Source organism: Bidens hawaiensis, unplaced genomic scaffold (assembly GCF_021521415.1).
Source record: "Bidens hawaiensis isolate Kalapana, Puna unplaced genomic scaffold, B.hawaiensis_p1.1 tig00022311_1, whole genome shotgun sequence".
NCBI classification, from domain to species: domain Eukaryota; kingdom Viridiplantae; phylum Streptophyta; class Magnoliopsida; order Asterales; family Asteraceae; genus Bidens; species Bidens hawaiensis.
This window is the reverse complement of record NW_027493467.1, coordinates 152,499-223,853: the sequence shown is the minus strand read 5'-3', so window position 1 is coordinate 223,853 and position 71,355 is coordinate 152,499. Positions and strand designations below refer to the sequence as shown.

The 71,355-nt window shown below is 34.3% G+C and overlaps 7 protein-coding genes across 7 annotated transcripts; 1 reads left to right on the top strand and 6 right to left on the bottom strand.

Annotated features, from left to right (window-relative positions):
- Positions 1-8,766: 8,766 nt before the first annotated feature.
- Positions 8,767-11,709, top strand: LOC143565281 (aromatic aminotransferase ISS1-like). The gene is made up of 9 exons (XM_077052295.1): positions 8,767-8,907; positions 9,119-9,166; positions 9,732-9,860; positions 9,945-10,004; positions 10,105-10,261; positions 10,468-10,574; positions 10,704-10,762; positions 10,960-11,068; positions 11,160-11,709. The coding sequence occupies exons 1-9, from the start codon at positions 8,845-8,847 to the stop codon at positions 11,607-11,609; spliced, it is 1,182 nt and encodes a 393-aa protein (XP_076908410.1). The 5' UTR covers positions 8,767-8,844; the 3' UTR covers positions 11,610-11,709.
- A 4,576-nt stretch (positions 11,710-16,285) lies between these two features.
- Positions 16,286-19,220, bottom strand: LOC143565265 (putative 2-oxoglutarate-dependent dioxygenase AOP1). Its single transcript, XM_077052282.1, has 3 exons — positions 18,800-19,220; positions 17,329-17,650; positions 16,286-16,546 (listed from the first exon to the last, which is right to left on the bottom strand). The coding sequence occupies exons 1-3, from the start codon at positions 19,171-19,173 to the stop codon at positions 16,304-16,306; spliced, it is 939 nt and encodes a 312-aa protein (XP_076908397.1). The 5' UTR covers positions 19,174-19,220; the 3' UTR covers positions 16,286-16,303.
- A 2,482-nt stretch (positions 19,221-21,702) lies between these two features.
- On the bottom strand, positions 21,703-23,400 carry LOC143565263 (putative 2-oxoglutarate-dependent dioxygenase AOP1.2). Its single transcript, XM_077052280.1, has 3 exons — positions 22,996-23,400; positions 22,106-22,427; positions 21,703-22,020 (listed from the first exon to the last, which is right to left on the bottom strand). The coding sequence occupies exons 1-3, from the start codon at positions 23,355-23,357 to the stop codon at positions 21,778-21,780; spliced, it is 927 nt and encodes a 308-aa protein (XP_076908395.1). The 5' UTR covers positions 23,358-23,400; the 3' UTR covers positions 21,703-21,777.
- Positions 23,401-25,184: 1,784 nt separating this feature from the next.
- LOC143565264 (putative 2-oxoglutarate-dependent dioxygenase AOP1) lies at positions 25,185-27,430 on the bottom strand. The gene is made up of 3 exons (XM_077052281.1): positions 27,027-27,430; positions 26,124-26,445; positions 25,185-25,457 (listed from the first exon to the last, which is right to left on the bottom strand). Exons 1-3 carry the CDS (start codon positions 27,398-27,400, stop codon positions 25,212-25,214), a joined length of 942 nt encoding a protein of 313 aa, XP_076908396.1. The 5' UTR covers positions 27,401-27,430; the 3' UTR covers positions 25,185-25,211.
- A 1,718-nt stretch (positions 27,431-29,148) lies between these two features.
- LOC143565278 (pleiotropic drug resistance protein 1-like) lies at positions 29,149-42,357 on the bottom strand. Its single transcript, XM_077052291.1, has 20 exons — positions 41,471-42,357; positions 40,759-40,879; positions 40,573-40,661; positions 40,347-40,431; positions 39,475-39,634; positions 39,307-39,383; positions 39,164-39,217; positions 38,046-38,438; positions 37,664-37,945; positions 35,870-36,186; positions 35,618-35,778; positions 35,420-35,523; positions 35,165-35,315; positions 34,914-35,080; positions 34,160-34,492; positions 33,779-34,069; positions 32,307-32,524; positions 31,993-32,220; positions 30,882-31,308; positions 29,149-29,534 (listed from the first exon to the last, which is right to left on the bottom strand). The coding sequence occupies exons 1-20, from the start codon at positions 41,839-41,841 to the stop codon at positions 29,277-29,279; spliced, it is 4,287 nt and encodes a 1,428-aa protein (XP_076908406.1). The 5' UTR covers positions 41,842-42,357; the 3' UTR covers positions 29,149-29,276.
- Positions 42,358-50,314: 7,957 nt separating this feature from the next.
- Positions 50,315-60,972, bottom strand: LOC143565279 (pleiotropic drug resistance protein 1-like). Its single transcript, XM_077052292.1, has 21 exons — positions 60,398-60,972; positions 60,111-60,231; positions 59,402-59,490; positions 59,053-59,137; positions 58,808-58,967; positions 58,648-58,724; positions 58,500-58,553; positions 57,741-58,133; positions 56,824-57,105; positions 55,991-56,307; positions 55,743-55,903; positions 55,394-55,497; positions 55,113-55,263; positions 54,841-55,022; positions 54,440-54,772; positions 53,832-54,122; positions 53,670-53,753; positions 53,426-53,559; positions 52,466-52,693; positions 51,962-52,388; positions 50,315-50,728 (listed from the first exon to the last, which is right to left on the bottom strand). The coding sequence occupies exons 1-21, from the start codon at positions 60,751-60,753 to the stop codon at positions 50,471-50,473; spliced, it is 4,287 nt and encodes a 1,428-aa protein (XP_076908407.1). The 5' UTR covers positions 60,754-60,972; the 3' UTR covers positions 50,315-50,470.
- A 5,123-nt stretch (positions 60,973-66,095) lies between these two features.
- On the bottom strand, positions 66,096-69,190 carry LOC143565280 (coleoptile phototropism protein 1-like). The gene is made up of 3 exons (XM_077052294.1): positions 68,575-69,190; positions 67,662-67,962; positions 66,096-66,730 (listed from the first exon to the last, which is right to left on the bottom strand). The coding sequence occupies exons 1-3, from the start codon at positions 69,084-69,086 to the stop codon at positions 66,215-66,217; spliced, it is 1,329 nt and encodes a 442-aa protein (XP_076908409.1). The 5' UTR covers positions 69,087-69,190; the 3' UTR covers positions 66,096-66,214.
- Positions 69,191-71,355: the final 2,165 nt, after the last annotated feature.

Below are 71,355 nucleotides of genomic sequence, written 5' to 3'. Positions count from 1 at the left end.
GCTGGTGGTACGCGTAGAATCACGCGGAACCCTCAGAACCTGCTGTCCGTCGTTAACACCCTCACGTTCAATATCCTCCAGAGCTTGATCAACGTTACGAACTCCAGAAACCATGGTGATTGATTTTTTTTTTCGTAGATCTGGATGAGATCTGATTAAACTGTTTCACCGATGGTTCCTTTGAATCCGTGTTCTTCCACCTACAAAATGAACAGCGCCGTTACTTACCCCTCAGAAAGGGACAGAGGGGTCCTCTTTGGGGTAACCCTCCGGCGTGAGAATCAGTATCTTTGTGGAGAAGATAATAAAGTGTGAGTCAGTGAAATCTCAAGAGTCTTGCTGAATCGCTGAATACTCTTGATTATGTGACTGTGTGTTTTCTGTAACTGACTGTGAGTGAATACAATTCAATATGATTGAATGTGATATCACTGCTTGTAACTGTCAATGATTGAGTGTGAATGAATGTCTCATCAAAGTGGAGTTGATGCTGTATTTATAGTGCTAGGGTTTCCACTGGCTGGGCTCAGCCTCGTTGGCCTCCTCCAATCGCACTGCGCCACGTGTCCTCTGGGACACCTGACGCTTTCTCGTTGGTTGAAATCATGTGGTAGCACATGTGTCATGCTGAGTTGTCGACCTTTCATTTGGCAGCTGTCAACATCAGCATATTCTTACTCCTTAAAAAGATGCCTTCTAGAAGAGTGTCTGACGTGCACAATCAAGGTTGCCCTGATCCTGATTTGGATAAGGACGAGGTTGATTATGTGTACGTGTGATATGCGCCCATCCTGAGAATGCGCGAAGTCTTCTTTTTATTCTCACGCGCAGATACTTCATGCGCAGGTGTGATATGCACGAGCGTGTGATATGCGCCGCGCGCTGGTGCGCCACGCGCATATGTGACGCGCGAGCATATGTGATGTGCAAGAGCATGCGATATGCGCCGCGCGCATATGTGATGCGCGAGCATATGATGCCTGAGCATGTTTTGTATGCGCGATGCGCCTGGGTTTTGGCTTTGTGCCTTCATAATGTCTTTATCTTGTGGGTTGACCCGCCTTGCTTGGTGTTGAGGCGGGTACATACCTCTTCACCCTCTTTTCTCGCCAATTACACATTGCCTTACATGGTATCACATAATATGAAGTGACCATTACTATAAACTAATCACAAACAGAAATTGTTCATAGGTAAGAACTAATCCATAAATAAGAATTTGTGTGTTAGCCACAGTTCTCATCATTAATAGCAATTTGGAAATAAATAGCAACTGATTATCACTAATTGGGCTTATCATAATAAATGTCTTTTAATTTATTTGTGTTAATTTTTTGATAATCTTAAAAGAAAGTTGATTTGAGTAAAATTAAAATGACCAAAATATCCTCTTATGTCTTATGCAAGGCACATGTTTTTTTCTTTTTTTCTTGTTAAAATAATTATAGGTTAGTGTTAGTACTTATGTGTTACAAAATGGAAACAACATATATTAAATTTGATACTTCTCATAGTTAGGCTCTAAATCTATTATTTATATTATTTTATATTTTTTAAATGACACTATATTTTTATTGTGTGCTATTTGGATCACAATATACTTTTATTATGACACCGTCTTTTTTTATAACATCAGACCCGAACCAAAAATCATGACGCCGAGTTGTTAGATATTCGAGCGCTGAAAATAATAAAAAACAACACAGTAAAAAGATTCTGACACCGTTAGTACTTAAATTAATATTGTGCATCTCTTAGAAAGTTTTTCGTTATGTGATATTTTGCAAATTATAAGATCATATACATGAAAAAATCTTTTAATAATTAGATTAACATTATAAAAAAAATAACAAATACAAATCACATTTACAACATATGGACAATTGTACAAAACTACAAATGATCTTGTAATGATTTACAAATCAATTCCATGTGCCTTTTTATCCTGTTTACGCCTTTAAGGAGTATTTTTTTTTAGTTTAGAAGAATATGAATCTAGGAAAGGATGCTTTTAAAAGTTAAAAGCGGGATAAGCATTGAAAAAGACGATATGAAATGACAAACTTTAATTATATTTACTTGCCAAACTTTCTGCATTATGGGCGTTACGTATCATGTCGCAAAAAAAAATATATATAATAAATAAACTTGTTGTTTAATGTCATGTAAGTCAATTTCATATAGCTATGATATTATTTGGAGATAATTAAACGATTCAAGTAATAAACACCAGGCTAAAGTAACAAGTTGTCGTCTCATTCTTTTTTCAAATTTTTGTTTTTTAGTTTTTCTCATATGTCACATTAGCTTTTTCTACTTATTTCGCTTTTTCCCACTTTCAACAAACAGTAGGTTGCCGTCCCATTCCTTTTCCAATTTTTTTTGTTTTGATTTTTTATTTAAACTACAAAAAGTATATTTACATATTTATTTGGATTTGTTTGAATCGAAGATTTCAACAACAATCTAGCTTTCTTTATATCCGAAACCTCAACATCACTATTAATCTTCTTACTCTTCATATCAGTCAAGTAACCTTATGGATCAACAATAGTTAGACCCTAGACAAAACCATCCCTCGACTATGGAGGGTAAAAAACCGAAGCGAGATTAAGCAGCCTGGTAGAAGGAAAAAAAAGATATATATATATATATATATATATATATATATATATATATAAATTATAAAATTGTTGTGGGTTCAAATCTAGGTATTCTAGAAGGCAAACGTGACCATTAAGCTATAGTCTAATTATATAAAAGAAAACTTACCCAAATTGGATTTTAATGTACACCACTATGATGTGTTTTTATATTTTGTAAGTTTGCAAGAGTAAAGAGAAAATAAAAAAGAAAAGATAACGACCATTAATTTGTGGTTAAATTTAACTGTGACATTCGTCAAATTCAGATCTCGAATTATATTTGTTTTTGTAAACTTTTAATACGTAAACCCGACTCAACTTTTTTTAGAATCTTATTAAATTATTATATAATATTATTATGGACCTCGATTTTAAATAAATCGGTGTTTGTCATAATATAGTGTCGTTAAGAAAAACATAAGGGGTCCAAACTGATTTTCATAAAGTTATTATTAGTTTTAAGAACCTTTGAACTCATTTTAAACTTTGATTGAACTTTAAAGGGCCTTTATGTAAATATGTATATATATATATATAAGAAAAATCAACCATAACCCTATCTTTATATTAAACCACAGCCTATTAAACCACACCCGCCACCACCATGAGCCGTTTTCCGGCGACCAGAATAGCTCCGGCAAGAATCCGGCGGCACCAAACACCTCCGGCCACCACCTCGCACTGCATCACCACCATCTCAGCCACCCCCTCAGCCCGACACCACCACACCCTTTCCCTCGTTTTTCCGGCGACCGGAAAAACCGAGCCGTGCTCTCCCTCTCCATCAACCGATCGCTACCCCCCCTTACTTTTCGACAGAAAATCCGGCCACTGTTTGCATCAATGGCAACAGTTCCGGTGGCAGCAGACGGCGGCGCTGGTTCGGGGCGGTAGCTCTCAGCGACGCGGTCGCGTGGATATATTATTTGCTTGATTTCGAGCTCGTATGACCAAGTTATAAGCAAAACAAGAAAGGGTTCGTATTCCGGCTGACGGTTCATATCTCCAGCTGACTGTTTGGTTTTCCGGCGATGGTGAAGGTGATTTCCAGTGGCGAAAACATGTATAAATAGTGGAGTTCAATGAGACGAATGCGGGGATATCTTATTTGCCTTAATCGGAGTTCGTTTGTTATTGTTTCGAGCTATCCGACTATTTTTTTTAAGTATTTTAAAGTTTATAAAACTTATAGAAATTTATATTAAATTTAAATAAACTTTTTCGTAAACCGAACATCATTATAACCTGTTTTCTCGGCTCGACTCGTTAAACTAATTTTATCTATATATATATATGTATATATATGTATAAATATATATTTATACGATGTTTAATAAATACGTTTTAATTAACTAAAAATCGTAATAAATATTAAAAATAGTTTCTCTATAAACTTATAAAAACCGACACTTTTATGTTGATCTCGTTTCAAGGTTTTCGTGTTTATGTATGTATATATATGTATATATATCTATATATATATGTATGTATATATCGTAAATATAAATAACGAACTCTAACTTATTTAAACCCGACACCATCTTTTGGGTAAAGTTGTTTTTATAAAAGATGTACACTTTCGCATGATAAACGTAAGCCTTAAATCAAAATCTGTAAATTTGGAGCTTTCGGTGGTCAAATCGATCCCGACCCGTTAAGGGGCATTTTAGTCAATTTTGGAATAATTCGAATACTCTATCTTCTGGTTAGAACTAACTTTCGGACCAGAAGACTTTTCTGTTCGTCATAATATTTTGAGTGTAGTGGTCAGAGCCCGACTCTAGACTCGCAGTTCGGATTCTGAACAGTACCAGCTCGCTTAAACATTGTTTATTTCATAACTCAAATTCTAGACATCCGTTAGACCTGCTTCCAGCGGCTACGTTCTCGCTTTTAATTGTATATTATTCCCTCAAAGTTTCAGGTTTATTTATTTTCTGACCAGTCAGCTCGCTTAACCGCATCCTTAAATTTCTCGTTAACTTTATTATTGCAAGGTGAGTACTTTCATACCCCTTTTTCCATCTTTCGTTTTGGGGTGACATTTCATACTTATCAAACTAAATGCTTTATTTACTTGAGTCTTAAACCCACAAACGTGATTGTATACTTGACTTGAATAATTGCTCGATTTGGTGTTCTATGCTTATTTGCCTATGTGTTTACAGCTTTTGGATGGTGGAACTATAAATCCGATGCCATTTAGCAATGGCAAGGTGTCGTTAACGTAATGTAATTAACGATAACTATAAAATCCTAGACTACTTGGCAACCCCTTGTAGCTAGGTGGTGCTAATGTAAGCTTATTAGCAATTGTCAATAAACTCCTAGACTAATTGCCAATAGCTAGGTGTCGCTAACTTGTTTAGCGATAACTATTTTATCCAGGTTTATTGCTCTTATTTATTGTTTTGTATACTAGTTTTGTGGCTTTTCATATTATATACTATTGTTGCTCAAACTTATGAATTGCTCACCAACCTTTGTGTTGACAAACTTTATTTTATGAAATGTTACAGGTTAGACTATTGTTGACTCGAGGACTTGACGAAAACGTTACCAAGACTATTAGGATATTAGTAAAACGAACAATATATTTGCTACTTGTATTTAACTTGGTTGTGTGAATGAGATGTGTTGTTTATTGATTTGTTGAACTAAAACGAGTTAAATAAATATTGTCACTTTAAATAGTGTCTTGTGTATTTGTCCAATCACGTTGCACTCCGGCATGTTCTGCCGCCTTTAATCAGGGTGTGACATGAACTGACTTTATTTACATTATAAATTCAAATTGTATTGGCGAATTTAAATTATTCTCAGTTGGAGACTTGGAAGAAACCCATAGATGTGGACCAATATAAAATTTAAAATCCAATTATGGGCTTGAAGGAATTTAAAGTCTTATTTTAAAAATCACCATAGTTTTGATTTGGATTATTAAATTATTAAAATATATCAAATAATAATTCGCATTATTTTCTAATGAATTGTAACATAACTTTAGAAAACAAATAAGTATATAAGCAATTTTACTAAAGGTCATCTTGGATACAGTGATATCGTGTAATTTATCTAGTTCACCTTGAATTATAATATTCACTTGCTTTTAAGTTGATAATAAAACGGATTTGATACCAATATCGGTAATTCTAGCTCTCAATACTTGATTGTAAAATTATGTCTTATATCCGGTCTTATACACATATGTACCGAGAACTCATTACCGTCGGGTAGCATGCATACTCTACCGTATCGTATAGACCCATTAGTTTGTTAAGAATTACACATTAGAACTCTATGTATATATTTTACATACTCTTGCTTTTATATCATTTTATTATCTGAGATTAATAAATATAACAACAAAAAGTAAGTTGATAGAGTATTAATCTATTACCTTAAAAAACAAACTAGAATAAAACTAAAAAAGAAACTGCTTTCAATATAGTTAAGGCAAAGCAATATGCATCTTTTACTGTTTCAAATAATCAACCCTAATATAATACCCGAATTTAAACCCAAAACTTTTTACTAATCTCATCATACCCGGTTCTATATCTTGTCAAGATATTTTGTTTGAGATTTCTTCTCATGCCTAATTACACGCCGTTGTTTTCAATCCAAATCCAACCCCTTAGTCAATTATGTTGGTATATATATACATTCATTGCCTTCCGTTTTTAAACCATACAAGTCACTTTTCTTCTCAATCTAAACGTTACAGCCAATATAAATTATAAAGTGCCAAAAAACGGAAATCGACATATATATTTCATACACTAAAAAATAATACCATTAACATTTTCTCTTTGAAAAAAATATACATCTTAATCAAAGAACTAGATACATACTTAATTAGACACTATTTATGTTTTAAGTACAAACCTTTTTAATTTTGAATCGATTAATCTGAAACGTCATTGGTTATTTTGATTGATCATTCAATGTTGTTTTTATTGTGTTCATTATAGATATAGAGGCTCTAATGTTATTGTACGGATTTGATTAGATACAAAAGTAGAAGAAAAATACTTATTTTGATTACAGTCGTATAAAAAAAAAGAAAAAAAGTATTCAAACAAAGCATGGGCTAATTGTATTTCCTACATACTTGTCATATCACTCTATGTATATAGGCGCATAGAGATGGTATTCGGTAGGGTGCTCGTACATAACATGCCTACACATATTAAAATAGTGACATATCCAAGATTTTTAACGAGTAGTGGGCAAAATGAAACGGTCCCCACGAGTTAATATTCCAAAATAGATAGGTGAAATCAAAGTTTCTTTATTGAGTTATTTTTCCTACTGACATGTTTGACCAGAATTTTAAACAATTTAAGCACCTTTGTATTAGCTTATACCATTTTAAATAAAATTCATCTTTGTTATGGGTTTTGGTTGAAGGGGCCAGTGGGAGTCTTATAATAGCGTTTACCTAAGTTTTTAAAGCAAACGATAGCGAACAACGGGTGCATCATGTGGAAATTATTTTTAATTCTTAATAAAAACGAAATCCTATGTTGACAAAAGTTTTCATGTGGTTGATCACAAACTTCAAACTCAAGGGCCTCGTCAATATTCTTGAACCTTTTATCTTTACTGGGTTGATATCGAGGGCGCCATCACCATGTGACTTGACCATCAATCCACCCCTGCATCAAGGCCATATGTATATACATAGAGTGATGCCAAATGCACATAGACGTACAAAACGTGACGATGCATGTATACATGCATTAGAGAATAGTCAGTGGCGGCCCAACCTTTTAGGTGGCCTAAAGCGAAATAAAAATCAGGGGTCTTTCGTATTGTCTTAATTTGATTAATAGCTTTAATATTATTTAATTTATTTGATTCGTTAATAAAATTTTATCCTTAGCTATACAACATAATTCAAACCAATTTTTTCACGCCCAACTACAAAATATAAGTAATTTGCTCATAAAATCTTCATCTTAAGTTTTATTCGATAACTTTGATACAAAATATCTTAATTAGTACCAAATATATAAGTAACAAAATAAAATTAAAAATAAAAATAATAAAAATAAATGATATGCTTTACAATACAAATGTGTGAGAAATTTGAACAGGACATAAACAAACGAAAAAAAAAAGCATGGGAGAATGGCATGGAAAAAAATAAAAGATAACCACACAAGAAAGAAAATAATTTAGATATTCCTATATTAGCATTGAAAGCAAGAGTTTTAAAAGGAATGAAATTAGAGATTTTTTAGGCCTCAAGATGCCTCTACATTGACATATACATGCAAATAAAAAGATGAAAACGTGAAGCTCCAGAGATTCGAGCATGGCCCCTTAAAATCCCACCTCAACACTCTAGCCACTATGCGACATCAAAGACTTATTTTTTTGTAGTTAAACTTCTCATAATATACATTATATATATAATTTGTTTTATTTTCTTTTAAAACGGGTCTCAAATTTTTGGGGGCCCAAAGCCCTAGCTTCACCTAACTACCTTATAGGGCCGGCCTTGAGAATAGTATGCAAACATATAGAATGTGGTATACAGATTACAGACAGAGAGACACATTTACTAAAAGATAAGGGTAAAATACGTTTAACTTTTTTTTGAACGGTGACTTGTGTGTTAGGCCATCATATTTTTCAATTCAGAGAGTCCGTTGCCCAACTCTTGCCATACTATATTGTCTTAACCGTACACATGCTAAATTCAGAGTTTGATTTAGACGTTTCCGAAAAACAGAAAACCATAAAATAAAATAGAAAAGAATGACCATAATTCACCAAAAGGTAGGTGAGCATAATCTAACTTAACATTAATAATAAGGCAAGATGGTAGGTGACAATGTGACATACACACACCTTTTTTAAATGTCCAAAATCAAATTGAACCGGAATTGTTGGAGATTCCATGTTCTTTCTTGACTACAAATTTGTTTTACTTTTTATTAGAAGATAAAAAAAACCCATTTTTTATTCCAAATTTCATAAAATTCACCAATAATATTATCAATAATCATCTTATTGGCATCATCTAGTCATCTTTTTGTTCTTTTTCACCTTTTATCAAATACCCATCTTTCCAAAAGGAAAATAAACATTAACCCCTTTCACATAAAGATGTGATTTTTATGCTACCAATTTCTTGATGTTATATATATAAAGTGATATATACATACATAGATACACAAATTAAGAAATGGGTTCCTATGGAATGCTAGCAAAGAGAGCTGTGTTGACCGAAACACCGGTCATGGTTCAGGTCAACTTTTCAATTTCAATTTCAAGATTTTAGCATTAGCCCTAATTTTGGTCAAAATTAAAAATTGGGGGTTTTGAATTTGGGGATATGGGTATTGTGATTCATGATGTTTTATGATCTGGGTTTGGTTTATTTTTTGTTTTTTGTGTGAAAAAATGTGTTTTTTTAATGGTTTTGGGATATGTGTGATGTTTTTGTGTTTTTTTTGCAGATTCAAGAATTGCTTAGAGGGGTCAAGGGTGCTGTATCCCTAGCTCAGGTTGATGTTATGATATTATTCTCTTTGTTTCTACCTAATATTATAAACATTAAAATGATCATGAAAGTTTTTAGGTTTTAGGTTTATTGAATATGTTTTGTTTGGTAAAATGGGTTGTTTGTTGTTTGAAAGCAACAATGAACACATGTCCCTAGGATTCTTGAATATCTGAATAAAATTTTAAAATGTTAGTATATTGTTTAATAAAAGCTAAAAATTGAAGCTTTTTTTTTGGGCAATTTGTTTACTTGAAAATACAGATTTATTTCTCATTTTTTAAAATTGTTTTCATGAAGATTAATGATTTTTGATTTCAAGAAGCTTTTTAGCTCAATTTCCAAATTTCACAAAATTCAATGACATAACTTTGGTGAATCAATCATGGACAAATCTTCCAAGAATTCTTGAAAAGTTAAATAAATTTTTCAATAAATCAGTGTCTTGATTCTTGAAGCTTAAATTTAAAAACTTGAACTGAAATTGAAGCTAATTTGGTTCAAATTAGAACTCACAGTTGACTTTTCCATATAATTGACTTTTGCAATTGGTTTTCTTGTAAATACAGGGTGTTGTGTACTGGCAACCACCCCGACCGGCTTTAGAGAAGGTGCAGCAACTTGTATGGGAGCCTTCGATTAGCCGTTATGGCGCAGATGAAGGCCTTCCCGAGCTACGGGAAGCGTTGACTAAAAAGGTCAAACATCATGTTATATGTAACAAAGTTTTATACTTTTATGCACTTTTGCCCTTTATATTCATATCTGTTTAATAATTGCAGTTGCGTGAAGAAAATAAGTTATCCAAATCATCGGTGATGGTCACTGCTGGCGCAAATCAGGTAGTTTTGGTTGATTTGATGAACATGGATACATGATAAAATTAAGTTAATTTCATAAAGACATTTTATTAAGGTTTTTTTAATATACTGTTTATTGTAGGCATTTGTGAACATTGTTCTCACACTGTGTGATGCTGGAGATTCGGTTGTTATGTTTGCACCATACTACTTCAACGCCTACATGTCGTTCCAGATGACAGGTGTCACTAACATTCTTGTGGGCCCCGGTGATCCAAACACGCTTCATCCGGATGCAGGTTAAAGCCTTACTAATCTGTTTTCCTTTTCTTGTTTAACTTTCATGATTTTACTTATTTTATATTGTCTCTATAGCAAACTTATATAAAATGCAACATAAACATGATTATTAATCAAGTTCTCTTTAATTTTTTGTTAATGTTGCTTCGGTTCCACGCCTTTTTTCACAATATTTTATTAATTCCAAAATTTTTTTAAACGCTAGATTGGCTAGAAAAAACTTTGCGGGAAACCAAGCCAACACCAAAACTTGTTACGGTTGTTAATCCCGGAAACCCGTCTGGAACTTACATCCCAGAACCCCTTCTGAAGGTGATCTCTCTCTACACACATACATAAACAGATACATATACGTACATATTTGTATATATATACATACATACATTGTGTGTGCAACGACGATTCTAACGATATTTTGAACCGTTATTTATCTTTTGCTAGAATATATCAGATATCTGCAAAAAAGCTGGATGCTGGCTTGTTGTAGATAACACATATGAGTAAGTTAGTTGATCGGTCCAGTTATATATTTTATATGAACAATCACACTCACAATAATCGTTTGAAACGATTCACTAATATTCATTTTAAAAATTCACCATTTAACATAGATATTTTGAAATTTAATAATTTTCTTTCCCATATATTTTCTTGGAATTTTAATAATTTTCTTGGAATTTAATAATTTTAATAACAGGTACTTTATGTATGACGGTTTGAAGCATTCTTGTATCGAGGGAGATCACATTGTCAACATATTTTCCTTCTCTAAAGCTTATGGCATGATGGGCTGGCGTGTTGGATATGTAAGTGTCACCTTATTTTTACATGATATATGCTTTTTTTTTAAATTGTGATGACGAAAGCATTGACTTTTGAGTTGACCCGTTTGACCAGATAGCGTTTCCTTCAGAAGTTGATGGTTTTGCTGCACAACTACTTAAAATCCAAGACAACATACCAATATGCGCTTCCATAATCTCACAACGACTAGCGCTTCACTCGATGGAACTGGGTTCACAATGGGTCACGGATCAGGTCAAAGATCTGGTCAAGAACCGACAACTTCTTGTTGACGCGTTATCACCATTAGGCGAGGGTGCGGTCAAAGGTGGAGAAGGCGCCATTTACTTGTGGGCCAAGTTACCCGAGAAGTATGATCAAGACTTCGAAGTGGTTCGTTGGCTCGCTAACAAGCATGGTGTTGTTCTAATCCCTGGCAGCGCGTGTGGATGTCCTGGTCATGTTAGGATCTCGTTTGGTGGTCTGGTGGAAGATGATTGTCGGCTTGCAGCCGAGAGGTTGAAGAAAGGGTTGGAGGAGTTGGTTAGAGATGGAATGGTTTGACTTTGACCTTGAATGCTGTTTGAAATGTTGTGGTTCGATACCAACAAACTTGGAAAAAAGAGTGAATTTTTACAATAAAAATAGTTACTTTTTGATGATAGCATGATACTAAAGGTCAACTTGTATTGATCAGTCTGCATATTAATTGATCATATGAATACTTTCTATATTGATGCTGGATTTATACTTTGTTTGACTTTTGAGGTCAACCAGGATAGTTTTAAACTTTTAATATAGGAAATCTGTCGGTTTGATGGAAACTTTTACATCGAAACGACTAAACAGGTTTGTATAACAAGAAATATACATGCTGTAATTTCTAAGTAATTTTTCTATTTGCTTCTTTTTTAAAATTTTATTCTAGTCTTGACTGACTCTTAAACATTAATTAAAAAGATCTAATTACAATAGAGATGTGGATAAGCGGGCAACAAGCTGCACCGTCATCCCTTTTTGAATGACAAACCCGATCCTACTAAAAACAAAGTTATAGTTCTTTGGCGTTGATGACTTTGAATTTTGTAGCTATAATAGTTTGATTGGTCAAAGCTCACAACCAATTTCATTTAATGATATTAGTATAGAATGTAGATGTTTGACATACTTTTGAATTTTGATTATGAGAGAGTGTAAGCATTTATGGGAAATTTCGTTTAAAGTATCTGGGCCCTCAAAACCTTGTCTAGTAAGGCCCAGATATTAAAAGCCTGATTTGAGCCCAGGAGTCTTAACTTGTGCCAATCATTTAGGGCCCAGCCTGTTTTTATTTACTAAAGTTAAAGGCTAACATATTAGGACCAAATGACTTATCTTTTGGCACTTTTGCCCACCTACCTAGACTTAGGGACGAACTCGGGATGATACCGGTATCGATCCTGAAAATTTAAAATATTTGGTTCTGGTACCGAAATGTTCACTTCGGTACTGGTATATTGTGTAAAATTCGGAAAATATCAGTACCGTACCAAACCTATAGGTGATCAAATCGGGTTGGTCAAAGGAACCGGAACCGGTTCAGAACCGGTTCCATTAGTCAACATCACTGTTTAAACCGGTTCCATGGTCGAACCGGTTAGGGAACCGAACCGGTTCCCCAACCCTCGGACCCGGAACCGGTGGAACCGGTTCTGACCGGTTCCTAAACCGGTTCTTACACTGTAACCGGTTCCAACCGGTTACAGTGTAAAATATTATTTTTTTTTCGTTTTTCGTTTCCGCTGCTTGTGTAGGTGATGATTTGTGTTCTTCTGATTTCTGAAGAGGCTCATGCTACTTTTGTTGTTCACCCACAGAGCAATGGTAAACAACATATTGAACTTAATGCTATGAGTGTCAGCGTGTTTGAATTGATTAGTCTGTATCGTGTATCGTGTAATGGTGAACTTAAATCTGTATCGTGTTACATTTGTTGAGTTTGCTATGTATTATAGTCTTTTGGCTTACGCAAGTCAAATGCTGAATTATAATCAAGAGCGGTGTTATACGATTCGTATTTGTATAACATGTTAAATAAAAAAAAACAATTAACATAAAATTCATTTTATTTACTTTAAGAAGTTAAAAAAAAAAAGGTTACATGTTTTAAAATATTCAAAAACAAACAAACAAAACATTAAACTTATAAATATAAAGTTGTGACATATTATTTCTAGAAAAGCCTTTTTGTTCGTCGTAATTATTAAGTGGCGACTTATTAATCAGAATTACTTGTAGAAACGCCTTCTTGTTCGTCGTGCACTCGAACATCAAGTGGTGTTTCGTCTTCCAGAGTGGTTACGTGTTGAACACGATCGATTGAGTCCAAGTGATCCTTCAAGCAAATGCACATCTCCACCGACTCCGAATTCAGTCTTGTTCTTCTCACCGATATTACCCTGCCACTAAGAGAAAAAGCAGATTCCGAAGCTACCGTAGAAGCTTGGGCGGTTAGTAAATCACGGGCCATGGTGGCAAGAATCGGAAACTCGGTTTCCTTTACCTTCCACCAAGCCAAAACATCAAAAGTGCCATATTCCTCTTCGGATAAACCGGTAGAGAAATCATATGCACTATACCTTCCTAGTTCGCTTGAAGGGGTGTTACCCCTTTGTTTTTTAGCCGTTACGTTGCGAACGGTGTTCATAAGGCTAATCATGGGGTCTCGTACTCTAGTAGCACTTGAACTTGATGAAGACCCCCCCGGCGTAGGCATGTGTATGTTTGACCCATATTTATTTATATAAAAGTCATACATAAATTTAAAATTCAAGTTAAAATCATTTTGTGCCTCTGTTGAAAAGTTTGGGTCAACTTCATGCATATCTAAGGCTGAAAAAATTTCGTCTATCACACATTCAACCCCCGTAACATTTAACATTGGGTTTAAAGCGGCGGCGCAAGTAAAAATCGGTGGCAATTCAAGAAAGTATTTTTTTAATTTAAACTTCATTGGTAATATGATGTTTGAAAACATTGGACTTTTATTTTCAAATTCTTTAAGATTGTTAACAATTAAAAATAACTCCGAAAGAACCAAGGGACTTGTCGGATAATACGTTCCCGATAGTTTCGTAGTTGATGTTTTAAAAACTTCAAGAAAAGTCGATAAGTCATTGATAATTTCCCATTTCTCATTTGAAAAGGGGATTGCCAAATCATTCTCGGCAAGACTAGAATGAAACATTTGTAAAGTTTCTCTTTGTTTCAAAGCACTTTGAAACATTATGCAAGTGGAATTCCATCGATGAGGTACATCCCAATTAGCTCCCAAAGCTTTTCTTCCCGTATATTTACAAAATTTTCTATAATCCATTTGTCTTTTTTTACTTTTCTTAAAAACTTCATGTAGCATTACTCTAAAATCGTTTATAACCGATGTAACCTCATCCGAAGCAAGTCCGTCTTGCACGATTAAATTAATGATATGTGCAACACACCTTGAGTGAAAAAATACACCATTGCAAATCGGCGTATATTTTAATTTTAATTTATCAACCGCCGATGTACTATTCGACGCGTTATCAAATGCAATTGAAAATATTTTATTTTCTAGTTTATAAGTTTTTATAACATAATCTAAAATTTCAAACAAATTATCTCCCGTATGTGGATACTCAAAGAGTTCGAAAGCAATGGTGCGTTTCATCATTTCCCACGATGACGGGTCTACCCAATGAGCGGTGACACAAAGATAAGATTCGGGTAGACCATGTGGAGCCGACCAAACATCACTAGTTAAGTTTATTCCCGTATTTATATTTTCAAAATATGCAATTAGTACCTCTTTGGCCTTCTTCCACAATTTTAAACAATAACGTTTAAGAGTATGACGACTTACGTGAGTGTATTGTGGTTGAAGCGTATCTCGAATCATGGCGGTTAAGCGAGGGTTGTCGAAGTGGCTAAACGGCAAAGCTTCTTGAATCACAAACTTCGCCATACGATCTTGAACTCGATCAATTTGGTATGTAAATATTCCGCCTTCACTATCCATTTGCGTTTGTTGCGACTCGACGTTCTGTTTCAACGCCCTGCAATACGGTCTTTCGATGTGTTTCTTCAAATTTGAATTCGAAAGTGGGTTTAAATAAATCCCACAAAACTTGCACCGAGCCTTCAATGAATGGTCACTCAATTCAACCAAATCCCAATTGCACCAAATCTCTTGATTACGATTATGAGGTACAATACGAACGAAACTTGGTCTGGCGGTGGAACCTTGACCAACCGATGATTGTGAGGCAGCCATAACAACAAATATGAATATAGAAGAAGAGAAAACAAGAGATTAGAGAACTCAGAACGTTTGTAATAGCGTTTTTTTGTATTTTTTTGCGTTCGGGTTTGCGTTTTGAGTGTTGTGATGAACCCATTACACCAAATACCTATTTATACTAGTAGTGGGGTGTTTGGGGAGCCAAAAAAACGGCCATTTTTGACCCCAACGGTCAAAAAACGGCCATAAAACCGTTTCCCAACGGCTAGAACTACTCCAACGGCTAGAACCGGTTCCGAACCGGTTCCGGTTCGGTTCCGGTTCCTACCCGGTCCACCTCCAAAAATGTCAAACCGGTCCCGGATCGTCGGGTTGAAACGGAACCGAACCGGTTCCTACGAAAAACGGGTAGGAACCGGTTCGGTTCCACCGAACCGGTTCCAGGAACCGGTTTTGTTGTCCACCTCTAACCAAACCCAAAAGACTAGTAGTCTATGGGCGAGTGAACCCATTTGGCCTATAGGCCTCACACCAATTGCCCATTCAACCGATGTTGGACACGCATCATACCTCACAATGGTTTTAGTCAATAGCAAAGCGTCGATCATATACATCGGTATATATGACCAATCTGAAATGGATGTGAGCTGGTTGATCAATTAATTCGAGTTTGTATTTAGGGTTTATCCAATCATTTTGTTCTTGGTTTGTTATTTTGTTTGCGATGATTGAATCATGATCTATTGGGATTCTGCACATGAGGACCACACTTTGCACCTAGGAACCATGCTCGATTCCTTTGCGCCTTTAGTCTTTATAACTTAGTATGTAACAAGATATGATGCAAATTATAATGCAATTGATCTGGCCTAGTGTTCTTAGGACTTCCACACAAATTTAATACACTATTTAAGTAATTATCACATTAACAAAGGGAAATAGCAAAAATATTCAAAGCATACATAGATATAGATATAACCGAACAATCGAAAATAGTGTTTCAAATTCCACAATAGGATTTGAGGGGGAACTTTAATTTCAATCCATCTATGGCATGGTAATGAAGATATTTGTAGTGATCAAATGCATCATATTGTTGAGGGTGGTTTTCATCAACGAGTTCTTGAGGCGTCTCTACTTTGAGATCACGAATAAATGTAAATAGCCCTAGCGAATATCGATCTGTGTTCCCTTGCATCATCACCCTGTGACACGAAGGCTCTATCTTTCCATTTGTCCATGCCTAACAAAAGAAAAGAACACTATAAATATCACATATTAATCCATTCATGCACTAACTTATAAGGGGTGCTTGGGTTTGCTTGGTAAATATGATGATTTGTTATCTAGAGTAAGGACTATACAAAACAGAAACAAACTTGGCGTTGTTTCAGTTAGGAGTGAACTGTGGTTTTCATTTATGTGGTTTGTCCAGATCTGCAGTTTTAGTCAAATAGTTTCAAATTTGCGATTTTCGTCCATGTGGTTTCATTTCATTTGCAAGTAAAGCCCTAATTCATTAACTCCGCTAAGTCTGGTCGTTAAACCATCGGCGTGCCTCTCATGTGAGTGGCATTTTTGTCCTTTTTCTCCCTAAATAAACCCCGGTCGTAATTCCTAAGCCCCCCTCACGTGAGGGGCTGAGGTGCATTTGGGAAAAAGGGACAAAACTGCCTCTCACGTGAAGTGTACGCTTATGGGTTTAACGACCAGACTTAACTGGGCTAATGAGTTCGGGTTTAATTGTAAGTGAAATGAAACTACAGGGACGCAAATCACAAATTTGAAACTATTGGACTAAAACTGCAGATTTGGACAAAACATAGGGACGAAAACCGCACTTTACTCTTCAGTTAATCAGTCAACTTTAGTTAGAAAAATTATACAACTAACTTACACTTTTTTGTTTTGACATATGTGTGACTTTAGGTGTATATATATGTACATACATGTTTCTCATACGGCGTGATATTTCATCCTTGTTTTAAAAAAAATTCATGAAAAAACCGCTCATTTTTAACATACCATGCATGCATCCCCTGCCATGACTATAAAAGACGACGGTGAAGGAACAACTTCAATCCACTCGCCATCCTTTGTCATAATCTCCAAACCGTTTACTTCATCTTGGTGAAGAATGGACATGAAACTCTTATCCGTGTGCGGAACAATTCCCATTTTTCGGTCATTCCCTTGAGGACTTATGTATTTTATAAGTTTAAGTAGATAAGTTGTTGATCCAAGGATTGGTTCATAGTGGTTCTCTATTCCATAGCTTTTTGCTACCATTCTCATCACTATTTGATCTAATTCTGATACAGCCTTTGTGTACATTAACACACGTTCACTGAAATTAACATGTAATATAAACCAGTTATGAGTACATAGTTGTTGACAAGCCAAAACGAACTTGTGACAACACGGGTCGGGTTGGGTTGAGTTAAAACTTAAAACTATACTTTTCGTTTATGTTTTTAGTAATTAGTTATTTTGTCAAATATGATTACAGATTTTTTTATTTAATATGAAAAGTATTTTAGAAGATTTTATGCTAAGAAAATATTACACTTTGGATGTGTTTGACTTTTCTAAAATATACATGTTTTTCTTAGCTAGCAAGTAGGGGTGTGCGTGGTGCGTTTTTGGTTAAAACCGAACCGAAAACCAAAAGTTCGGTTTTTGGAGTATTTGAAACCGTTTGGTTTCGGTTTTTTTCGGTTTTGTTTTTTCGGTTTTCATTTTGGTTTCGGTTCGGTTTCGGTTTTTACCATTTGATCTTGAAAATTTTAGGCCAAACGAAAGTTTTCAAAAAATAATTAATTTAGGTATAATAATTTTGTTAATGGTAAAATAATAGACTATTAAACATTTTACCAAAAATATTTGAGTTACATATTTGTTAAATTCTTACAAATTACTTAATATAAAATATAAAATAACAAAAATTTAGGAATTCGGTTCGGTTTTTTCAGTTTTTTTATATGCAAAACTAAAATCGAACCGTTAGTTTGGTTTTTACAAAAACATAAAATCAAACCGTCGCTTTTTGTTTCGGTTCGATTTTTTCAGTTTGAAATTTTTTGTTTTTCGGTCCGAATTGGATTTTTCGGTTTCTTGCACACCCCTACCAGCAAGTCAAATAGACATCACCCTCTCAGCTGACTAGAGACGAGTATTTCGAAGATGTCGGCTAAATAGGCTAGTGGCTTAGCCGCTACCTCCAACTCTGAAATTCATGAAATTCCACACGTGGCTAACGGCTAGACGCGACACTTGTAAAGCTGCTAGCTAGATTAGCCTGCAAGTGTGGACTTTAGGCTAGTAGGCGACAAGTCCACATCAGCTTGCAGGCTACTTGATATAAAATGATTTAGAAAGTTTTCTATGCACAAAATTACACTTTGAACAATTTCAACATGTTTGACATATTTCGTATACAACCCGAATGGCCACGGGCGTGATTAGTCTACACTTAAAACGTCGAAAACACCCATACCTGAAACTATCATTTCCAGAGGGCCACATGAGCTTTGTGAATCTTTCAACTCCATGTGTAGTGGTTGAATCTTCAATGCCTAAGCCTTCATATAGAGGAACGACGGGTATTTGGCCGACATAGCCATGAGATGGCGTATCTGAAGTGTTCAAAACTTTCACTTCAGTAGGAAGATCAAATAACTCTTGTGATGCAAGGAAAATGGCATCATGTAGTTCTCGGGACACGCCATCATATGTGGCTATGAAACATCCGTATTCTTCAAGTGCGCGTGTAACTTCGACGCACTTTGTGACCCAAGAACTTGAAGTAGGGTTTGATTGTTTTGTATTGAGTTCAATAATAGGAAGATTGGGTTTATGTAAGGAACCCATATTTATTTCAAAAGATTTGCTTTCTTTTGTTATGTATGAAGCATATATGTGACCAAGATATATATAGCCTCCTTTTATGACTTGAAAATACTATCTTTAAATCATATCATGATTTGATCAACTATGAGAATACATAAATGGTAGTAGATCTTGGAAAAAGACATTAATCGCGGGCAGTGTTGTAAAAATCGCTATTCACTAGTCGGGCAGTCGGGTAGAGACTAGTGATTAATCAAGATTAATCAGATCGGTCTTTAATATATAATTTTTAGTTTTATATAAACACGCACACATTTTTATACGTAATTTTCAGTTTTATATATGCACAAACACATTTTTGCCGGAAATTGGTTGGAATCTTGCTGGAAACCTGATTTTTGCTGGAATCTTGCCGGAAGCAGCTGATTTTGGTCGGAATCTCATTAGAAACCGCCAATTTTGGCCAGATCGTCATCAGAAAAAGCCGATTTTGTCTTATTAATCATGATTTTGGACGAATTTGATCATTGGCCGATTAATTGGCCGACTAGCCCAAAATTAATCAATGAAGTGGAGACTAGCGATTAACCGGGATTTGATCGGCGCCTAGTCGGGATTTTTGCAACACTGACCGCGGGTACCAAGTGAACCATTATCAAATAACTGGTTGTACTTTTTTATTGCCTCATTTTGATTGATATCTTTGTTCTTTAGTTATAGAGAATAATCGTTTGTGTGGATACATTAGTTAATTAGCTATATTCAACTGGTTTAGCCCCATGATTAATGTCTTAAAGATTTAAAAAATATCATCTTTAAATTGTATTCCAAAGTTATTAACAAAAGAAGAACATAGATCAATATCAATAGTGGTCCATTCGATAAAAAGAAATTAAACCTTGGTACGGCGTGAGTCGTTTAACAGCTAAAGATTGTATTAACAACTGTCTAATTTGGAATGATCTTGTTGTACATTAGTTAGTTAAAGAGAATAACTTTGATGCAGATTAATAAAGATTAATAAGATTATTGGTTATTCAAATGAGTGTCCTTTTATCATGTGATTGATGCATGACCTTTGGTCCATGCATACCAAGTGTATGATATCTAAATGAATAATAATTGCTGATTGGCTTATAGATATATTGCTAAGCTGACCATGATTATGACTTCCGGATTTTATAATAATTGGCTGTCAATTACAGTCTCTTTCTTGGATGTTAACATGATTTCTGAGTGTATGATTACATAATTTTTAAGTTATTATGTGTCCTTTATATTATTCTAATTAAGATGGTCTCAAATTACATTTTGGATGGCCCACCGCCGTTAAAAGAAAAATTAAAAAGATGGTCCCTAATTGGCTAATTCAATTATCTAATTACAATAATATTTGGTAAAGAACATATCTTGATATGAGCTGATTCAAGAGGAGAGTCAAACAAGCTAGAAAAATGGCACAACTTGAAAATGTCATAATTTGGGCGATGCTTGAAGTTACGGTGACCATAAGCAATTGACAGAAAGGTTTCGTCGAGTCGGATCATGTGAAAATGGCCATATGCAGTTTGGCATAGCTAGTTGGCGGACCAAATTCCATTATTTGGATCCCTGATTTTGAATCGAACGCTTTTCCCCATTTTCGTAAATTTTGATTTGTTTCCTTTTACATAAAAAATGATTATTTGAGTAATTCACTAGTCGAACCTTTTTCCCCATTTCGTACTTTTGATTTGATTTGTTTTGTTTTATCCATTTTCGTAATGTTTATTTGCAACACCTTTTCATGTCATGTAGCTCTGAATTCCGTGGCTTTCGAATAGCACATGAAGGTGTCAAAATAGACGGGTCAGATGCGTGTTGAACTGTTCGAGGCTGGGTTCGCCAACACTTTTCTTCTCATTTTTATACTTCTATTATATGAATAACAAGTGTGTTAAATTTGACTAAATCCTAAGTTTCCCTATACATATTTAACCTCACTTTTAGTATATAGTTTAGAGAGAAAGGGTTTTAGGGGTGTATGGAGAATGATGAAGATTTGTGGAGAGAAATAGACCAACGAGGGAGCGTCACCTCAAACTTAATAAGTATATGCATGAAGATCTATTAGTGCGTATGAATACTTATGAAGGTATTCTTCCCGATTGATGAAGCCGAATTGTCAAGGGTGTTTTGGAGCATAAACTCGATGCATGAAGAGGGGTACTCGAATGGTGCTCCCAATACCCTAACAACATTAGAAATCGTTACATTTGTAGAGTTTTATTTAGATAAAAGCTTGTATATTGTCTCATTAAATTTTTATTTGCCTATACTTATGAATTATTATCGATGCAATTACATCAACTTTTATACGAGTCTTAAAACCATGTGTATTATTAAACAACTATATATAGGAGTACGTGAGAATAGCTACAACTTTTATATGTTATTGTCTCCAGAAAATTTAGAAAAAAAAGTTTTCTTTATTTCAGTTTTTGTACAAAGGTTTACAATTACATATAAGGATAATACAAAACAACGAAATATTACAATCCCATACATACATTAAGAAGGTAATACAACACTTATTATAGATACACTCCAAACATCAAGATCAACTCACCCACATAAAAATCAAACTCACACTCCACAATAGGCTTTTAAGGCACTTTCAAGTGTCCGGTTCTCCACCCTGCTATAAAATTCAAGAAATTTAAGATGATCAAATGGCTTAAACCGCAGCGGGTGTTCTTCATTAACAAACTCTTTTGGTGTTTCTATTATCCCTTCCAAAAATGAAAATTGCGCTATCGAATATCTATTTTCATTTCCATTCATTGTAACTCGATGATAAGGCGAATACAACCTTTCGTTACTCCAAGCCTGATAAAAAAAATGAAAATCTTTAGTTATAAACATATGATCATAAGCATGTTGAATATGATAAATGCATAACCAAGTAACGAACCATGGCTCCGTCGCCTGACATGACTATGTATGATGAAGGCTTAAGGTCCACAGTGAACCACTGGCCATCCCTTGCTTTAACTTCTAAACCGTTGACTCCGTTTTGATGCAAAACAGTGATGAAATCTTTATCGGTATGAGAAACGAAACCCATATTAGTTTCGTTTTTCGTTGGTGCTCTATACTTCATGCCCCTACAAAGATATGTCACCATTTTCCTAGGAGCATCTAAATATTTTTCCACACCATATGTTTCAAACACCATTCTTGTCACCGTCTCTTCCAACTCCGCCACTAGCTTGTTGTAAGCTAGCACCGTCGCACTAACATGAAAGAAAAAGGTTAATTAAATAGAAGCGTGCACTTATGTAGTTATGTGATAAGGAGCTGACCCAAAAGTTAGCATACTCTTACCTAACCCTCTAGAAATAGGTCAGACAAGACTCAAACTTAAAAAGACCATAACTTATGCTATGGGTGGAGTTATAGGGTCCATAAGCAGTGGACAGAAAGGTCTCGAAGAATCATGTGGCAAAAAGCCAGAGGCAGCTTCAGCTTGGCCCAACTTTCAGACCCGAAATTGCACCAATTTCGATTGTTTACTTTTTAGTATTTAATTGTCCTTTTGTGATTTCGAAATTTGGCATTACCCGCCAAATTAAAAAAAAAACTTAATAGGAACTCTCATGTAATGTTTCACTTATTCACTTATCAATCAATTTGCTTTAAGAATTTATCTCTTTTCATTTTCTTGCTTCCGTTGTACATCATTATGTATATTAGAGGTAGAAAAATGGGCGGGCCAGACGGGTCAAGTAACAAGTCAAAACAAATTTATGTTGAAACGGCTCAAAATAGGTTGGTACGAAGATAATTAAGGATGTTAGGTACCTGAAAGCTTCATTTCCGTCGTGCCACATGACATCGACGAAACTTTTCACTCCATCAATGGTGTTGGAATAATCAAACCCCATGCTTTCATAAAGTGGAATGAATGGTAATTGACCAACATATCCATACAAGGGCTTTGATGACTTGTTTTGTACTTTAACTTCAATTGGGAGATCAAACATATCTTGTAACCCCTTAAAAACCGCATCATTGAGCTCAGGGGTTACTTTATCAAACTCGGCTATAAAACAGCCATACTCTTCAAGCGCACGGGTTGCTTCAATGGAAGTTGCTTGCCATGAGGTTGAACCGGGCATCAAGTTTCTCTTGTTTGTGAAGTCGATCGTAGGAAGTTTATGCATGTTTGGTTTTTGTGATCTTTGGTTGATTTAGGCTGTGAATGATGAAATGCGCATTCTACAATTTGGCCTATTTATAACATATTATGGTTGAAATGTCAAGAGAAAAAGGACACACTTATCATTTATGATTTATTGCAAATCATGGTTGAATGCCAAAAGGAAAATTCCAAATTTGATAATATAGATTAATTTCAATGCTATTAATAATGGCAAGTGATAGAGGACAGGTAATTAACTGATTGTAGGGTACTTAAAAATGCTTTCGGCACGAACTTTGTTCGAAAATAGCTCATTTGAAAGTGCCGTGTTGTAAAGGAACCAAGCATAAGACAAGGTAAGCTCGCTTGGCGCATTAACCCGCTTGTCTGGCTCATTAAAATTAATGGCCAAGTTTTGTATATGAATTATAAATTAACCAACACTATTTCACAAATTATAAAGCCGAAAAGTTTTAAATACTTGAAAACTTCGAGAAAAACCACTTTTAAACGCAACTTTTTTTTCATCTTTTATGTGTTACTAAGTTTTGAAAAAAAAACACAAATGATTATTTTTTAGCAAACTTAAACACCTTGTGTTTTTCTTGGCATACTATTGGATCTATGAGTCAAGAACCGAGACTGTGAGTGATTGCTTTTATTTTTTTTTCTTTTTACGTATCTTTTTTTTATTGTTATCCGGTCAAAGCGTGGGAGTGTTGGAAAATATAGTATTATAGTATTTAGAGTTTATTAGTATCGGGTACACATGTTTCATGTCGGCAGTCTAATTTCTCGTGTATGTGTGTGAGATTTGCCTTATATATAATACGCATATAATATATAGTATATACACATGTCATATGTTCATCTCAATATGTTGTAATCACTATATAATGTAATGCATGGATCAACTCAGCATTTTACCATTATAAAGTCACATTATTACCAAGAATTACAATATTTATGAAGTGTTAAAAATGAAACAAAATCATCTTTTCTGGAAATTGAAGGATCTAATGCAGTAAGAAAAGATGAAGGCGAAGACCAGAACCAACCCAACATGCACCACAAATACATCCCCAAGAAAATCATGCTTGAAACCAAAAATTACCATCCAAGTAAGCTTTTACAGTTTCACCATTCAAAAGTTCATCATCAAAGTCCTTAAATTGTGAAGCAACTTAATTAAGTTTATGTTGTTCAAAACAAAAGGAAAAAACTAGGACCGAATTTCTGCATTAAAATATAATATACAATTGCTTATAAATTTAGGGTCTTACATTAGGGATGGATATTTGTGTGGGCAAGTGTTCGCTCAGTAGTGTAAGTTTTTTGGAAAAAAAAATTGTATGTATTGAGCGCGGTCCATCCAAATTATTGTTCAAGATCCTCCGACTCACCCATATTATGTGTTCAAGATCCCCACTGCTTACATCATACATGTTGCCCATGTATAATTACCTCATATGCAACATAGGAGTTGAAGCTAATTGAGTTTCTTATAGCCCACCAACAACTTGGAATTCCATCACGGGAGTTGAAGCTCTGATACCAATTGTTAAACTGATTGAATCAGGTTATAACCAAACCCTTTAAACCGTGGAGACCCAACACCAACAACACCAACGATGTTGCACAACCTTGCGACTCTTTTCTGTTTATTGAACATATAATAGAAACAAAGATGAAATATATACAATGACAACGAGAGGATGCCCATATTTAAACTAAACACACTTGCTAGTTGCTAGCTACCCAAGCATCTAACAAATTTGTAAAGGACGTACAAACCAAACATTTAAATAATAATACATAACAACTAACTTATACATATCAATAACATATCATCTTTAATTAATCAGGATTTGATGTTTCAAATTCCACAGTAGGATTTGAGGGGAAACTTTGATTCGATTCCTTCTTTTGTAACAACGTAATGAATATATTTGTAGTTATCAAATGCGTCATATTGACGAGGGTGGTTCTCATCAACAAGTTCTTGAGGTGTCTCAATTTTGAGATCACGAATAAATGCAAATAGCCCTATCGAATATCGATCCGTGTTCCCTTGCATCATCACCCTGTGATACGGTGATTCGATCCTTCCATTTGTCCATGCCTAGTAAAAGAAAAGAAGAATAGTACCATAAATCTCACATATGCGCAATCACTTCATATATTGAAAAAACCGTTAGTTTCAATTTTTGTTCACATAATTAGCAATTATTTTGCATGTGTTGCATATGAGGTGATGTCTCACATGTCATCACACTACAAGAAAGTTAATCATGACTCTGTGTCATTGGCATAAGTCACCTAGGACGACGTCGTGTCTTAGCTATAAGGTGCAATAGATCTAGATCTTTTGTTTCTGGTCACCCTATAGCGATGATGTGTTGTCGGAATAGGCTAGGTGGGAGTGGTAATATTTTGGGCACCATATGGAAACCCTATAACTACATGTCCTCGCTATACGCTCATTTATGCTTATTTTTCCTTTTCTTTTAATGACTAAAGAGAACGACAACGACATATTGAAAACCTTTAACGACGACATGTCGTCGCTATGGGTCATTTACATGTACAAAGTAACAAAGGGTTGGCTATTGAAACTTATGAAAAATTATAAGTTGGTTTCTATTTTAATGTATAATCAATAGTTTGGGCACTCTCCAAACATGTTATTATTATATCAAAAGCTAATAAACAGATAAGTTTTAATAAGCATCCACCCCCCCTCCCTCCAAAATAATAATAATAATAAATAAATAAATTAGTAAAATACCATGCAAGCATCCCCTGCAATGACTAAAAGAGATGAGGGTGAAGGATCAACTTCAATCCACTCGCCATCCTTTGTCTTGATCTCCAAACCCTTTACTTCATTTTGGTGAAGAATGGACACGAAACTCTTATCCGTGTGTGGAACGATTCCCATTTTCCGGTCATTCCCTTGAGGACTTTTGTATTTTATGAGTTTAAGAACATAACTTGATGACTCAAGGAGTGGTTCATAGTGTTCCTCTACTCCGTAGCTTTTCGCTATCATTCTCGTCACTGTTCGATATAGTTCTCCTATAGCATTTGTGTACATTAACACACTTTCACTAAAACATGTAATTCAAAAACAATCATGAGTATGAAGTTTTTATGTATATGATACAAAAAGGTGCATTCAAGGAAAATTAAAAGTGAAATTATTAATTAGATTGTATGTATATATTCAAAGAACTAATTGTAACACTCATTGTACAACTTGTGTGTATATATTAAAGGGTTTTATGTATTAAATTTAAAAATATACTTGGAGCGATTTTAAACGCCATATCCATATTTAAGCTAATTCCTTTATCCTACATGTTTGAACGATTAGAGATAAAACACAACCTGATAAGATGACGGATTTAGCCAAAATAAATATGTTCTGGTGGTCCAAACTAGGCATTGAGTATTTTTGGGATTCCGCTATATGAGATAGTGGATCCCATCCAAGCTTGCCACATGTCCACCAACCAAGCATGTGGAATGCAAATGGTTGGTGAGAAAAGGAATGTTCCGCTATCTCATTTAGCAGAATCCCCAAAAATCACTGTTTGGACCACCATAAACAATTTATTTTGGCTAAACACACAAGACCGCCAAAAAAACTCGCCGCATGACACTGCCACATCCACACTAAAACCCATACCTGAAACTATCTTTTCCGGAGGGCCACAAGAGCTTCTGGATTCTTTCAACTCCATGCGTAGTGGTTGCATCTTCAATGCATAAGGCTTCATAAAGAGGAATAACCGGATATTTGGCGTCATAGCCGAAAGATGGTGTGTCAGAAGTGACTAAAACTTTCATTTCAGTAGGAAGATCAAATAACTCTTTTGATGCAAGGAAAATCGCATCATGTTGTTCTTGGGACATTCCATCATATGCGAGTATGAAACATCCGTATTCTTCAAGTGCGCGTGTAACTTCAACGCACTTTGTAGCCCAAGAACTCGAAGAAGCATTAAATTGTTTTGCGGAGAAGTCAATAACAGGAAGGTTGGGTTGGTGTAAGGAACCCATTATTTCACAAGGTTTGTTTTATGTTCTCTATGAGCATATATGTGACCATGTTATATAATGCATGTCCTATCTTATCACACATATTATCTTAATACCAATTGGTCTTGATTGATAATATTAACTTTAGATTTTATGATGATTTGATCAATTATGCAATAATGCAAATATACAATAAGTATAGAAGATCAACATCAACTATGGTCCATTTCGGAAAAGATATTAGTTTCGAGTACCGAGTGTGATCATCAAATGTCTGATTGTACTTTTTTATTGCATGATTTTGATTGATGTCTATGTTCTTTAGTTATAGTACTGAATAAGCATTTAGTTATGATAATCAAAGAGATTATGTCCTACATTTATGTCACACTCTTATTAATCAAGATGGTCCCTTCATTTACAATGACACAATTAGGTGAATGAAATTAAAATAATACTTGGCAGGTAATGAACTTTTCTTCATTTTCTAAAGCAATTGTTATTTAGATTTTAGATTATTATTTAGTTACTTATCACTTGCTTGTATTCACTAATGGGTAGGGCTGGCAACTGGGTACATGTTTAAGACACGATAAGACCTGTTAAACAAAAAAGTGTTGTTTGTATATTTTTTTTATTTTCTTAAATAATTGAAATTAGTAGGCTAGACTCCATCGTTTTCCTTTATTGGTACATAAAACTTAAAACTGTCTTATAGTAATGTCATATAAAGTAGTTAAACGAGTCGTATTCATGTTTGATACTTTTGTTAAGCGCGTCTCTTCAAACCTGTTAAACCTGCTAAGACACGAATTGCCAGCCCTACAGTAATGGGCTAGCATTAGCATCTTGAGATAAGGTGTCTCAATGTCTCATTCCATCTAGGGTGTACTAGACAATTTGGCAACTATATTTATATCACTAATAGTTAACTCTATAAATAAGAATTGTAGGAATTACTGATTTAATAGAGAATCTACTTCTCCGAAAGTAGGTGGATATCATAATCCGTTCAAGTGACAACTTAGGCGTTGGTTGTGGATAGAAGAGGGGAACTTCGCACTTAAGCGTGCTTGACTAGTGTAATCAATCAATGATGGTGACCTTATGGGAAGTTTTCACTCAGACAACAAAATAGACTTAAAACTAACAATATTGGTTGGTGTGAGAGGCCGAATGTTACTGTTCTTGTTAGCCCTTTGTTATCACACACATTTTGTTTAAATTCTCTTGGTTTAATGGTTTAGGCCCAAATTTATATGCAAATAGGCAAATCCAAAACAAACCCATTAGAGAAAGACAAATAAGCATATAAAGACAAAGGCGGAAACAAACAGGTTAGCGCTAGATGACTAGAATACCGAAAAAGTGTCATTGGGCTGTTACAGAAGAGCCGGCTTTGCCATGTCAGAAACTATGGCTCCTTCACAGCCCATTACTCCGTAAATCCGGCTCGTTCACAGCCCACTAAACAGGTAAATACATCAAGATCAACACCCTTCCATTTGAAAAAAAGAAATTAGACCTGGGTACGGCTAGTCTCATTTAACAGCTAAAGATAGTATTAATTACTGCATAATTTGGAATGATCTTGTTGTTCATTATATGTTAAGGAGAATAAGCTTTTGGTGTTGATTAATAAGTTTATCAGCTATTCAAATGACTGTCTTTTTTTTTTTCCTTTTTTTGATTGATTTATGACCATAATACAAATTAATAATATTTGCATATTGCCATATAAATTTATTGTTAAGCTAATAGCAGGTCTATCATTTAAACTCCAAATCCATTATTCTTTAATAATCCTTATATATGCATATATAAATGTTGAATAAAACTCAAATTATTACAAATAATTACACAAATATATGTATGAAACTGAAACACAAAATCTATATTATCTCTTCTGGAAATTAAAGGATCGAATGCAGTAAGCGAAGATGACGGCGAAGGCCAAAACCAACCCGATGTGCACCCCAGCAACGGCCCCAAGAAAATTATGCTTGAATCCAAAATACCGATCCATGTAAGCTTTCACGGTTTCACCATCCGGAAGCTCATCTTCAAAGTCCGCAAACTGTGAAGCAACCAACCCGTAAATAGTCCACGCAATCGGATTTGCCCAGTAGCACCATCTCCACCACACAGGAATACTCTGTTGTTTACACCATGATAATATTTTTGAATTAGAAACAATTTGTGTAAATATAGTTATTATTAAAAAAAAAAATGGTTTTAAATAATCTCTACTATGCCTAGTGGCGGTCCCAACTAAAGGTGTATTTTTTTGACTAACGGATGGTTAACTCCATTAGTCTGTTGCTTGCGTGGCACGCCTAGCGGACCGTTGGAAAAAAAACTACACATTTATTTAAAACCAGTTTTCTTAAAAAGAAACAGGTGATTATTATTTATTGCCACATAATGCTGCCACATAGATGTTTATTGACAACTAGGTGTGCCACGTAAGCATAAACTAACGGATGGTTAACTCCATTAGTCTGTTGCTTACATGGCACGCATTGCGGACCGTTGGATAAAAACTACACATTTATTTAAAACCAATTTTCTTAAAAAGAAACAGGTGATTATTGCCACATGATGCTACCACATAGATGTTTATTGACAACTAGGCGTGCCACGTAAGCATAAACTAACGGATGGTTAACTCCATTAGTCTGTTGCTTACATGGCACGCCTAGCGGACCGTTGGAAAAAAAAACTACACCTTTATTTAAAACCAATTGTCTTAAAAAGAAACAGGTGATTATTATTTATTGCCACATAGATGTTTATTGACAACTAAGCATGCCACGTAAGCATAGACTAACGGATGGTTAACTCCGTTAGTCAAATACACCTTTAGTTGGGACCGCCACCAGCCAAGAATGAAGTTCGGTTTGCCTAGGGGCGCAAACGAGCCGAGCCCGAGTTCGACCAGGCTCGAGCTCGGCTCGTTTAACTTACATAGAGCTCGAGCTCGGCTCGTTTTGAGCTCTATTTCCAAAGCTCGAGCTCGGCTCGTGAGTAGATTGTCAAGCTCGAGCTCGGCTCGGGCTCGGCTCATTTACCGTTTATAAGTTATTTTTTTAATAATATAATTATTTTTATATATTTTTTTCTATTATAATTTTTTGTATAAAATAATATATATTATTTAGTTATTTTTTTTATTTTTTATAACACTATATATATATATATATATATGTTAATTAATATTATTAAATATATATTTCAAAAAATTATATAAATGATAGGCTCGTTTAGGCTCGCGAGTCGGCTCGAGCTCGATAAGTGAAACTCGGGCTCGGGCTCGTTTATTAAACGAGCTTACTTTTAGGCTCGGGCTCGATAAAGCTCGGCTCGTTCGAGCTTTTTGCCAGCCGATCTCGAGTAGCTCGCGAGCAGATCGGCTCGTTTGCACCCCTAGGTTTGCCAATAGCGCATAGCCGGGATTATTTAAAACCAATATTCCTTAAAAAAACAGTTCAGTGAAACTTACGGGGCGTGGAATGATGAAACCCGAGAACAAGTTGAAGATACCATAAAACGAGGCGGCAATGATGGCAGCAATGTTGGCGTTAGGAGTAATAGCGACGGTCATCATACCGTAATAAGTCATGTAGAGGAAACAACACAATTGGAAGAACATATACCAAAAGAATTTAGCTACAGTCCAGTCGAACCCGATCATGGAGTACACGATAAGACTATACACCACTGTCTGCACCAGAACATACGGGATTTCAACCAAAACCTGAGCAAAAGCATACGGTAAAGCAGAATACATTCCAGCAGCTCGTTCTCTGTAGAAAACAGTTCGTTCGATATCTACAACAGGTTGAACCACGGATGCGTTTTGGACTCCTAAGAAGAGAACCGCTGCATACATTGAACCCATCGCGTTCATTAAATCTTGTTGCGTGTTCCTGAAATGTAGAACTCGGTTAATCATTGAGACAATGAATATTATCGGAGGATGTAAAACGAGGGTAAAGTTAAAATACAAAGGGAGACACAAATGAGAAGTGTGAGAAGGATTTTTGACCACACAAAAAACCCCTTAAAAATAAATTCAAAAAAAAAATAATAAAAATTCATAACTCAAAATATAAATAAAAAACAAAAAAATTTTAAAAACTAAAATGTTTCTGCCATCATTCCCGTTAAAAAAATAAAAAAAAATGAAAAAATGACGAAAAAATAAAAAAAAATTGACGAAAACGAAAAGACACAATGACGAAAATGAACAAAAGACACAATTATAACTAAAAAAGACACAATAGATCGCAAAATATAACACAATAGCACAATGTTGAGAAATATAACACAATATAAAGAAAAAATGACACAATGTTAAGGGAAAAAGACACAATCAGTGACAAAAACAAACTTAAGACACAATGATAAACAAAAAGACACAACAGCCTTTTCACTCACCATTGTGTTTTTTTTTTTGTTTTTTTTAGAACGAGAAAGACCGTGGAAACATTTTTGTGTTTTTACTTTTTTCGTTTTTTTATTAAATTTTGAGTTATGATTTTTTTATTCATTTTTTTTTTCAATTTTGTTCCCCTTTGTAGAATAACTTGACCCTGTAAAACGATGCTTACTTTTTGCTACCGAGGTCCCAAAACATGGTACCGAAGATGAGTGCGATGAATGTGGTGAAGACGAAACGTACAGCAGTGTATGGTGGGTTCCGCCAGTATGACCACCGTTGTTTCCATAAGCACGCTATACATTGAACGAGAAACGACTGCGAGTATTGAGTTGGGTAGAACAGATCTTTAGTTCCGGGACGTGGTACGCTTAGTTCAGCAATTAGAGCTTTGTTTCTCCTGCAAAATTTATAAAAAAATATATCAACAAAAAGATAACTTTTCAACCCCAACCCTACCCATATTTATTCGTGTCGTGCGCTCACTTGTAAAGTTCGGAATTCTTGTAGATTTGAGTGAAATCAACTCCAAGTGCGAGTTCTTGTGCGGAAGTACTGACTTCCAACATCCATGTTGCAGGGTTATATCCGTCTTTTATCTTACTTACACCATCGATGGCCTCAAAGTACGCGATCAATTCGCAAGAATGGCGACCTACGGGCCCCACGTATAACTCTTGTCCACCTCTTTTCATCAAGAACAACTGCAAAATAACGAGTCATTATTAGATATAAACATTTAAATAACTTAATCAATGCTGATGAAGTAAACTATAGTGATATATATATATAGAAAAGGGTTCAAATAAAAAGTAGTTTCCTAGGAATGGTAAGAACAAATAGAATTTTGACATTTGGCATTAAAACCTATGGTGAATGAATAATTCTAGGAAACTATGTCGGTTATAATGATGAAAGAGTAATTCTAGAAAACTATGACGGTTTTTGGTAATTTTAAATCTCAACCATTGATTGATATGATCCAATGGCTATGATTTATTCTTAGTCTTCCTAGGAAACTACTTGTTTTTAGGTTAACCCATATATATATATATATATATAGAAAAAGGTTCAAATAAGAATAAGGAGTTTCCTAGGAATGGTAAGAACCAACAAATTTTTGACATTTGGCATTACAAATAATGGTGAAGGAACAATCCTAGGAAACTATGTCGGTTATTGGTGATTTTAAATCTCAACCATTGATTAACATGATCCAATGGCTATGATTTATTCCTAGTCTTCCTAGGAAACTACTTCTTTTTAGTATAACCCTTCCCTATATATATATAGAAAAGGGTTTATATAAGAATAAGGAGTTTCCTAGGAATGGTAAGAACCAACAATTTTTTGACATTTGGCATTACAAACTATGGTGAAAGAACAATTCTAGGAAACTATGTCGGTTATAGTGATGAAAGAGTAATTCTAGGAAACTATGTCGGTTATTGGTAATTTTAAATCTCAACCATTGATTAACATGATCCAATGGCTATGATTTATTCCTAGTCTTCCTAGGAAACAACTTCTTTTTAGAATAACCCTCCCCTATATATTGGATGAATATCATTACAGAACTCTTAAATTATTTAAGAACTTGAAGGAACCCTTGAAAACTAACGTTTTTTATAAATTTTTTGTATGTTAATGTTATTTGAGTGTAGTTTTATCATTTTTTATATCTATATTTACGATTACGATTTTGAAAATTAGTTTTTATACATATCTATGTTTTTTTAACACATATGTAAATTTGTAAGTACATAAATTTTACACATACGTAAACTTGTGATTAATATATGTAATCAAAAATTTATAAATAAAATATGATAAAACTACTCTTAAATAATGTTAATATATAAAAAAAATTATAAAAATGTCTGGTTGTTAAGAGTTCCTAAGAGTTCTTAACTTTTATATATATATATAAATATATATATATATATATATATATATACCTCATCAAAAGCTTCAAAAATGTCGATGCTCGGTTGATGAATGGTGCAAACAACTGTTCGTCCCGTGTCCACCGTGTTCCTAACCGTTCTCATAACAATGGCAGCAGCCCTAGCGTCTAGCCCAGAGGTCGGCTCGTCCATAAATATTATGGACGGGTTGGCCACAAGCTCAACCGCTATGGTTAACCTTTTTCTTTGTTCTGTTGATAGCCCGTTGACACCTGGTAACCCGACTAATGCATCCTTTATTGGGTTTAATTCCACAAGGTCCATAACCTCATTAACAAACATCTGTTAAAACAAACGTAAACGATTTTAAAAACCGCAAAACGGGCTTATAAATTATTTAAAATTTTATATATAAATATAAATATAACTAACCTTTCTCTTGTGTTCATCAACATCTGATGATAACCTGAGCCATGCAGAGTAAAGCAACGACTCGTAGACGGTTACGTGTGGTGAATGGATATCGTTTTGCTCACAGTAACCGGAAATCCGGGCAAAAGTTTCTTGCTTTTTAGGATACCCGGAAATCTTGACATCACCCTCGATGTAACCGCCTGTTTTTCGACCCGCTAACACGTCCATAAGAGTGGTTTTTCCAGCACCACTTACACCCATTAGAGCTGTGAGAACACCGGGCCGAAAAGCCCCACTTACGCCCTTAAGTAGCAGCAATCGGTCTTCACCTACTCCTTGATCTTTCATTTCCTGTATATGTGTCATTATTCAGTTAGTTTGTTGACCTTAACTGTGTGATCAAGTTTGATACAATGTTGCGGTTCAAATTTGTAATCAGTATAAAGTACAGTTTGGGGTGTTTTATGCAACATTTGTAAGTTAGGGGGTCTTGATGTAAATATTAGGCGGTTATTGGCGGTTATAAGTTAGTTATATAACTACCAGGTAGTTATATAACCGCCATGGGTAGTTAATTAACCGCTCATATGATGTGTATAAATAGGGCATCGGCGCAAACAGAAATTCGTGTCTTGTAACCTTGTAACAACGTTGTTTGATTAACAGAGTTTGTGTTTCGGGTTAATCCCTTGTTTTGTTCTTTGTTATGTTCTTGTTATGTTATTAATAAAGTGTCGGTACCCATGTCATTCATTTTAATGAGTAATGTTACCTGTGGCATATCGACAGAGTATTTGACATCATCGAATGTAATTGAATGCGGTTCAAATGGAAGGATCATTCCTTTCTTATTTTGACTTCCCGAGTTTGCGGTTGATAATTCAACGGCTGCATCACTTTCATCATCTGTTGATACGTTGGCTTGAGTTTTTTCGAAAGCTGTAGAAGCAGGAAACAAATGTTACAAAATGATAATAATTTATAACAAGATTTTAATATTAAGAACAAAGATAGGAAACTCACGGTTGAGGAAGGCGAGAGCCAAAGCAAAAATGAAGTTGAAAACCAAAATGAATCCGACTAAGGCAGCGACCGCAATCCAATACCAATAAGCTTCTGCAAAGTAGCCTCTTCCTGTGATAGCGAACCTCCCAAGTGTTGAACCGTTCAAAGGCTATATATGACATAAAAAGGATTAATTTCGACACATCTACTTATGAATTGGTTATAAATTAATAAAAATAATTTTAAAAAATAAAAAAGATTTATGTAACTTACTGTTCTCCAACTGTGGCCAAGAAACTCGTTCACGGCTATACCATTAACTGCATACATCATGGGAGATGACCAGTATCCCCATATCCACCAACCCTTGATATCGTCTGCAACGAGAAAAAGCGTTTTTTTAGTTGACAAAACAGCTAAAGAATTCAATTTTGTATGTTTTTGAGCTATATAATATAGTATATATAGTACCTCGTGTAAGGACAAAACCGCTCAAAGCAAACACTAAAAGAATTGTAAATGAACCGAACGTGTTTGCAACGATCATGTTCCTACCGAGTGCTCCAATGAACCGAAACAAACCAGAAGCCATTTGGTTAAGAAGCAACAATATAAGGTAGTGTTTGAAGAATCTGCAAGATTTTTGGAAACAAAAAATATAGTTAGTATATATATAACTATATAAGATAGAAGTTTGATTCATTAGTATTGAAAAGTAGGTACCTTGTGACATTAGGATCAAATCCCATGACATAATAAGTGAGAAACGTCCAAACCGCAGCTTCAAGAAATGAAATGGGAATCTTTATGATCCATGTCGGAATAGCATATGCCCACGAGGGGTAAAAAAGGAAATTCCGTTGCTTGTAGAAAACCGGAAGTTTTGCAATCGTCATTGAAATCTCAGCCATCCCGTTAAACATAATCATGGTAATACCGAAAAATAAAGCACCCATATACAATGCTCCATCGTCTAGAACTCTTTTATGCATCTCGGTTCTGAAGAACACCGTCATAGCAATGAACGCCATGACAGTTAGCTGAAAATACCAAGGGAAATGATATTAACTACAATTTTTTTGAAATAACTTGTTATAAAGATTATAAAAGATCAAAACTTTTAATGTTAACACGACAACTATTTGGAAGAGATTATTAAAAGAAGGAAAATTGGTTTTAAATAATCTCAACTATGCTCTATTGGCAAATAACAGTCCTAACTTTACACTTGGCTGGTGGTGGTCCCAACTAAAGGTGTATTTGTTTCCAATGGTCCGCGACTAACGAAATGTTAACCCCGTTAGTTTGGTGCTTACGTGTCACGCCTAGCTGTCAAAAATTGCTTACGTGGCAGCTGACATGGCATGTGGCTATTTATAATTATATTAAAATATTATTTAACCCTACCCAGCCTCCCCTCACCCCTTTCTGCAACCACAAGTCACAACTTCATATCCAGCACTCAGGCGAGCCGCCACCACCACCACCACCTTCACTGTAAATTGGATTAACCTTACTTACATCAGGTTTTAGTTTCTTAAGCCCAAAACGAGTCAAATACAGTTCATCGGAGGAGAAGATGCAGAAGTATCAAAAATCTGAAGCCTATATGTTCGCGTTTCACATAAATATTGTGACTAATCGAAGCTCCCCGGAGTTACAAAACCTACAACTCAATTTTTCGGTGACGCGGATTCGAAATTACGGTAATTGATTGCAGATCTTATGAAAGAGAGAAAGAGAAAGAGAGAAGGACTGTTGCGAATCGAGAGGGATAAAGCGGCTAGGGTTCCATCAACGTATGGTGGCTCAACGGTAGCTGACATTAGCGGTAGAAGGGCTGAGGCGACTGACAGTGGAAGGTTTATTTAGCATAGACCGGTGATGGTGGTCGTAGGATTCTGATAGGTGGACCACGTTTCACTAATACCTGAACCACCTGAAGTTTTTCATAGGGTTGACATAGGCCGGAAAAATTAAGCCATGGTGGTGGAGGTTGAAAACAGAGATGGTGGTTGTGTGTTGAAGATGGGAGATGAAGTGGTGGTTAAATAATATTTTAATATTATTATAAATAGCCACATGCCATGTCAGCTGCCACGTAAGCAATCTTTGACAACTAAGCGTGACACGTAAGCACCAGACTAGCGGGGTTAACATTTCGTTAGTCGCGGACCATTGTAAACAAATACACCTTTAGTTGGAACCGCCACCAGCCAAGTGTAAAGTTGAGACTGTTATTTGCCAATAGGACATACTTGGGATTATTTAAAACCAATTTTCCTTAAAAGAAATACGAAAGATCAAAACTTTTATAGTTAACACTACAATTATTTGTTAAAAAGATTTTGAAAGATCTAAACTTTTAGTTAACACTAAAATTATTTGGAAGAATTTGTTAAAGAGATTATAAAAGATCAAAACTTTTATAGTTAACACTACAAAAATTTGGAAAAATTTGTTAAAAGATTATAAAAGTTCAAAACTATTAGAGCAAGATTACACTACATTACTTACTTGGAACAATTTGAATATGTAGACGAACGAGTTTCTTTTCATGAGCAATATTTCTCGATCGGTGCAAGCTTTCAAGAGTTCTTTACTATCCAAACCATATTTTTCGGTTGTAAGAGCAGCAGGGTGGCTTTTACTTTTGTCAAACGGGGTTGCGACATCATTTGCTATTTTTCTTCCAACATGAGAAGATTGAAATGCTTCTGCAAACTCCTTTGATGTCACAAATCTATAAGGCTCGTCTCTTCTCATCCAGTATTGTTCTTGATCTTTCTTTGATGTAACCTGGAACACCATTTCAAGTTTTCAACATCACAAAGGTTAAAATGGTCATTTACTATCATTCAACTTAACGAAAAAGCTATAATATAATTATAATGCTTACTTCTTGCAAGAAATCAGCAATGCCTTTTCGTTCAGGACATTTGAATCCCATTGACTCAAAAAACTCGAGAACATTTTCACGCGGGCCTTGATATACAATCTTGCCATCGGTCAAGAGTATGATGTCATCGAACAAATCGTACGTTTCTGGAGCGGGCTGAAGGAGTGAAATGACAGCAGTACCCTCGAGAATGTGAAGAAACTGTTTAAGTGAATTCACAATCTGATAAGTTGTGGAACTATCCAACCCTGTTGATATCTCGTCCATAAGAAGAACCTTTGACGGTCCCACTATCATTTCACCGGTCGTCACACGCTTCTTTTGTCCACCCGAGATTCCACGTATCATTTGATCTCCTACCATGGTGTCTGCACAGATGTCCAACCCCAAGAGCTGCACAAAAATAACAGTTTTAAAAATCAGATCATTCAACTCAAAGTCAAAAGGGTCAAACAGGTCAGCCTGGTCAAACAGACCGGAAATATTATTCAAAAAAGATACATACATGCATACAGATATATATAGGATTAAGATCATGTGAAACTATTTTGAAATTGAGAACTTTGAGAACCATTTTAGACCACAAAAACAAAAACAAAATCATAAAACAAAAAAAAACGCAAAAATGAAAAACGTAAAAACACCAAAATTCTTATTTATCATCCCGGTTTCATGAAAAAAGTCTCGGTTTAGCTAAATTATACATATATGTAAATATATGTACATACACACATGTAGAATTTAAGGTAAACGATAATGTACATATGTGTACAAATTACGTAACTAGAGATTAAATGAAATTATACACATGTGTATGATACAAAGTTTTTTTTTTTTTTGAAACTGGAATGAAATATAAGAATTTTGGTTTTTTTACTTTTTAAATTTTTTTTTATATTTTTTTAAATATTTTTTAGAGGTTTTTTTAGTGATCCAAAATGGTTCTCAGAGTTCTCAATTTTCAAATGGTTCCCTATATATATATATGCGTGTGTGTAAATAATACAGCGTTCTAAATTATTCTGTTCAAAATAATAGATTATACTGAAATAATATGAATTATTAAAATATATTTGATACAGGCCATTTGACACAAATAATTTACATCTATCATATACCTTGAGAGTATAATCTGTAACCACACTAGCTTCTTGACCTTTGGTAGCAGCAGCCTGAATAAAATCAAAACAACAATTATGATTTGGAATTCATTCATGGACTCATACTGCATATTGTATGTATAATTTAAACGATTTCTTACCTTCATAAAGACGTCAATATCAGGATCGGGCTTTATGTTCGCGTCTCTCTCTCTTCTCGACAACTCTGCTAACATATCTACAAATATATGGATAACTATAGTGTTACACAAAACTCTATAACTTTAATAAATAATGAAACTCGGAAATATAAAAAATCACAAACTAACCATAACGCGATCCAACGCCTTGACATCTTGCAGAAAAAGCCAGTGTTTCTCTAACAGTCATTTCTCCAATGTGGACATCATTTTGACTGATATAAGCAGAAGTTCGTTCCGGTACAAACTCATGCAACTCATGGCCATTATACGTTATCTTACCCTTACTCTACATTTAAAATAAATCAACTGTTTAAAATTCTAGAAATATGGAGACGACAAATTAGCTAAATGTATGCAGCTAAACAAACTATTTTTTTAAAAAAATTTTGCTACAAATTTTTTTATACATCTTTTTAAAGGTTAACAGATTATAAAGGCATTTTTTTTTCAAATATATAAATATTTTAGAGATACTTATAGGCTAAGCAGTTAAAGCGGAAAAATATCGGATATCGATTATCGCAGTGAGATATTGGTGGGATATCGGTAATTTTAATTATCATGTAAAATCCATATATATAGCAAATTAACACTAATAATTCAGTATAGTCTCCTACCATTAACAAATTAACCATTTGCAAATTGCAAAACACTAACAATCGTAGCAAGTAAGAATTTATTAAGACTTAAAACACTAACATTGAACACTAAAAGTTGATAATTAAGACTTAAAACACTGATATCAGGAATATCAGTGATATATCAGTCAAATATTAGTCCAGTATCTGTCAAATATCGGTCAATATCGTTGATATTATCTGTACCGATATTCTGACTTATATATCGCCAAAGGACCAATATCCGATATATCACTGATATATCGGCGATATTGACTGCATAGCTTATAGGTCTACAAGTGTGAATAACTTGACATAAGAACATGTGTATAAATTGCAACTTTTTGCAGTGTAACAAAAACTATGAAGTCGTATTAGTACCGTAAGCTCCTTTGCGAGTGTCCCAGCCAAAGCCAACAAAAGGGTTGTCTTTCCAGAACTTGGAGGACCCAAAAGTAATGTCATTCTACAAACGTTTTATACACGAGATATCAGTACAGTTAATTGAAAAAAACTGTTACAGAAAGGTGTATTCGTTGGTCTAATTGCATACTAACGAAAGTTTCCAAATATTGGTTTATTGCATTTTTATGTTCTTTCTCGTCACCTGCGAGGCTTAACGACGCCGCTGACATCATCAAGGATAGTTATATGCTTTTTCGAATTCGGAAGCAAGTGGAATGAACTCAATAGCCCCTATAAGACATAAATATGAACATAAAGTAAGATAATTGAATCTAAGAAACTTCAAGAATAACAAAGCGTGTTAATGAACTTGGTTTCGTTTCATTACCTCAAAAAAATCAATATGAAAGTTTATAAAACTTGGCAAGGCTCGGCTTCCGGTATTAACATCAGCCTCCACAGTCACATGCTCAAACTTGACTTCAATTGTTGGCAAATCAATCCCAACTCTATAAACATTTAAAATTAAACCACTTTATCAACCAATGATCCAAACTTAAAAAAACAAATCAATATGTCCAAGGCTTGATGCAAAACTACTATCGAGTCGGGGGTCTCACCGGAAGCAGCCTCTCTATCCCTATCCCTATGAGGTAGAGGTAAGGCTGTCTACATCTTGCCCCCCTCAGACACTACCAAATCCGGCTCCGAGAATGGGGAAAAATTTTTGAGCCAAATGCGAAAAAAATTTTGGGCCTTTAGCAAAAGAAACATTTTTTTGGGTTTAAACAATTTAATTCAAATGGGCTTACTTTATTATGATTTGAGTTGTGTAAAAAAATTTTGTAATTGTGTTGAAACATTGAATATCCATATATTTTTTCATAAAAGTAAATATAATTTTTTTTAAAAAACATTATATATCGGGCCTAGCGGGGTGTCGGGCCTGTGGCCGTCTACTACCCCGTCATACCCTATAGCCGGCTCTGGACCCTACCATAGTTTTGCTATTGGTGGGACATACTGAGTACGATGATGATGATGAAACTATAAAAAAACCTCTCATTATATGAAAAATTAATTTGTGAAATCTTTGGTACCTATCAATCCTTTCTCTAAGCTTCAACAAGAACCCCTCATTATCTTCATCAGCAACTTTAACAAGTCGATCAAGCAAACGCTTTCTATCTTCCACTCCAAGATTATCTATATCAACTTCATTAGACGGTCCGGTTGATCCAAAAAGCAAACCCTTTTTCAACCTATCAAAAGTTGGTAACTTTTCAAGAGAAGCCCATTTTAGAGCTTCTTCATCGTCTTCTTCATGTGTCGATTTCGAGAAAACATCCATACCAGAATTCCTCCATACCGAAGTACTTTCGGTTCTTAAACTAGGTGTTCTTGAACTCACTGCTCTTAAACTCCCTAATCTTATACTACTAGCAGCTTTATATATGTCACTTCCATCCATTATTGCAAAACCTTTAATGTGATCAAAAATCAAAATTTTTTTTGTGGGTTTTGTTCTTCAAGCCAGGAAACCTTAAATTTCCCAAAAAGTATCCAAATTGATCAAGAATAAAAAATTCTTGATGGGTTTTGTTCTTTAAGCCAAGAAAACCTTAAATTCCACAAAAAGTATCCAAATTGATCAAGAAACAAAATTTCTTTGTGGGTTTTGTTCTTTAAGCTAAGAAAACCTTAAATTCCACAAAAAGTATCCAAATTGATCAAGAATCAAAATTTCTTGGTGGCTTTTGTTCTTTAGGCAAAGAAAACCATAAATACACCAAAAAGATTCAAAATTGATGATGGGTATTGTTGATCTTTAGCTAAGAACCTTGAATTCACCCAAAAGATTGGAAATTTGATGTGGGTTTTCACTAATTGATTGTAAAATGAAATGGGTTTTTTTTCTTGACAGTTTAAGAACAATATGCTTGCTCTCTTGCTGCTGACAGAAGTGGAACGTTTTTGGTAGATATTTTATTTTATTATTTCTGCAAAAGATATGATCTTCTTATAGGAAGAGGTGACGGAAGTATTTGTTTGAAGTTTGAACTTTGAAGATGACAAATTTGATTTTTTTTAAAAAGATTGGTCAAAGTATTAAAAAATGTGAATGAAGAAGCAAACCTACTGGCGGCCAGTCTTCTTTGTTGTAGAACAACACGGTCAAGATAAAAGTCAATGGCATAAATAGTCCCTCTCTTATTAATATTAAGAAATTTGGATTTTATTAATTTTACTTCGAAAAATTGGTGTCACTGGTCTCACCTTTTCGCACCATTGTTTTCGTTGGACCATAAGTTTTATTTGAATTATGAACTTATGTTTTAGAGTTTTTAATCGGAAGGAGAATACGCGTTGATTGTTGTAAAACTTGTCTCGAACGGTACTCAAAACGACTTATTTTTGTCAATTGAAAGTTTACACACCCAAATTGAAACATTGTTTCGTCGTTTGGAGCACTGTTTCGAGGTAAGCTTAATATCAATCGACTCGTATCATCTTTCCGATCAAAAGGCCTTAATCAGCAGTTTCTATTTGGCGGTGTTCCCTTATGTTTTCATATCAATGTGTTGTACCATCTGACCCTAAGTGGCGGCGGTGGCCGTGGAAACCCTAGAACTGATGTGGTTGTTTTCTATCTGTCCTTCTGAACTGATGCGATTAGCCCTAAATTTGGAATGTTTAATGCACGATGCCTTATAAGTTACTGTCTGTGATGTTTGTTTCGGTATTTTATGAGGCTGATCGTCGTGTTTTGTGCTTGAATTGGCTCTATTTTGTATCTATTTTCCATTTGTGGCCTCAATCTGAGCCTAAAGTTAGATTTTTTGACTTTTGTGAGCGCTATCTTAAACATCATCAAAGTCAGTGGCGTGCTTAAACCTTGGCATCTCTAGAGGAAAGAGTGGACTAGAAGAAGCCAAGGTTGAGCTTCTAACTGCATATGCCTAAATTAAGCTGATTCGATTAATGATTTTTATCATGAGGTTCAATTCTTTCATGCTTAATATCAGGAAAAAGGAAAGGTCAATATGTATGGTTTTCAAGTTTTGGTAATTAGACTTGCTTACTGTAAATGTATTTACAATAATAAATGAGGAGGAAGTTTTTTATGGAGTTTATGAGAAGTTTCCAATCATTTTGGAATTTGGATCTCTTAATTACAGTGATGGTGTTTTTGTGGCTTTTTTACATGTTATGGTTTCATATGGTTTTGAACATACTTTTCTGCACCGTTTTTATTTCTATGTTTGACTTATGTTTAGCTAATGATTAATATGTGCAGGTTTTACAAGGTGCCCACGGTTATGTGGCTTTATAAGCTTTAAGTATTACGGACATGTATAGCGTGTATGTATTTGATAAATTAATTACAATGAATTGGTATTTTTACTGATTTAGCAAATCCGTATCACAAGCTTCTAACAATGCAAGAAATAACTTAACGGTCGTGCAACATTATTTGTTTTGCAAAGTTTAGACCATTTTAGAGCTTGTATACAAGTTTTAGTTGAGAAAGTTATTACTAGCTTCTTTAAGGTAAATAATACTGGTACACATTGGAGAGAGCTACAAGTCCTGATCTCTTTGTGTTTTCGAGTTCTATTTTTTCTCCCAAACATTACACTACCCGCCGCAACGCGGCGGGTGTAAATACTAGTTTTATTTAAATTTAACATTTACAATGACTTTGATATAAACTTGCCAGCAACTAGCAACTCACCAAATACATATTTTAACAACCTAACTAGTAACCACCAAATACAAATTTTAACAACCTAACTAGTAACCACCTTAAAAGTTAAGCCTTTCCTAATCCTTCCAAGCTTTGATTTATTTCTCACCCAAAGAAAGTTAACGGACTTTATTTCCTCAACTATGTCCGATAACAAAACCACTGAGCTATTATGAATTGAATAACCGCACTCCAGACATTCCATAAACTCCAAATAGTAATCAACGTACACTAAATAAAAACCGATGAGTTGAATCGGGTTGTTGATACTAATTTCAGTTTATCTAGAGTTGAATCGGTTTAACCTCTATTATGTCAGGCTAAATTTAGCGTATCGGGGATAGTTGAAGGATGAACTTTGTAATAACTAGAAAAAGGCTTGTCGTTGGTTATGGACATGTGACCAAATAACTTGGGACCGACAAGTAAACACATAAATAGTTATATCCATTTCGCCTATCAACACCAACAGGCTGCTTTGTATTTTAGACTTTTAGTTATATTTAAATGTCAAAGTCACTTGTATCTAGAGATCTTTGAAGGAATCAAGATTTTGTAGCAAATTAAACTGGTGTACGTTAATAAGAATGTTCCTTTCATGTTTTCTAATTGATTATTTAAGACCATGAGAGATAATATGCATAGGGGCACTTTCAATTATATTTTATATAACAAATAGAAAGTTTGGTGCCGCAAGTGCCTTACTGGGTCATTTTGCGGCACCGGACTAGTCCGTAAAGTTTGTTTTTTGTTTCTTTAGTTTAGTCATTATAACTAATGTAATGACAACCGAGCGGACATTATTTTTTTGTGTTTTTTTTAGTTTCGGGATCGACAACGATCGGTTTTTACCAAAGCTCATGTTCTCCCGACTGACGTCACCCTATTAGTCCACCTCAAGTTATATATTTTTTTTGTTTTTTATATGGTTTTAATTCCGGTGCAATAACGCACGTCAACGAAACTGACCGAAATCGCGTCAATTTACCGGCTCAATGCTTGGGGCAGATAACACTTGGGTATTACCATGTTCCGTGTTTTACTAACCGCCTGACGCAAGTTCAGTCATCGTAACGAACGTAACGAAAACCGAGCGAACGTCAATTTTTTTTTGTTTTAAGTCCCGGGATCGACAACGATCGGCTTTTACCAAAGCTCGAGTTTTACCGACTGGCGGCACTCTATTGGTTCACCTCAACTTTAATACCTTTTTTGTTTTATATTTGGTTTTAATCCCGGTACAATAATACACGTCATTGGAAACGTCCGAATTTGCGTCTACTTACCGGCTCAATGCTTGGGGCCAACAATACTTGAGTTTTATCACCGTCCGAGTTTACTAACCTGCCCAGCGCATTAAAAAGACCTAGTTCATATACAATTAACAATTAACAATTAGAAAAAAAAAGTTTATCAACTGCAAAAATACTTGTAGCTTTTATATTATAACTTTCATAAATAAGACAATTATATGACTAGTCTACTAGTCTCGCTTGCTTGCTCCTCACGTTGAACTATCTAAGTATTTATAAGTTTTATTGAAATATTATATTATAACAACTTTAGAGATAACCTAAGTGTTGGTTAAATATCTTTTATGATGATTAGACACTCTACCAGAAGTTAAAAAATAACAAAATGGAAAAAGAAAATCGATTATCCATAGGGGGCAATCGAGAGGCTTGACCAAAATTCAAAGGGAGACAATCAGATCTAATTTCGTCTGTAATATACGCTATTTTATTTATTTATTTTTTCAAAATGAGTCCCTCGTTTGTAAGAGGCATGTGCCGATCTACCAATGGGCTAGTATCACATTAGGTGCAAACTTAATTAAGCAAACATTCAAATTATTTTCTTCTTTATTAATGGTGTAATAATTCTGTAATTAACTAAACCTACTATTCTTGGAGAAGTAAAGCCACAAACGGCAAACTAAATTAGGTTAAAACTTAAAAGAAATGATCATATATTTGATAGGGTATATATCACAAATTCTTATAATAACCTTTTACGTGTAAGGGTTTTTTTTATCTTCACGGTCCAACCGTCAACGATATAAAATAAAAAAAAAACAGAAAAGAAAACCTTAAATCTACTTAAAAAATGATGTGCTTGTAACAACAAAGCTTTCAACATAAACATCTTTATAATCAAGATATTATATAAATTGAACTTGAAGGAATTGTAAGCTTTTTTTTAACAATATCCCATTAGAAAAAAAAGTATAATAATAACTTTGGGGGCTTTATGATTTCACTATTTAAGTTTGTGACAAAATGGCTACAAGTATTTAAGTTTAGGCATCAATGCATAAAATTGTTTTAAATATTTAGGTGGTCCTTTTTTTAATGGAATTTAGGTGTTCCTTAATTACACTTTTAAATGTTTGCAGTCTATATCACGAGCTTTAAATAGATAACGTAATAAAAAGATGCACGTAAACAAAATTATACTTCTTGATTTATGTTACTATTACTTATTACTTTTTGTAATTATTTCATCTATTATGTGCTCCTTATATTATAATATATATCACTATTGTTTTTTCAAACAATAATTTAGATCACTGATGAGTCATTAGCCTACCCGATTATCTTTATTTATCAAATATAAATGTTAGGTTGACACGTTATATCGACAATAAATTTTCAATGAATTTATTGTTATGACTATGCAAATAATGTGTTAGTTAATCTAGAAAGACGCAATTTCAAACTTGTTTTTATACACGTGAATTCTTTTATTTTTTATTTTTTTTAATTAACGACTAAAGTTTTCTCACTTTATTTAGCCATCACAAATTCACTTATACACGTATTATTATGATGACTAGAAACATTAATGTTTTTAGTTAGTTAATCTAGAAAGGCGTAAATCTTCTATTGTATTTTATTTTATTTTATTTTATTTTATTTTTTATTTTAGATACACTGGGATTCTCAGGCTCTTTAGAGTTTAGCCATCATAAATAAATTGATAGGGACAAATTAATTGATTATTAAATTACATAAATTGTTTATTAATTGAATTAATAAAAATTTAAAAGTTCCATAAATATCTTCACTTACTCAAACGTCAGAACGTTGCTCCCACTAAGATCACATCTCCAACATCTTTTTTAATATGCGAAGTATCGTATGTAATAATGTGGCACCTGTAAGTATTACGGAGTACAAATTAATACTCTTAATTTATAAATTTTTAAGTTTAATTTAATTTTTTCTTTAAAGTTCAAGAAGATTATAAAATTAACAAAACGTAGTAATCAATTTGGACTACAGAAAGTTAGGTTAAGCCATTGCTTAGCGATCCATAAGGAGAAAAACAGCTTGAGAAACTGTTAAAGCCTAAAGGTGAGTACACGGTGATCTTTTTTTTAAAACATCATTTAGAATTACCCTTGATATCCGAGTGAACCTTCCTGGGATGAAATGCCAATCGTCCATACTGATTTTGACGTTGTAGACATTACTCACCCATGAATCAAAGAGGAAACTCACCGTTGTGTCGTTGAGTCAGGTTTTGAACCTAAGAATGCAAAAATCCTATAAAATTCAAGTTAAACCAGAAAAGTGACAATCTCAAGTCCCTGATCGATAATCAAACACCAACTAAACAAATAACTCTTGTTTATTGATCAGAAAATCTAACTCAAAAAACTGATTACAACCCTCAAACCCTAACTCGGTTTTGACTCTTGATGAACCCTAACTCGGTTACACCTAGATGAACCCTAACTCGGTTATATATCGTGTGTGCCTCTTGGATGAACCCTAACTCGGTTACACCTCACACCACCATCTATAACGTCTAACCATGACATGTTTATATAGACTAACCTAACTTGTTATCCAAGACATTACCTGTTATAATTACAATACAATTAGGAAACATAACCACTATGACCTACTTGTCAATATTGGTCCTTCAAGTTCACCGACTTGTGACTTGAGTCCGAAATTACTTCCAACAATCACCCCCTAATTTCTGACTCAAAATAGGTAGCTCTTCAACTCCGAGCATGTCTCTTCTGCCCTGTTTGATTTGACTCACAACCATCTTGGTCTTGATCTCCCCGAAACTTTTCTTGATCCATAGATGTGTTCTTCGGCTCCCCCGAACTCGACTACCTCTGTTACCTTGTCCCCGACCATTCCCTCGGTCGTATGAAAACGCATAACCACTCCTTTGGCTGCCATCCCGGTCATCTAATCGAGCGAACACCAATCCATGTCCCGTATCGATAATCAACACACGAATATTAAACGAATAACTCTCGTTTATATTAATCAGAAAATCTAACTCAAAAAACTGATTACAACCCTCAAACCCTAACTCGGTTTTAACTCTTGATGAACCCTAACTCGGTTACACCTAGATGAACCCTAACTCGGTTACATCTCGTGTGTGCCTCTTGGATGAACCCTAACTCGGTTACACCTCACACCACCATCTATAACGTCTAACCATGACATGTTTATATAGACTAACCTAACTTGCTATCCAAGACATTACATGTTATAATTACAATACAATTAGGAAACATAGCCACTATGACCTACTTGTCAATATAATTGGTCCTTCAAGTTCACCGACTTGTGACTTGAGTCCGAAATTACTTCCAACACAATCTTGACAAAAAGAAAAACGTGGAAGAAAAAATATTGAGAAATCTAATCATAAATAGAAATCTGGAAAAAAAGACAAAAAAAGAAGAAAAAAAATAGCCATCAAAATCATATTCAAGATGTCTAGAATTGTGTCGTCTCCCAAATAATAATTTAGTTTAAAGGTAAAGTTCATAAATAATTATGATTTTTTGCCTTGTATTTCTAAACACCTTACCCTACCTTTCACTTTCTAGTAATCAGGTCCCATGCATACACAGTCTAACATGTTATCTTCAACAATAATATTGAATGTGACAGAGATTAGATCCCAATCTATGCATATCAAGTACAGTCCAACGTTATCTTAACAACATTATTGAAATGTGACGTACGTAGATATTTCTATATGCGTCCTCAACGAACATGATCGGGTGGTAGAGTGCCTTCCCTTTAGCCAGAGGTTGATGATTCAAAACTTCGAATTCTTGCAAATTGTAATTACTGATGGTTTATAGGAGTATTTAGGAATAAGATAGTTTGTCAGTTAAAAAAAAGATTTTTTAATAGACGTCCAATCAATACAAAACAAAATTTGGTAACCTCCGTAAGGTTAGGGTGGACGAGTAACCCTAGGACACCACCTCGGGTTCATTGAGTATTTGATGTAAGGACGGCTGGTAGTGGAACTCGAAGAGAAACTCGATTTATGGGTGGAGAGGAGACCAAAAATGATAAGCGAGTAAGTGAGTTGGGGCTGGCACACCTCCCCTACCATTTTCTGTTTGCAGCCAAAATTGTTTTTTAGAACGACGACTTTCTTATATTTTAGGCTGCCGCACAGCCAGACTATGTTGTCTTAACTGGGCTCATGCTGGTTTCAAAGTTTGGCTTGGGCCTTCCCCTGGAAAAACATATCGCGGACGGCCGTTTGACAGTCGTTGTGCCACCACAAGATTGTTGATTCATTCCTTTACTCATCTTTAAACAAAATATATGTTTAATTTAATTCACTACATGTAAATCTAGCTAGCTATTCTCATTTTATGAATCTTATATGAACAAAGAAATTTATATAATTTATGTAAATTTAGCTAGCCTCATTTAAAGAATTCTAAGCTAGAATACGACAACGACAACATTCTAGGATTCCATGACTTGTGAGCAAAGCCGGCTCGTTTTGCTATTTGTGATTCTCTGGTATGGATTATGGGCTATGAACTCGAATATGATATTTCGTTTATTAATGACATTATGATATTCAGGGATAAAATTCTGAATGTTAATTGAAAGTTTTTATGAAAGTCTTGTTTTTAAAGTCTTGCAAGTTTACAAAAGCTTTGCAATATGTTTACTAGTTTATAAGTTTGCAAGTTTATAAGCATACAAGTTACATGTGTTACGAGATTGCATGTTTACAAGTTTGCGAGTTACAAGCTTATTAAGAGCACACAAGATTACGAGTAGTTAGGGATGGCATGTCGTGTATATCCATATACGATAAGACACGAACACGAAATGTGTATACGGTATACTTGTATACGACACAAAAACTTAAAACTTGAGGACAAAAGATATGATTAAGGTTAATAATTAAAAGATTAACATACCATTTTAATACACTTAAAAAAAGGTGCATTAGTTTGAAACATGAAACTCCTAATGAACTCATGAAACTAATGAAAAACTCAAAAACGTCTGCAGCTGCCTATGTAGAAGTAACATATATTGATCATGTTCAATCATCTTTTCTGGAAATTGAAAGATCGAATACAATAAGCAAAGATGACCGCGAAGAACACAACCAACCCAACGTGTACTCCAGCAACCACGCCAAGAAAATCATGCTTAAAACCAAAATGCCGATCCAAGTAATCTTTCACCACTTCACCGTCGTCAAATATATCCTCGTTGTCCCCAAATTGCGAAACAAGCAACCCGTAAAGAGTCCATGCAATCGGGTTTGCCCAGTAGCACCATCTCCACCACACAGGAATTCTCTGGTTTTACAACACAATAATATTTTAGAACTGGAAACCAGGAGTGTTCACGGTTCGGTTTGAAATCGTGAAACCGCTCTCAAACATGTCATCAGTTTTGGTTTCACGATTGGTTTTTTTACTTTCGGCCGGTCGATTTCAAAAATTTTAAACTGTATCGAACGGTTTGGTTTATGGTTTATACCAAAAACCAACCGTCTAAAACCAGACCTTTAAATTATATTATACACACACACATATTATTAAAATAGAAAAATTGGTTTTTATTGGTCTCAACCATTGCTTTTTGGTCATTGCCGGTCCCAACTAACGAATTGGCCACTGATGGTCCCAACTTATAATGTATTTGTTCATAATGGTACGCGGCTAACAAAATCCTAACGCGTAAGTTTCAGGTCGCCGGAAAAACGTTTTTTTTTGCCGGGAAAGTCAATTTTTTTGCCAGAAAACACCACCTGAACACCGTCACCACCACCAATTGACTCACCGCCAACCAACCACCATCACTTAAGCACCATCAACTGATTCCGACGATGGTTATAGGGTTCCGGAGACCTCAATAATTGGGGTTTTTACTTGAAAAAGGTTCCTAAAGGTACCATACAAAGTTACCATGATGTTTGGGATAAAATTGTTGAGTTTTCGGGAAAAAATGTGTGTTTTCCGGCCAAAAACGTTTTTCCGGCGACCTGAAACTAACGACGTTATAATTCTGTTAGTCGCGAATCGTTTGAAACAAATACGTTAAAAGTTGGGATTGTCAGCAACCAATTCGTTAGTTGGGACCGGTAGTGACCAAAAGACGATAGTTAGGACCAATAAAAACAAATTTTCCATTAAAATATTATTAGACAAAACTAAGTTAAAAACTGAATGATCTGTAATTGAAATACATTAACACCTTTATGCAATTTTTTTTAAATTAAAATCTAAAAACAATTTTCAATCCCAGCAGTCCAGCACTCTTGTTTTACTACAAATTTGAGCAACATGCACTTTGATTGTTATGTGCATGACATTTTTACCTTTTTAACAGCTTGTTTGGACAGCTTGTGTTTAACTTGTTAAGAACTACAAACTTTTGAAAGCTTTACTTATATGTACCATATCTTATTTTGGACATCTTGCATAAAAGACTAACGAACCCAAACCATGAAACCAAACCATTAGTAACTTCTGAAAGCTTTACTTACCGAGATAGGTTATGATTTAACTTTTTTTTAGAAAACTTACAGGTCGTGGAATGATGAATCCCGAAAACAAATTGAAATTTCCATAGAATAAGGCGGCGATGATGGCAGCAATGTCAGCATTGGGAGTGATGGAGACGGTCATCATACCGAAATAGGTCATGTAAAGGAAACAACACATTTGGAATAACATATACCAAAAGAATTTAGCCGCAGTCCACTCAAACCCGATCATGGAGTACACGATAAGACTATACACCACTGTCAGCACTAGCACATACGGAACTTCCACCAATACCTGAGCAAAAGCATACGGTAAAGCTGAATACATTCCTGCGGCTCGTTCTCTATAGAAAACAGTTCGTTCGACGTCTACAATTGGTTGAACCGTTGATGCATATTGGACTCCTAAGAAGAGAACAGCTGCATACATTGATCCCATTGCGTTCGTCAAATCTTGTTTGGTATTCCTGAAATGCATTAATGGTTAATAATCATCTAAACGTGTTAATTATTGCCTTATCGGTTTATAAACTATGATACTTACGTTTTGCTGCCTAAGTCCCAAAACATGGTACCAAAAAAGATTGCGATGAAGGTGGTGAAGATGAAACGTACGGCGGTATATGGAGGGTTTCGCCAGTATGACCACCGTTGTTTCCAGAGACATGCTATGCATTGGACTAGGAAAGGTTGCGAGTATTGAGTTGGGAAGAATAGATCTTTGGTGCCGGGACGTGGTACGCTTAATTCCGCGATTAAGGCTTTGTTTCTCCTACATTTTCAAGAAAAAGATTGCCATGTTAGCAGTGATAACAAGTTTTTTTCATTAAACAAGTTGACCATTTTTTACCAACACTTTCCAAGAACAGCCACGGTTTTGGAAAAAAATCCCAAAATGACCATATTATTTTGTTGGATCCGACGGAAACAAGAACCGATGCGACCGATTATTATACCCTATTAGATGTTGAGACGTATTCAAACTTTCCGACGGATTTGTGTTCTAGGCAACGTGATAATAAACAGTCGAATCTGACTGTTCAGTTCATGCTTGTTTGATTATTTTATAAAACAGACATGAAATTTTAGCCTTCACCAAAGTAGTACGGGCTGAGTCTAGTTGGCCCCCAACGAGGGTGCTAAGCCCCCAAAAATCGTAGGCTTAGTCGGAGCTTTCGTTAAAAGCACGGGCTAAGCCTTAGCTAACGACCAAAAGTATAGTTAAGTCCTAGCAGTCTCAACCGGCGTAGTTGATGTGGCCGCTTTTGATTCCATGTCTATTTTTGAAAAAGAAAAATAAGGTCACCATGTCTATTTTGGTAACTTTTTCTTTTAAATCCTTTAAACGGTTAAAGAATAACGCATTTATTTAAAATGTCGTGTTCGTGTTAACTCATTTATTAAACTTGTGATGTTCAGGTAGTCATGTTAAAATGGGTCGTGTTAGGCGACCAAGTACATGATTTTTTGTATCGTGCTTCAGGGCGTGTTAAATTGCACTCACTTATAAAGTTCGGAATTCTTGTATATTTCAGTGAAATCAACTCCAAGTGCGAGTTCTTGTGCTGAAGCACTGACTTCTAACATCCATGTTGCGGGGTTGTATCCATCTTTTATCTTACTTACACCGTCGATAGACTGTTTCAGAAAAATATTATGATAAACTTATTAGGATGTGTTAAAACTTAAACATGGTCAGAGCAGTTAGAATGTTAGATAACACAACAAAATTTGTTTATGTTTTAAACCTCAAAATACTCGATTAATTCGCAAGAATGGCGACCTACGGGTCCAAAATATATCTCTTGTCCACCTCTTTTCATCAAGAACAACTGAAGTACAAACATTATTAGATACAAACATTTGTTGGGTACGAAAATTAAAAAAAAAACTAATAAAGTACACTATACCTCATCAAAAGCTTCAAAAATGTCGATGCTCGGTTGATGAATGGTGCAAACAACTGTTCGGCCCGTGTCCACTGTGTTCCTAACCGTTCTCATAGCAATGGCAGCAGCCCTAGCGTCCAGCCCAGAGGTTGGCTCGTCCATAAATATTATGGATGGGTTAGCCACAAGCTCAACCGCTATGGTTAACCTTTTTCTTTGTTCAGTTGATAGACCGTTGATACCGGGTAACCCGACTAATGCATCCTTAATTGTGTTTAGTTCCACAAGGTCCATAACCTCATCAACAAAAATCTGTAAATCAAAAGCATACGATTTTAAAAAACACAAAAGAGCCTTTTCTTAACATTCTTGTTTAACACGAGAATACAAGTACAAAGCTGGATCAAATACAAATTAAATAGCGTGCTAACTGTGCAAATCAAGTAATGTAATTATACATACAACATAGTGTAATTAATATAGTGTAGCGTAATTACAGCAAGTGTAACTACACTACGATGTAATTACATAATTACACGGCTTGTATATATAATTGCACTACTTGATTCGCGCAGTTAGCATGTTTTTTAGTTTGTATGTAGCTAATTTCCCCTACAAGTATAACTAACCTTTCTGTTGTGTTCATCAACTTCTAATGCTAACCTTAGCCATGCTGAGTAAACCAAAGACTCATAGACGGTTACATGAGGCGAATGGATGTCGTTTTGCTCACAATAACCAGAAATCCGGGCAAATGTTTCTTGCTTTTTTGGATACCCGGAAATCCTGATATCACCCTCAATATAGCCGCCTGTTTTTCGACCTGCTAACAGGTCCATAAGAGTAGTTTTTCCAGCACCACTTACACCCATCAGAGCTGTTAATACACCAGGCCTAAAAGCCCCACTCACACCTTTAAGTAGCACTAATCGGTCTTCGCCCACCCCTTGATCTTTCATTTCCTATATGTATATTCATAAGTCAATCGGTAAAGAAAGTATGCGAAATTTATATATACGAGTAACGTTACCTGTGGCATATCGACTGAGTATTTAACATCGTTAAAGGTGATTGAATGTGGTTCAAATGGAAGGATCATTCCCTTCTTATCTCGGCTTCTCTCATTTTCGGATCCAGTATTGATAGATGATAATTCAGCCGCTACGTCACTATCATCCTCTATCGATACACTGGCTTGAGCTTTTCGAAAAGCTATTGCGGCAGAAATTAAAACAAGTGTTACCGAATTTCTAACTATTTATTACAAGATCCGAATATTAAGAACAAAGATAGGAAACTCACGATCGAGGAGGGCAAGACACAAAGCAAAACAGAAGTTGTAAACCAAAATAAATCCAAGTAAGGCCGCGAATGTGATCCAATACCAATAAGCTTCGGCAAAGAGCCCTCTTGTGGTGATAGCGCGCATCCCAAGCGTTGAATCGTTCAAGGGCTGTTTATGACAGAAAGAAAACACATCATATTAGAGGTGTTAGTAATTAGTTTTGACAAGTTTACTAACTATAACAATGATCCATATATTAACACATTCCTTATATAATACAATGCTTCATGTGACTTACTGCTATCCAACTATGGCCAAGAAATTCGTTCACGGCTAATCCATTCGTTGCATACATCATAGGAGATGACCAGTATCCCCATAACCACCAAGCCTTAACATTATCTGCAATGAGGAAAAACAAGGTTGTTAGATTTCAAAAACATGCCAAAAAGAAAAATCACTTTTGTATGTTTCGGAACTATATATATAAGTCTTTCACAGTGATATCCCCTTGGATAGTGAAGAAATCATGATAATCGAATAACGAACCCAAACACATAAAGGATCTAATTTGTATTGTTAGTTTAATAACCAGCTCATAAATAATAATGTCATGACTCATTAGAAATAATCATAATATAAAGTACCTCGCGAAAGAACAAAACCACTCAAAGCAAACACTAAGAGAAGTGCAAATGCACCGAACGTGTATGCAACGATCATGTTCCTACCCATTGCTCCAATGAACCGAAACAATCCGGAAGACATTTGGTTAACAAGCAAAAATATAAGGTACTGTTTGAAGAATCTGCAAGATTTTTAAATATAAATTAGTACATATGAATACATAGAGTTTCTAATCATTTAGCAATTAGTATTGAAGAGTAAGTAGTACCTTGAGACATTAGGATCAAATCCAATGACATAATAATTAGAAAAAGTCCAAACAGCTGCTTCAAGAAACGAAACCGGAATCTTTATGATCCATGATGGAAGAGCGTATGCCCACGAGGGGTAAAAAAGGAAATCCCGTTGCTTGTAGAAAACCGGAAGTTTTGCAATTGTCATTGAAATCTCAGACATCCCGTTAAACATATGCATAACAACACCAAAAAATAAAGCACCCGTATACAATGCTGCGTCGTCAAGATCCCTTCTATGCATCTCAGTTCTTATGAACAACGTCATAACAATGAACGCCACGAAAGACAGCTGAAAATAGCCAACGGAAAATGACATTAGTTACAATTTTGTGTAATAATGTGTTAAAAAGATTACGAAATATTAAAACTTTTTAGAGTTAACAATACAATTATTTGGAAGATTATTAAAAAGATTATCACTACTAGAAAACAAGCCATTTTCCCACAAAAACTTCCTACAAATTTCCTACGACAAGTAGTTCTAACAGATTTCCAACAAAAAAAATAAGCTACAACTTTGCTACAATATTATCTAATAAACATTATGTTAAGTCAAAATAGTTTTTTGTAGGAAAGTTGTAGGAAGTTTACAACCACATGTTTTTGTAGCAATTTTGTAAGACAAGTTGTTGGAAAACGGTTGAAAATGATTTTCAAGCATGTGTTTTTCCAACGTAAATTTTTGTTGGAAAAATGTTAGAAACTGGATTTTCAACAAATTTCCTACGAATTCAGTTGTAGAAAAACATCTCTTTTTCTAGTAGTGTATAAAAGATCAAAAACTTTAAACTGACACTACACTTACTTGGAACAATTTGAATATATAAACGAACGAGTTTCTTTTCATGAGCAATATTTCTCTTTCTGTACAAGCTTTTAAGAGTTCTTTAGTATCCAAGCCATATTTTTCGGTTGTGAGAGCGGCAGGGTGGCTTTTACTTTTGTCAAATGGGGTGGCGATATCATCCGCTATATCTTTTCCAACATGAAATGATTGGAATGCTTCCGCAAATTCCTTTGCTGTCACAAATGTGTAAGGCTCATCCCTACGCGTCTGATATTGTTCTTGATCTTTCTTTGATGTAACCTGTAACACCATTTCAACATCACAAGGGTTAAAATGGTCATTTACTATCATCAACTTAACGAAAAGGGGCAATTTCATATATACCTTTATAAATATTGAAAATATCATATATATCCATGCAAAACTAAAAAATATCATATATGCTCTTACAAAGTTATTAATATATCATATATACCCAATTCATTAAAAATTTTAAAAATGACCATATTACTCTAATTTGATTAGTTGCGATAAAATGTTTACAATGTGGACCATATATATTCATTCAATGCGATAAACCTTCGAATGGTTTGTAATTTTGAAGTAGTGACGACTGACGATTTGGTCGTCGTTAAAGGTGAGAAATATCGATTAAAATTAAAATAATAACATAGGGTATAAACAATGGGCAGATAGAAAGTTAATTTTTTTTTAAAATAACGGTAAAATGGTCATTTATAAATTATTATCAATGAATAGGGGTATATATATGATACTCTAATTGTTTTACAAGGGCATGCATGATATTTTAGTTACTTTGTAAGGGGATATATATATGATATTTTAAGTTTTGCTTGGTTATATATGATATTTTTAATCTTTGTGAGGATATATATGAAATTATTCCTAACGAAAAAGCTGTGATATAATCTTACTTCTTGCAAGAAATCAGCAACGCCTTTTCTTTCGGGGCATTTGAATCCCACTGACTCAAAAAACTCGAGAACATTATCACGCGGGCCTTGATATACAATCTTGCCATCGGTCAAGAGTATGATGTCATCGAACAAATCGTACGTTTCTGGAGCGGGCTGAAGGAGTGAAATGACAGCAGTACCCTCGAGAATGTGAAGAAACTGTTTAAGTGAATTCACAATTTGATAGGTTGTGGAACTATCCAACCCTGTTGATATCTCGTCCATAAGAAAAACCTTTGATGGTCCAACTATCATTTCACCGGTCGTCACACGCTTCTTTTGTCCACCCGATATCCCCCTTATCATTTGATCTCCTACCATAGTATCCGCACATATGTCCAATCCTAAGATCTGGAAAAAAAACATTCTATATTTTATTTATTTCTCAAACTATAATAATATAACTAGCTAAATAATTCAACTCAAAGTTGAATAGTCAAAAGTCATTACTGAAAATTATAATTGGATCGGTTTTGCCATTCAAAAGGAGGTTGCAGCACAACTTGTTGCCTGCTTACCTTCCTCTTTATTATAATTGGATACTTTTTAACTTTTAATGAAAAATAACGGTCCATTGGAAGAATTTTGTAAACATACTAACAGAGAAATGATGTATAAAAAGGTTAAAAACGTTTCGGACAAAAATCACCTAATTTGTCCTGAACCGTTTTTACCCGACTTGTCCATTTTGATACGGATAATTTACATCTATAACACCTTGAGAGTGTAATCGGTGACCACACTAGCCTTTTGACCTTCAATAGCAGCAGCCTGAATAACAACAAAATAACGATTATGATTTGGGATTTCGTTCATGAAGGACTCAAAGTGAGGGTAGTATGTAAATGTCTAAACGATTATTTACCTTCATGAAGACATCAATATCAGGATCGGGCTTTATGTTCGCATCTCGCTCTCTTCTAGTCAACTCTGCTAGCATATCTACAAATTTATGGATAACTATATTGTCACACAAAAGTTTAATATGTAATGAGACTGGGATATCTAAATAATCACAAACTAACCATAACGCGATCCAACACCTTGACATCTTGCGGAAAAGGCCAATGTTTCTCTAACAGTCATTTCTCCAATATGGACATCATTTTGACCGATAAAAGCAGCAGTTTTTTCCGGTACAAACTCATGTAACTCATGGCCATTATATGTTACCTTACCCGAACTCTACATTTACAAAAACAAATGATTTAAAATTGTGAAGTTCATGCTTTGTTTCGCTTAAAACTTGAAAAAAAAATTCACATTGTACCGTAAGATCCTTTGCTAGTTTTCCAGCCAAAGCCAACAAAAGGGTTGTCTTTCCAGAACTTGGAGGACCCAAAAGTAATGTCATTCTACAAACGTTTCGTACGCGAAAATTAATACAGTTAACTGGAGAAACTTCACTAAAAAGGCATTCATTGGCCTAATTGCATAAAAATGGTTAAATTCATTCTTTATAAAAAAACCATCAAAGTATAAACAAGGTTGATTTTGTGCAAGTTTTTTATAGTCACCTAAAATAACCAGTTTTCAACCTTATTTATATTTTTTTAAAAGTTGGTTGCTTTTGTATGCAATTAGTCATATTCATGAGGCTTTATGTTCTTTCATGGTACCTGCGAGGCTTAATGATGCCGCTAACATCATCGAGGATAGTTATATGCTTTTTCGAATTCGGAAGTAAGTGGAATAAACTCAATAGCCCCTATGCATAAACATGAACATTGATTAGGAGAGAAAAGTTAAATTACAATAGGAGACAAAAATGAGGAGTGTGAGAAGAATATGTGACCACAAAAAAAAAATCAAAAAAAATAATAACTCAATATATAATTAAAAAACGAAAAAAATTTAAAAATAAAAATGTTTTCCCCTGTCATTCCCATTCCAAAAAAACTACGAAAAGACAATGTCAAGACAAAAGGCACAATGACGAAAATAAACAAAACACACAATAATAAATAAATAAAGACACAATAAATCACAAAATATAACACATTGTTGAGTAATATAACACAATATCAAGAAAAGAAAAAACAATGTTAAGGGAAAAAGACACAAATGGCGAAAATAAACACATAACACAATTATAAATAAAAGACAAAGATCTATTTTCATCGTTGTTTTATTAAGGACGATGAAGACAGTGGAAACATTTTTGTGTTTTTACTTTTTTCGGTTTTTACTTTTAGTTATGATATTTTTTATTAATTTTTTTAGGGTTTTTTTTCTAGAAATATTTCTCATCCTTTTCATTTTGTCCCAATTTATAGAATAACCTGACCCTTGATTAGGAAACTTTGAATCTGATAACATGCTATTTACCTCAAAAATTTCAACATGAAAGTTTATAAAACTTGGTAAGGCTCTACTTCCTGTGTTAACATCAGCCTCTACGGTTACATGCTCAAACTTGACTTCAATTGTTGGCAATTCAATCCCAACTCTATAAACATTTCAAATCAAACCCTTTGTTAGCCATATCATGAAATTGTAGAAATCTGTTCGTATATAAAAGAAATAAAAACACGATAATTTATATTACAATACTTAGCAAATAAAGCAGTAAATTACAGTTACGAATACAACTGAACTAAACAAATATTTGGTACCTATCAATCCTGTGTCGGAGCTTCAACAAGAACTTCTCATTATCTTCATCGGCAACTTTAACAAGTCTATCAAGTAAATGCTTTTTATCTTCTGCTCCAAGTTTATCTATATCAACTTCATTAGACGGTCCAGTTGATCCAAATAGTAATCCTTTTTTCAATCTATCAAAAGTTGGTAGCTTTTCGATTGCAGCCCATTTTAATGCTTCTTCATCGTCTTCTTCACGTGACGATTTTGAGAAAACATTCGTACCAGAATTCTTCCATAGCGAAGTACTTCCGGATCTTAAACTTGACGCTCTTAAACTTCCTAATCTTATACTACTAGCAGCTTTGTATATGTCACTTCCATCCATTGTTGCAAGATACTAATTATCAAAACTCACCGAATATTGATCAAGAATTGAAAATGGTTTCGGTTTTTCACCGAATGATTATAACACGAAATGTTTTTCTTTTTCCTGAGAATATAAGAACAATGTGCTCCCTTGTTGACAAAAGAGAGACATGATCTTTAAATACAAGTATCAAATCTTATATTAAAAAAAAACTACTAAATCTAGTGAAGCATATCATGAACATAATATGCATCTATATAGCAAATGTAAATTGTAAAAAGACAGTACGCATCTAGAATAATAGGATAAGAAAGTATGTATGTGGGGGTACTTGTATTGTGCTATCTTGACTAGCTATTCCCACCTTTTAGGGTTTTTATAATTAGAGAATTTGAAAAAAATAATAATTATTATAATCACTAGCCTTTCACACACACACTATAGTTTACTAATAAAATATATGCACGAGTTCTTTTTTTGATGAAAAGAAATACACGAGGCACAAAATTGACACTGCCACACACATATTAGTTAATAGTAGAAGTTTCAAGTGAGAATAGCTAGTGTTCTAGAATTTTGACCATCTTTTATAGTTTGTAAGATAAGAGAAAAATTTTTAGAAATTGGAAAAATAAAAGGGATGAGATGGTTTATAGGAGAGAGAAATTTTTTTTGTGTTTCTAGGTGTTTCGTCATTTGAAATGGCGGAACCCACACTGGTTGCAGAGCGTGTCAAGATTTGTCTGGTGAGCTGGAGGTTTTTTTGGTGTTCCGCCGTTTTAAATGGCGGAAGTCACTTATTTTCCACGTGTTCCGCCATTTGAAATGGCAGAACACCACTTTTATCCCTTTATGCACTTCCGTCATTTGAAATGACGGAAGTAAATAGTAATATTCTGACATGCGTTTGACGAGGCGTTTGACCACACTATTCACTTATGCCACTTCAAATGGCTAAAGTGAATAGTAATGACAATTATGACAATTGACAAGACTTTTGACCAATATTATTCACTCATACCATTTCAAATGGCGGAAGTGAACAATACTTTATATTATTATTTTCTTTTACAGTATTTTTTCTTAATTTTTTTTATTTGAAAAATATATTTATAAATTTTAATACTAATTTAAAATATATTAAAGTTTAAAAATATATTTTTCAAATAATTTTTTTTAAAAATAACTATAAAAGAAAATAATAATATATGTCCCATCCTAAAAAGGAGAGAAAGTCTTGTTAATTGTCATAATTGTCAATACTATTCACTTCAACCATTTGAAGTGGCATAAGTGAATAGTGTGGTCAAACGCCTCGTCAAACGAGTGTCAGAATATTACTATTTACTTCCGCCATTTGAAATAACGGAAGTGCATAAAGGGGTAAAAGTTGTGTTCCGTCATTTCAAATGGCGGAACACGTGGAAAATAAGTGACTTCCGCCATTTGAAATGGCGGAACACCAAAAAAACCTCTAGGTCACCAGACAATTTCTGACACGCTCTACAACCAGTGTGGGTTCTGTCATTTCAAATGGAGGAACATCTAGAAACACAAAAAAAAAATTCTCTCTCCTATAAACTATTTTTTCCCTTTCATTTTTCCTATTTCTAAAAATTTTTCTAAGATAAGATGACTCGTTGAAATCCGAAGTTAAAGGTTTAAATTGTATTAATGCAAAACTTGAAAGAGATGGTACGTTTAATAAAAATAAAGGAGAGTAGGTACGTTTAACAGCACCATAGTTTTTTTTCTTTTTAATGGCATCCAGAGTTGGTTATGGTTGGATAAGAAAACAGGAATGATTTTTTATATATTTCTTGAATATAAATAACTTTTATAAGTTTTATTATATTTTTAAAGATTATACACCGTAACACCTAGTATTTCTATTATCTTTATTTGTATTATTGTTGTTTATATTTTTTTTAAGATAGTAGTTTTTTATAAATATTATTCATTGAGAGTTTAATTGTACGACTAACTTCTTATAACAGCGTGTGACAAGCCAGTTTAATAAGGTGTCATATATGTTGTCGCGTAATCATATACATATGATACGTGCCTAAGATTGAATACGCTTTTGCTTAAAATGCAAATGTCACATTTTGTTGGCTTTTAAGCTTTGCACAGAAAAATCCTCTTCAAAGAAACCGCTCCTATAGAGTACTTGTTGGAAATTTCGGTTTATGAGCGTTACTTGGCGTGCAAGGTTAAGTAACAAGATTTAAGGAGTGGATAATTATAAACAATTAAATATGCTTAGATTTACTTGTTAGTATAATAATTTTGTCATATTATTTTGCAATCCTAGTTGTAGTCTAAACGTGATAAGTATTATGAATACCCGTGCTTTGAAGTTTAAAGATTGTAATTGAGTTTTGTGAAGTTTCTCAATAATAATAGCCGTGTTCGTGTTTAATACCTTATACCAATTCCATTATTCTTCCTCCCTCCCTCCATATCCCTTGAAGTGTAAGTTAATTGGCATGTGTTAGCAATACAAGGGAATCATCACACACTTATATATAGTGACATAGATAGATATGGCAATGAGGTAGGGACATAAATTATACGGTATATCTGAATGTTGTGCATACTACTGTATACTGCATATATGGTTTTAAATAATGGGCTTTTGTCATATCCTAACTTAGGACCCAAACAATAAGGACCAACCAAAAATCATGACCAGTAATAGTTTATCATTATATCCCTTCCCTCTAATCCTATATGATATATCAATAACTCAATAAGTAAAAATATGTTTGTGGGTTTATATCTTACATTAATATATATGAACATTTAGCACTAGACCATTAATTATTTTCATACTATATATGTATAAAATGCAGGGGAGGCTCGGAGGGTTTGCGAGCCGCACCATCGGTCGGGGCACACAAGTTTAGGGGGCACAAACTTTTTTATACATATTACATATATATGTTTTCGGTGTAAAAAATAAGGTTATTTGCAATGGTTTATGAGATAATTACATGTTCAGAATGATTTCTGCTTATAATAAATCGGTCGATAAAAATTTTATCCATGTATATTAGCAAATAAAATTTTCGTTAAGGCCTACGGGTCTTTTCATTTTGGCTCGGCTGAGGTATTTAAATTCTTGGAGACGGCCCTGATAAAATGATATATTGAGGTAGGGAGAGGTTAATTAGGTACCTAAAAAGTAATTTAAAAAAATATCCATAAACCTATTACCAATTATTGATCACAAAAAGGAAATCAAATTCAAGTCTAATAATTCAAATAGTTGCTAATCCAAGAGTGTCCACGTTCAATTGTAATTACTGCTAATCTTGGTATGAAATTTTTTGTCATTGGAGGTTCAACAAACACAGATTTCATGTGAAACATGAACTCAACACTAGAAAAAAGCCTTTTCATGGAATGGTTATTATAGCGTGCTTGAGGATTTGGATAGCAAGAAACAAGAAATTGTTTGAAGGTAAAGAAGCAAAAATGAAAGAGATCGTTGGAGATTTTAGGTCGCTTAGTTTTTTTGTGTTACAATAATAGATTTAAGTTTAACTCTCTAAAGTGGTCGAATTTGTGTAATTTTAACTCCATGTAATTATGGTCAGGTTTTGACTTTTTGCGTTGGTGATCAAGTCAAGTCTAGTCTGTGTTTGTGTGGGTTGTGAATAAAATTTACAGTTAGAAAAAAAAATGTTAGGTCAAAGTATATTGTCGGTTTATCTTGAAACTAAATCTAAACAACTTGATGAGAAAATTTAATAAAAGTATATCAGTGCAATTTATTAGACATGAACGAAAATACTTAATTTAGTTTAAAAAATAAAAGTGGCTTAGAAATTTATGAGTTTCATGTAGTCTTACTATGTTGTGCGAAACTAAACTTACTAAATTTATTCTTGTTAAAACGGAGTTAATTTGTTTTCATTTTTTTATGATTTCTTAAGTAACCCTCGAGTGTTTTTTTCTTTCTTTTTAGTATTGAAAGACGACATTTTATTAAACTAAAATTGAACTAGCGAGAGGCTAGGATACAACAAACAAAGCAAATTACATGAAATTAAATTACTCCAAACTGACTCCTCGAGAGAATCAAGTCTAGCTCGAAATTTTATCCAAAAAAACACCGAAGCATGAATCTCGTGGATAATGAAACCCTAACGCCACCATCAATGATGAATGATGTATATTAGCCCTCCACTTGATTAGTTTTTTGGTAAACTAATGTAACATAATTTTATTTTCATAGGATGAACTATCAAATCGTTTAACTTTGATTTAACACCATAACGTTGGATTCGGTGTTTGATTAAAGTAGTTGACATAACATGGGTCCAAGTTAATCTTGATTTGGAAGCATAGGAAAGACATTGAATAACGTGACACTGTTTTCACCAAGAATAGACAACACCTATTTGTCATTCAAATCATGATACAACTATCAACAAACTAATTTGTAGCAAAATAATATGAACTTTATATTTGTTTGCTTATCTTTTTCTAGAAGGAATATTGGTTTTTAATACCCTCAGCATTTGATTTATTACTCACTACTCTCAATTCACCCTTTTTTGTTTTTTACAATCCTGAACTTAACGAACCCTAACTACGTTAGTTTTGTTACTGACGTGAAATTTTTTATTAATAAAAGTAGGTTGTGGGTCTCACCTTCTTTCTTCAACGCGTATTACATCTTCACCCACCTTTAACAATTCAAATCCCTAGATCTCAAAAAACCGCTACTAATCTACTATTCCACCGTTCACCACCACCAATTCACCGCCCAAAACGAGTGCAAGTTTCTGGCGAGCACCATATCCATCATGTCACCGCCACCACCACATAAACCACAAACTCCACCCTCCGTCACCACCAACATCGCACCCAACCACCTTTCGGAATCGTCTGCTCGCTAGAAAAACGAATTGCAGGTTTCGAGCGAGCACCATCTTCATTGTCTCTCCATCGGTGCACGATCCCCATGATCTTCATCGTCTTTTAACACCTATGCACCATCTCCATTAACAGAAAAACAAGGTCACCGGAAAAACGAAGTTGTCGGAAAAACGAGGTCACCAGAATTTGAGGTTGTTGAGATTTTATGTTGAAGAAAGAAGATGGTGTGGGACCCACAACCTACTTTGTATTAACAAAAAAGTCCACGTCAGCAAGAAAACTAACGAAGTTAGGGTTCGTTAAATTAGGGAGCGCCGGAAACAAATAGGTTGAAGGTTAAGAGAGGTGGGTAACAAATCAAAAGTTAAGAGTGCTATCATTCAACGAGTGAAAGTTATGAGTATTAAAAACCAATATCTCTTTTTATAACTTTGGCATCTTTATTTAAGTACACAACTACATTGAAACCAATATTCGTTATTTTAAAATAAAACTTACTTATTACATGTTTTCAATTATAAATAATAAAGATTAGTTGTTTTCATAACTAAAATTAATACAACAATAAAACTTAGGATGATGATTGTCTTCATGTTTTTTGGGTCTTGTTTCTTGCTTGTTTTCCCTTTAGCGGAGTTTGTTTGCCGATGCTACACGAATCATACCCTTGTTCATCACCCACATCCGTGCTCATACCACGGAGATTTGTTGACATAGCCAATTTCCGCCAACTGAAAAACTTTTTCTTCTTCTCCGACAATTTTCCAATTTGCATTTGCATCAAGTGACACTGCCTCTCGAGCTTCGTCACATTTTCTTTTAGCTTCTTGATTTCCATTTGCTGAAGAGTCATAATATCTCTTGACGAGTGGCACCATTCCTGTGTGTCCAACCCTAGAATCGGGCTTTTGGAATTGTTAAATGACCGGCTCCAATCTATATGAGAATGAAGCTTGGCTTGTTCCGAGAAGAGAACTTGAATAACTGATCTGACTGGCAAACGTTCGTTTTGGGCGGCATGGAGGGATGCTTCCATCGATAACTTTTGACTATCGATTAACTTGCACAACATCTTTCTTTCTTGTTTCGTTATGTTCATGTGCGTCTATAAAATTAATAACATGCCATTATAGAATAATGAAAAGCCCGTAAATTGTTGATTATTAGTACAATTAAGCTCTTTATAATATTAAATTATAATATTAAATGTAACAATCTTTATCTATAAATAAAGTTTAACTCCTATATGTCATACTCATCACGGGAGGCTACACAAAAGGCCAAGTTGCAATTCCAATGTGCCAACACATTTATCTTCTTTATTCCTATTGCTGATAAATGACAACACACACATATTTTTGGTTCAATATATATAACAACAAAAACACTAAATTAATATTCAAATACTTGAAATATCTTGTGACATAAATACAAAAAAAATAGTAATGAGTTAAAAAATAAATTTAACTAGAGATAATTATTTATAAGAAAAAAACGAATTTGAGTTGACATTTTTCAAAAACTTGTCTTACTAGTTACTACCAAACCAAATACATCAACATATTTTTAATAAACTAAAAAATATAAATACATAATATTTTAATTTGTTAAATTTATTAGAAATTTAAATTGTTAAATGTTTAAAATTAATAGAATTATACTATGGATTAATTTTTTTAAACGACCAAATTACAATACTCTTAATACATTTTCAAAACTCCTATAAATATACATTCATTAACATTCATTTTTGGGTTAAAACTCATGACATCCCACTAAAATACAAGAACCTCTAGTCCTCTACAACCATCGTGTATTGAATTAACGTCGACTCGTCTCAAACTCGTCCCTCTATATCTTAACAATCCAATGACCGTTATATGTTTATGTTTAAACATTAACGAAAATAGTTTATTATAAATTTATAATCATTCTAATACATTTTAAATATATACCCTAATTACAATATTTTTTACCATATGAGCAATTATAACTTTTAAGTTTACTTCTAGACATATAGTTAAATAACAACTTACTTTTAAATAAGTATCAATGGCACGATACAACCCATCATCCGTGGCACGGGCTACTGCCGGCACAGCTCTGGCAAGCTCCATAAACTCCGGCAATCCGAGCTCCGAATCCACCGCGGCTTCCGCAAGGTAAGCATCAACAACCTTTGCAACCTTGAACATTCCAGCTCCACTTCTTAAACCATCAAGGTCCATTTCTACAAACCTCTTCACCAACCGGAGCATTAGTTCGACATCGAGTAACGTTCGTTTGATGTGACTAAAACACGGTATCATTAACTCCTTTAATGTCGCCTGGTCTAGCCTATTAGAGAATATTATAGAATATATTATTAAAGTCTGAGTATTATATTATTTAATGATTAAGACGTACTATTTGATTATAAAGGTTTCCTTATATTGTAACTTATATATATAGTTAAACGTGCATGAATACGAAAAGGTTAATCCGAAATAAAAAATGACGGTTTAGTATTATTATGGTATTATGTTTTTATAAGAAACAAACTTACATTTCGGTTTTAGTTTTTATATTTAATAAAAAATTAAAAACCGAACAAAATTTACGAATTTTGTAATTTTACTTTAAACAATTTTTCAAAATTTAATAAGCATGTAATTCAAATATTTTTGTTTAAATGTATAATAAATGTATAATAGTTAATCAGTTATTAAATAACAAAATATTTTAGTCTAAATGTATAATAATCAATCATTTACAAGTATTAAAAAACAAAATAATTTAAACCAAAATCCATTATTTTGGGCTAGATTTGGTTTTCAGTTCAAGATTTTCAAACTCAAATAGCAAAAACGAAACATTAAAAACCAAACGGTTTTCAAATATGCAAAAACCGAATTTTGGTTTTTGTTTCAATTTTAGCCCAAAACCGACCCAAACCAAACCGCGCACAACCTGCAGGCTACCCGCTTCTCCAACTCCTCCTGATAATTCGAATCCACTTCCACCATGTGAGATATCTTTAGTAACCGAAGAAGAAAGCTGCATGGAGCGGCATCATTTTCGGGTGGGAGAACCGACACAATTGTCTCGATAAAAAACCGCTTTTTGAGCCAAGACGCGGTGGCGCTTTGCGGTGGCGATTGGTGGTCAATGGTGGCAGGTGACGGTGGCTCGCCAGAGAGTTCGGGGATCCATTTGCACGCGTAATGTGTGATAATGGAACCAATGAGGTCGGGTCGGACACCTTTGGCTTTGAGGCCGGATAGGGTTTTAACGAAATAGTCAATATCGACAATGCAGGCGTCGTCGAGCCAGCATTTGGCTGCGAGGGAGGTAGGGCGGTCGACTGGGAAGTTGGATGAGTCTGGTGATGGTAGGTGAGTCATTTTTGTGTAGGGGTGGTGGTGAAGTAGTTTGGTTAACATGTTATATGTTATGTAGTTATGTTGTGTTACATGGGACATGCCTCATGTGGATAAAATCCGAAAAGGAACACGGACCATATGTTTGAGTTTCGTACTAAATATAAAGGTTTATGTGAATATGTTGGGTACTTGGATGACTTAAGGAAAGAATGGCTCAAATATAAGTCTATTATGTAAATAAAAAATACTTGAAATAAGTATCAACTTTAATTATAAAGAGGATAGAGTGTAAATAAGTGAGCATTACAACCACTTCCTCAAATTCTTTGAGTGTGTTAGAGCATTCATATCCCATTTCATATATTTTTTTTATAATTTAGCTAAAAAATATTATTCTATAAATTTATTTATCATTTTTCAAAATTCTTTCACATTCTATTCCCTATTCATATCCATAAATTAATTCTTTATTATTTTTTTCTCTTTTGTCTTATTATATAGTAAATGGTGATTGGGAGATATGTGATATATTGTATGGTATGGATAAAAAATGAGTCCCTGTATTTAGGGATTTACTTTAGTTGTCATATAACTCATCCATATAATAGGGAATGAACTGGAGAGGTGATTTTAATGGTTTTCTTAAAATTTACCCTAAATTATATGGGTTTGACAACTTTAGAGAATGAGTTGAGAATGCTCTTATTTACTTTATAAGGTTTGGTTTTGACTAGTTAAGAGAGAAATTATTATTGTTCATGATTAATTTGAAGAAAACATTATTCACTTTCTATAATTTTGAATCTTTTTTAAAAATGGTTGTTAGTGAATAAAACAGAAAAAGTAATGATAAATGTATAAAAAGTGTATTATTTAATTGAACAGAATAAAAAAAATATATAGTAATTTTTGGTATGATTTTAAATTTAAAGATGCATGAATGAATTGGGAGTGCTCTCACCAATACCGAACTATTCAAATTATCTTGTTAAAAGCTCAAACCGAGTCAAGTTTAAATGAGACAGGTAAAAACATGAGATCAATAATTTGATAATTCATATACCGAGCTCGACCAGGGTCAAGTGTCTAAAAAGTCTCTTACCGGTATAAATATTATATGTGTGTGTTTTGTGTATAGATGTATGTGAAACTATAATAAATGCAAAAATAGTTCGTATACACACATACCAATAACATATTATTCACATACCGCTAACGGATTATATGAGTTGTATAATATTTTTCACATATCATGTGAGTCATATAAGTATACGGTAAGTATACGGGTCATATGATATGTGAAAAAGTTTATACTACTCGTATAAATATATAAGGTTTATACGAGTTGTTACAAATCATTCAAAATGGGATGCAAAAGTCATACTAGTGAAATTAAGTATATTGACAATATTTAATTTGTTAGAAGTTAAACTATTTCTATAACTTTATACAACCCGTATAAAAAAATGGTGTGATGTACGTGTAGCAAGACACTCTGAGAAGGCAAATATTACTTACAATTCTTTAGAAAAATGCAACTTCTAATTCGGGCATTGTTGACACCTATTAAAGGACCAAACTAAATGGATTATGCTGCAAAAGAAGCTACAAAGCAATAGTGGACCAACCTAACCCCCGCCCCAACTCAGTGTCCTAACGACCTAGCCTATTGTCCTAACCTACAGATGATTTAGTTTTAAATCTTGAGATGGGAAATTTAATTGAGAATGATGTTATCGAATTGGACCAACCAATAGGTAAGAGAGCTAAGGGAAAGGATCACGGTATGATATGCAAGTCGAGGAAATCATCCAACTTAGAAAGATGAGGTATGCTTTTTTAGAGGAGTCTCGCGTACGTTCAAAAAAAAAGAGTTTTATCGTCTTAAAGCCGAGAAGATGACTAGTTTTTGGGTTTTGCCCAACTTGGCTTTACAATCCTTTTGTCTACAATAGATAAAAGGTATGATTAACAATATGTTGTTCCAATGAGCTCAAGGAGCCTCTTTAAGTTTTTATTGATTATAGGCATGATTAATGGTTTTGATAATTATTAAAAAAAATTTATTGAAATCTCAGTTATTATGTATTATCCTGTACTTGCTCGCAAACTAGTTCACATGGGTGATAGTCATTCGGAACGCTTTTTATCTTGTAAATACGTATGTTACCATTAAAATATAAAGATAGAGAATGTGATATGAAATGTTTTAAGATGAAAACAAATTTTAGAGCGGAATTTAAAGAAAAGTGACTTTTAGTTAAATTACAGAGAGAAACAGTTATGATTCGTAAACGCGTTAAAATAATATTCGCATTCCCTATCAACGTCTAGAAGTTGTTAGGCAAGACAAGGATGTGAGAATAAA

Bases quoted from the DNA above. Each gene is read 5' to 3' on its own strand.
- LOC143565281 (XM_077052295.1), top strand. From the start codon at position 8,845: ATGGGTTCCTATGGAATGCTAGCAAAGAGAGCTGTGTTGACCGAAACA. The intron at 8,908-9,118 runs GTCAACTTTTCA...TTTTTTTTGCAG, and splicing joins AAACACCGGTCATGGTTCAG to ATTCAAGAATTGCTTAGAGG. The intron at 9,167-9,731 runs GTTGATGTTATG...TTGTAAATACAG, and splicing joins GTGCTGTATCCCTAGCTCAG to GGTGTTGTGTACTGGCAACC.
- LOC143565265 (XM_077052282.1), bottom strand. From the start codon at position 19,173: ATGGGTTCCTTACATAAACCCAATCTTCCTATTATTGAACTCAATACA. The intron at 17,651-18,799 runs GTATGGGTGTTT...TGTTAATTTCAG, and splicing joins TCTGGAAATGATAGTTTCAG to TGAACGTGTGTTAATGTACA. The intron at 16,547-17,328 runs GTATGTTAAAAA...TTCTTTTGTTAG, and splicing joins TGGCAGGGGATGCATGCATG to GCATGGACAAATGGAAAGAT.
- LOC143565263 (XM_077052280.1), bottom strand. From the start codon at position 23,357: ATGCATAAACTTCCTACGATCGACTTCACAAACAAGAGAAACTTGATG. The intron at 22,428-22,995 runs GTACCTAACATC...CTTTCATGTTAG, and splicing joins GACGGAAATGAAGCTTTCAG to TGCGACGGTGCTAGCTTACA. The intron at 22,021-22,105 runs GTTCGTTACTTG...TTTTTTTATCAG, and splicing joins TGTCAGGCGACGGAGCCATG to GCTTGGAGTAACGAAAGGTT.
- LOC143565264 (XM_077052281.1), bottom strand. From the start codon at position 27,400: ATGGGTTCCTTACACCAACCCAACCTTCCTGTTATTGACTTCTCCGCA. The intron at 26,446-27,026 runs GTATGGGTTTTA...TACATGTTTTAG, and splicing joins TCCGGAAAAGATAGTTTCAG to TGAAAGTGTGTTAATGTACA. The intron at 25,458-26,123 runs GTATTTTACTAA...TTCTTTTACTAG, and splicing joins TTGCAGGGGATGCTTGCATG to GCATGGACAAATGGAAGGAT.
- LOC143565278 (XM_077052291.1), bottom strand. From the start codon at position 41,841: ATGGATGGAAGTGACATATATAAAGCTGCTAGTAGTATAAGATTAGGG. The intron at 38,439-39,163 runs GTATATGATAGA...ATTTTTGTGCAG, and splicing joins TTACAGATTATACTCTCAAG to CTCTTGGGGTTGGACATCTG. The intron at 37,946-38,045 runs GTAAGCATTATA...ATGGTGTTCCAG, and splicing joins TTGCTGATTTCTTGCAAGAA to GTTACATCAAAGAAAGATCA.
- LOC143565279 (XM_077052292.1), bottom strand. From the start codon at position 60,753: ATGGATGGAAGTGACATATACAAAGCTGCTAGTAGTATAAGATTAGGA. The intron at 58,968-59,052 runs GTACAATGTGAA...TTGTAAATGTAG, and splicing joins AACTAGCAAAGGATCTTACG to AGTTCGGGTAAGGTAACATA. The intron at 54,773-54,840 runs GTAACGTTACTC...ATATACATATAG, and splicing joins ACTCAGTCGATATGCCACAG to GAAATGAAAGATCAAGGGGT.
- LOC143565280 (XM_077052294.1), bottom strand. From the start codon at position 69,086: ATGTCCCATGTAACACAACATAACTACATAACATATAACATGTTAACC. The intron at 67,963-68,574 runs GTTGTGCGCGGT...ATTCTCTAATAG, and splicing joins GAGAAGCGGGTAGCCTGCAG to GCTAGACCAGGCGACATTAA. The intron at 66,731-67,661 runs GTAAGTTGTTAT...TTAATTTTATAG, and splicing joins CCATTGATACTTATTTAAAA to ACGCACATGAACATAACGAA.